Source organism: Lissotriton vulgaris, chromosome 12, assembly GCF_964263255.1.
Source record: "Lissotriton vulgaris chromosome 12, aLisVul1.2, whole genome shotgun sequence".
NCBI lineage: Eukaryota > Metazoa > Chordata > Amphibia > Caudata > Salamandridae > Lissotriton > Lissotriton vulgaris.
Genome location: NC_141700.1, coordinates 271,337,131 through 271,409,219, shown reverse-complemented (window position 1 = coordinate 271,409,219; position 72,089 = coordinate 271,337,131).

Genomic DNA, 72,089 nt, shown 5'->3' with positions numbered 1-72,089 from the left:
GATTTTAAAGATTCAAAAGAGTGCTGACATTCATCCGTCCAGGGAAGGGGTTCATGCACATCCTTAGTAGTCAGATGCAACAGAGGCTTAGCAAGAAGGGAAAAATTAGGTATCCATTGGCGGCAGTAAGAGGTTATGCCAAGAAAAGCGCGAACTTCACGTTGCGTGCAAGGGACAGACATTGTAGCAATGGTAGTAATACGTTCAGGTGTTAGTCGTCTACCTTCCTTCGATAGTAGATGACCGAGGTAGGTCACCTCCTGTCGACAGTATTGGAATTTGGACAGGGAGACCTTATTTCCCTTTGCAGCCAGATGATGTAACAACTTAACGGTCGCATCTTTGCAACCCTCTTCCGTATCCGAAGCGATCAGGAGATCGTCCACGTATTGCAGAAGGACGTTACCCTGTGGCAAGTCCAAGTCATCCAGTACAGCCTTGAGAGCCTGGCTGTATATACTCGGGCTTTCAGTATAGCCTTGTGGTGCGCGGCAGAAGCGGAAGCTGCAGCCAGATAACGAGAATCCGAAGATCTGCCTGCTATCAGGATGAATGGGAATACTGAAGAAGGCATTCTTCAGATCAATGACCGAAAAATATTGTGCGGTTGGTGGAATCATCGTAAGGATGGTGGTAATGTCAGTCACCACCGGATACTGTGGCACCACAATCTTATTGACAGCTCTAAGGTCAATCACAAAACGATAAGCAGCATCTTGTCCTGGTATGCTAGAATCAGAATTCCGTTTCAAAATCGGAAGAATGGGGCTATTGCACACATTCGCGGCTGTTTCTTCCACCACTCCCTTATCAATCAAATCCTGGATAATAGATAGCAACGCCCGCTCACCGGCTGGTGCAATCTTGTACTGCGGAATGCGTGGCAGTTTTGCCCCTTGTTTCAGCGTGATGTGAACCGGGGGGATGTCTAACTTACCAACATCAGCATCCCCCGTTGCCCAAAGTGTGGCTGGGATGCCATCGAACTCCGGGGGCAGGGGCTCATTTTTAGCAAAGCATTGTTTCAAATATTCAGGACAAGGTCTGATCGTCAAATACACCCCATCAGCAGAACAATGTATGGTCGCGTTTAGCTTTTTTAACATATCCAAACCCAGCAAATTTTCTCCACAATGTGAAGTAAGCAAAAGTGGAGTGTCGACGGTAGCAGGGCCAATCGAGAAGGGAAGAGGTTTGGAAATGGGACTGACCACTGGGACTCCCGAGAATCCCACTGAAATATTATTTTGCCCAGACAGAGTCGCCCCTGGAACCAACGATCGAGCAACGGAACTATTCATTGCCCCGTGTCAATTAGGAAATTTTCAGAAGTCCCCAACACCTCCCCTTTTACATAGGGTCCCTTTTGATTGACCGGGATCGACACTTGGCCCCTACTCTGTCCCTGGCTGTCCTACGCTTGGGCATACGAATCCTGATCCTCATATCCATAATCGTTCTGATAGTACTGCCTATTTTGACCTTTATCGAAGTGATTACGCTCAGACTTGCCTGATCCCTCTTCTCTACGCATATCGTTCCGGTCGGGGCCTCCCCGTCCTCGTCCTCGCCCTCGGACTGCTCCGTTCTGAGCAAGTAACAGTGGACACTGTGCTTTCCAATGTCCCTCCTCTTTACAATAGGAACACTGGTTCAAACCCACAGTCGGAGCCCCGCCCGCGCCTCGGCCCACACCCGCCCCTCGGGACGCGGGTCCCCTAGTTCCTCTTCCCCCTCCTTGTCCCCGCACGACCTGCTGCAGTAGCACTCGTGTTTTCAAATCCTTGGCCTTTTTCTCCACTTTCTCTTTACATTCATTCTCTCTATGTTCGTAGTACTGGGCCATGCTCAAAATCACAGAAGGGGTAGAGGTAGTCCAGGTACTTTCCGCTGCTTGTAAACGTGCGGAAACTTCCGGAGCCAAGTTCGTAACAAATCTATTCACGAATAGCCTAATTCCACCCTCGGTCGCTAGATCTTGTCCACTAAAATCGATAAAAACTCCTTCAAACCTCGTAAAAAAATCGGACACACTTTCGTCCTTCTTTTGTTTGCAAGCAGTCAATTTGTCCCAATCGACTTTTCTTGGTGGTATCAGAGTGTGCATAAAGGCAATAATTCTCGCCGGTAGGGATGTTATTTCAACCCTAGGCTTGTCTCCTGGTTTGCGATCCCTGTCCCATACTCGTAGCTCATCCCGCGTACCCCCTAATTCGGCGTGATCAGTGTCATGCACCTGTCGCCATATATCCACCGGCACAAGCAAACCAAAAAATAGTTCCACGTCTGCTAAGGTCATGACAGCCGAGGCAGCAGCCTCGGTCAGTTCTTTGTAATAAGCTGTAGGGTTCTTGCGAGGGTCGGGCAGTTGGGATTTCAATGAAAGGACCTCACTCCTTTTCCATGGAGTGTACACCCATTGCTCCTGAAACCTGGCATCTACTCGTTGCCGAGTAATGACCTGATTATCATCGCGCAGTTCAGGAACCTCGGATGATAAATGGGATGGACCTCCCGCATGGGGTGCTGCGAGGTCCACTGAGTCAAGGGGTGTTCCGAAGTCCATTGGGGACATTTCAAAAATAATCTTCCCCTATACTGGACCATAGTGACTACATTTTTATACACTTCCTGCGGACTCAAATTGAACCTATAGGTCCAATCACGAATCTCATACAATATTTGAGGAGCGCTCCCATTGCTAAAGCTGACTTCCCAAGCCCAAATGAGGGAATTCGACATTTGAAACACCACGTGTTGTTGCATTACGGGCTCCAAATCTTTCACAGTGCTCCATATGTCTTCGACTGTATATGCGTTATTCCTGACCCATTGGACAGCTTGATCAGCTAACGCTTCCTTCTCTCCATAAGCCACGGATGACCTGGTAAATAACTGTTTACCTTCCAACCCCCCTACTGCCCCTTTCGGAGTCTGATCTGCCGCACCGGGCGTGGTGCTGGCTGATTGAGAGACCCCTATGGGGCTTGGTACGCTCAGTTGTACTCAGGGGAATGGATAGGTCGATTTAGAATCAGGGATAAGAGTGGCCATGCCTCCGGGTGAGGGAAACGGGTTGTTCGTATCACGGTTAGGGGTGGTGGAACTCTGATCCACGGGTGCCGATGCCGGTGGTGCAGCGGCTGCCTGGACGGGGACCGCAGGGTATATGCGTTGCGGGGCATATGGCGGGGGAGGTCTTTGATCTAGTAGATCCTCGATCTCATCCTCAGCTTCATTTCTGGTTACATAGCTTTTGTCGACTTGCAATCTAAATCGTCTATCTTCTATCTCTATGTTCTTTTCTGTTTTACTCTTGTCATGTGCAATAGCTTTCTGCGTAATAGTCTGTCCTTGCTGAACCTTAAGTAATTTTTCCGATCTAATACGTCTCCTTTTTGCTTCTTTCTGCCACTTATTCAGAGTGTCAAACATAGCCTGTCGGCTGCGCTTAATAAAAAGACGTTCTTGTAAATACTGAATCTTTTTCTCATCAAAAGATCCAGTCTTTGGCCACTGTAATTCTATGTTATCCTTGGTGTACTTATGCCACAAGGAATTAAAGAGAAGGGGACCAATACCGTGCTTGCAATACATATCGTGGCTGGGTGTACCCTCCGGAGGAGAAGGTTGGCTTTCGTCCAACCTCATGCTCTCCGGGCGGAAACAGCCAAAGCACAGTTTGCTGAGACACGGCATTGTCCTTTTCTATACTACGTCAGCTGGAAAGGAATCAAATGTTATTATTCAAGAAATTGAACCACATTGTATTCAACACAATCTCATCAAACACATGGCCATGTCATCATTCATTCAACGTATATATTCCAACATACATAAAACAAGAACGCGTTATATACAAACAAGAGACGAATGGTATACCAATATCCTGCAACCAGAAAGGGCGGAGCCCGTCGACTCCTGCCCGTGGAGAACTCTATGATGCAATAATCAGAAAACCACAAAATCTATGTTCAATAACAGTCTTGTCCGTAGACTGCCTGGAGATAGTTTCCACAGGTTTCTAAACCACAGATCAACCTACAGGCCATCCAGCAGTATTCATGGTTCACCTCCCGGACTATGCTGGCTAAGCCCGCTTTTGCAAGCGCTGCTCCAGGTTTTTCCGAGCGCTACCCAATCTCAACTGTCGGCGTTCCCGAGGACACTCCGGCCCAAGTGCAAACCGCAGTCTCCCACAAGTAAGGCGTGTAACCGCTATCTCCAGTTTTTCGCAACAACCAAACCAGGGGCATCCACACGTGCAATCTCAATATTGCCCCGTTAGACCCCCTCTTCAGAGTATCTCCGTGACTATCAGTCACCCAAAATGCCAAGTACCAAATCCAGATTCCAACACAAGACAGGACAAAACACTCACCTGGTGCACGCAGGTCTGATTGCACGTTCTCCACTGCCAACTCTCAATAAGGCCAACGCGGCTGGTTCTCGGGTCACACCCGAAGGACTCCGGCGTGAGGTCACTAGCAGCTGAGATCCTCTCCACCGGAGGGGCAAAGCAAAAACCCCAATTTCTCGTTGTTTTTTTTTTCTGCGATTCCCCCCCGATCGACAGTACCCCTTTTTAATGTCCCTCTCTGAGATACAGAGAGACGACCCCAACACGGAGTCCCGGCGGAGTCGCCAACTGAAGTACTGAAAATTATTCACCACCTCCCAATTACAGTTATTACCATAACCAATCCCTATTTGTATTACCAATAATCAGTCAGTTGGCAGTGTAGAAGGTCCAAGCGTTTATTAGACAAAAACAAACTCTGCCAGAGGAGCTCCTTGCGACCTAACCCCACGAGGTCCGCCAAGAAGACTACTGGCACATTATCAGAATATCACATATATACAGTTGCATTTGCAGAACCATTGCCCAAGATGGAAAAATACAAGCTGGTACAGGTTATAGCGGAAAGGAAAGACCATATATGGCAGACAAAGAGCTCTTGGTTTAGCTCATCCTAGATTAGCAAGGTCGGCCGGGTGACTCCCTTCTGCCAGCTCCTGGACGGCCTGCCCCGCACCCCTCCCGGAATGTGCTTATCAAGCCCTCCTCTGCTACCTACAACCTTGACAGGCCTAACGAGCTGAAACAGCAATTCTGCAACAGTTGGCGTATTTCTCAGGAGAATGCTTTCTGAATATAGTAAAGTGAACGAGGGCTGTTAATACAGGACCTCAAGCGAGGCCACAAAATGGCGTCGGTCGGGACAACAAACGTAAAATTCAAAGGACAGTGCAGGTTAAGGTTCTGTAACGTGACAGATGTAATTATGCTAATATGTATGTGTATATGCTAATAGGTTTAGATACATCATGCTAATTCTAACACATCGATTATAGGAACTATGTTGTTGCATCTTGATGCCAGTTCCTCACCATGAAGCTAGCTGCTGTTAGGGTTGCACCCCCCCTAATAAAGGCCTGGAGCTGAGTCCCTGCTGAGCAACAAAAGGTCATCAGCCTTAAGCCTTGCTTCTATTCTTATGAAATATGGCTGGGTACTGTGAACTTTCGCATAGACTAAAATGGGCCATTGACTCAAACATTAACAGAGAGCACTTACAGCCCAAGTGATAAAATAGTGGTTGGGGTCAGATCCCTGGCTGGGAAGGAGCTAGAGAGTTCTGGTTTTCTTAGGCTAACATTATTTCATGTGCATTATTTTGCCTTGTGTGTATTAAAACCTATACTTGTTATAAAGCAAAACACTCACTGGATTTGAAGTTGTTAAGGGGCATTGCCATGTTCTACTATGTCCTGAGTGCCTAGATCAAATCACCTCCTTGAGTAAGCCTTGGACAGCTCTGCTTTCTTACCCAGAGAGCGAAAGGTGCTACAGAGGGGTACTGGGTTGTCCAGTAGCACTGTGGAACAAGTACACGGTCGTTCAGTGGCTCCACTGACAGCTCTGAGTCCACAGCAAGCAGGATCACACTATTTGGGATTTTAAGTCTAATTAGGGAGACAGATGTTTCTAGATGGAAATAGTGAGGGAGAGGAGAGTTTGGGGGGATGTTTCAGTTGTATGATCCAGGGAGATGGGTAAAGGTGAACATAAGGATAGTGAAAAGGGCCCTTCTAGGGGGCCAAGGCGACGAAGGCATCTTACTTAAAAGAATATCATGGAATGTTTTGGGATTATGGGGGAACATTATCACAGGAATACATATGGGTTTCTACAGACAATGCAGAGTTGGCTTTCTTCTGTTTACTTGCCATTTTCTTTAGGAGTCCTCATTGGAATAGAACAGCACGACTAACGGGGATGTTACTACAACCATCTAACACAAGTCCATTTTACTAATCATCCTAGTAAATAACACTCCCAGAAAAGAAAACCTTGCCTTGTCCAGTATAAACAATGTGGAGAGGTCACAATGGCTGACTGATATACAGTATCAAACACATTTTGTAGAATGAGGAAACTAACCATGCAGAACGTGCACTCATACAGATGTCATATAAAATCATTTCTTATAGAGAGGTATTAATAATGCGGCACCTGTATTAATAGATGAAGCTCAAGTAAGGTCCTCATTGGCTGGAAGGCCTGTACAGGCCTACCAAACAGGGACATATATCAATGCATTAAGGTCATTTGGCATCTTGAGAGATGAACCCCAGAGGAAGAGGGAATCATCCTTCTCCTGGTCTCCCTTTGGTGCAGAATCAATATAAACAAGGCTTTTTGCAATTGCCTCTAAAAACGAGTGATCACACACAGCATAAAGTTCTTGATCACGCAAGTACCAACAAGGAGCCCACCACCATGCCAATGAGAAGACAAAACACTTCCACAGTGGCAGCAGCAGTTTTATTTTGATCAAGCTCGATGTATCTCTCCAAGCCAGTTTAAAAAATCAACAACCAAAAGGATATTCCAGGGCAAAGCATGATTTGTTTGTCCAAGAATTATTTCAGTCATTGGTAGTCCTTCAAAGTGAATGGCAAACAAAACAGTGAGTCACTTCTCTCAAAGTAACTTCACAGTAATGCTCTACTGTACTACAGGCTAACAATAAACCTATTTGCATGTTCTATAGATTATCTTCTCATGCATGAGTGGGCAAGTAGGTTCAGTAGTACCGCACAACAGCAAGTTGTACATTTAGTTTATATCTGCTTGTTCTTCATCTACACAACTTGCTAGTTCATCTTAGAAAATCCTACTTTCAAAGACACATAAGCCAGCCTTCATTTAAAATATTAGAGAAAATACAAAAGTGCAATTACTTTTTTTTAAAACAGATGTTATTGATTTTCACAGAAGCACTGATCCAGTGCAATGAATCAGGGTGAAGCATGTCTAGAGGACTCCACCTGGCATCCACATACATAGTTATTCCTACTGTACAGGGATCAAGAGGCGAGCGTGGCACACTCTTGTAATCAACAATCAACTGAAGGTACTGAAGTGCCTGAATAGAAGTAACGAGTCGTGTGCAGTAATCACACTCTTAACATGCATACCCAAATAACATAGCATAATAACAACCATTCCCTCCTCCTCCTGTCCCGCATCCCTACTGTGCCCTAGCTTCACACCTAAATGACAGCACAGGACAGGAATTTGGAGTAGGGCGCAGTCTCTGCTATCGCAGCTATTCTGTTCTCAAAGCTCAAGGGCGCAGTTAACTATCTCCGGTTTTGGACGGATAACCTGGTATTGGGAAATTGACCGATCTTGAGACTACAATCTCTATCCACAGGTCTGGTGGTCAAGAGGGCATTCAACCCAAAGAGGTGGTCTCATAATCAGCATGCTCCTCCTTCATTGAGTCAACTAGCTCCTACGAGGCTCAAGCGAGTCCAACATTTCCTTGCCCATATTGGCCTCTCTGAGAAGGGCACCCCCCTACCATTCTGCCAACCTTAGATGGTCCGCTTTTCCCCAGGTCTGGTGGGAGCTCTCCAATGTATCCGTAATACATTGTTTGGCCAGTACCAATGCCAGGTCAATAAATCAGGTGCCAATTTATTCTTGACTGGGTGAGAATACATCCCAGGTATACATGTCCTAGGGGACAGGCAAAGGGTTTGATCCATGATGTCTGTCAGAAAGTGTAGGATCTCTGTTCGATAGGGAGTCACGAGTGGGCAGCTCCGCATCATGTGTAACATACCTGCCTCTTTTAGTTGGCATCTAGGGCATTCATGTGAGGTATGAGTAAAGAAGTTGTTAAGTTGTCTGAGGGCAAGACCAGTTACTTTTAATAAGAATTTTAACAAAGCACATTTTCAACTGAATGCTCTATTTATTTATCATTATCATTACCTAAAATGGACCAAACAAGAGACATGCCGAATTAATATAGGTACTCCCACAATGAGAAAACAGCACCTTACACGGCTGCATTGTACTCCCACAATGAGAAAACTCTGCCTTATAACGCCTGCATTGTGCAGCTTTCCTGCTGTCTAGACATTTATTTTTCTGTTTATTTTAAAGGTGAAATGTATTATTGCCTCTAAAGCAGCTGTCACCTTTGACTGTCTTTATGCTTTGCTTTTATGTTCCCCTCAAATGCTCAAACCACATCTGCCATAGAGTCTGTCAAATAATTGGCAGCTAATGTCGCAATGCTGAGTGTAAAGTGTGCAATAATAGCAAATCCACTGAAGAATCCTTTTGTATAACAGGAGTAGTTTAATCCAATATATAGCGGAATGCACAGGAGTGCATCCTTTCCCAACGAAGACCAGAATGCATCTGGCTGCAGTTGCATTCTGTACTCCTTGAGAAGGACCTGTACCAGCAGTGACACATTTGATCACAAACATGTTATTGATGGCGGCGCCACCCACGAGAACATGCTTACAGAAAAACCATAGTTTTACATAGAATGTGAACATAAAAGAAACACTACAAGTTGTATGAATGCAAGCAGCACTACATCTTTTTCCTTTTTACAGTAGAAAATGTAGTACACATAACAGTCTCTAAAGTTAGTAGGCAAAGAACAATTGCGTGAAGACCTGGAACTTCCAGAGCATTTATTTCCAACCAAAACCACCTTGCTGCAAAGAAATCTCTTCTTGGTGTTGATTTGCAACTGGGGTATGGTAGGGAAAGTTGCCATTGATATACATTCTCATTGGTTACATTGGAGTCAGTAATACCAGCCCCAATGTTAGGCAATGGCTCAAACATAAAGTGAGCACAGTTGTCTGTATCATCTTCAGTCAAATTATTACTTAAGAGAATCTATGTCGCCTGTTCAGGTGACAGCTTTAACTACCACTCTTCAATTCCACCACTCTCAATTCTCCAAAAAGAGGGACCCTTTAGCAGTTTTCAATACCTGTACAGGTAACGAATATCTTGATGCACCTCTCTTGACCATGTTGGGGTTCTCACCCACTGAAATATCCTGGTTTACCTTTGTGTGTTTTGGGTCAAAATGTTGTTTCTGTATACTTTGTTGAACTAAAACATTGCCTCTAATGTTTTGTTTATCACCACAAGCAAAACACGGACACTTTGATTTTTCAATTCCTTTAACCAATCTAGACACATATTCCCTTTAGGATCTCTCTTCCAAAGTAGTCTAAAAGGAGAAATACCAGTAGTGGAATGAGGAGTAGCTACATATGATCAGATTGTTTTTGTTTTAAATCATTAGCAGGTATGTTGCAAGCTAATGCAGGTGGTATCACTCCCTTCACAAATCTATTCATCCTTTCAAGAAGACCATTTGAGGAAGGGGAATACAATGATACTTTGAGATGTGTTATATGATGATGCAGAAGGAACTCCTTCATTTTGCAAGATGTAAACTGGGTGCCATTGTCTGTGACCAGTTCTTTTGGGCAACCCTCTGAATTGAATATTCTAGACAAAAAAAATAATCACAGACAAGGTGTTTAGAAAGGTAGTGGATTCAAACTCCACCCATTTGGAATAATAGTCTTTCAACACCATGATATACTTCTTGTTACTGGGAAGAAGATCAAAAGGGCATGTAAAGTCAAGTGCAAGTTTTGACCAAGCTTCCTCAAGAATTGGCACATTATCTAAAGGTGTTTTAATGGTTTACGTATGTTTGTCAGAGACAAGGCAAATTTGACAATTATTTTTCCATTGAGTTACATCTTTGTCCAGAGCAGGCCACCAAAAATGTACTTTCAACTTTCTGCAGGTACCACCAATTCCTAAATGACCCTCATGAGCTGCCAGAACATTTTTAAAGTGCAATAAAATGGGGGAACACAAAGATCACCCCGCATGAGTATATCCTTAACTATAATATGCAATTTGAGCAAAATATTTTAGAGGTGCTGGGAGGGACCGTTTTTGGGCCAACCAGTCACAACCATGTTTTTGGCAGCAGAAAGTACTTAATCTCTTTTAGAGGTGTCAAGCCAGTCCTCATAAGAAAACAATCCTTCAGAACCAAACGTGTCCTCAATTTTGGCTGCCACACATTCAATATCATCAAATCTTTCATCTGAAGGGGTGTGATTTAACGGTAACCTAGACAGACAGTCCTCTCTAACGCTACGACCACCCGGAATGAACTTTATTACAAAATTGTATTCATGAAAGCGAGACAAAATGTGAACTAACCTTGCTGAAGCTTTCCCTGTACCATTACCATTAAGGAGGTGTAATAAAGGTTTAGGATCTGTAAAGATGCCAAAAGACGTACCCCAGAGAAAGGTTTTGAATTTTTCTACTGCCCATGAACAAGCAATAGCCTCCCTTTTTATGGTGCTATAGTGACTTTCTGCATCGCTCAGGATTCTTGAAGAAAACCCCACAGTGTGTTTTTTGCCACCAACCCACTGACACAACACAGCACTTAAACCATGTTGACTGGCGTCAACTGATATAAAGCACTTTTGACCAGGAGGAAATGAGGATAGTGCTTGAGCATTAATAATGTATTCCTTGATTTCACAAAATGCATTGCCAGTTTCTTGGTTCCATATGAAGCTAGCATTCTTCTTAAGTAAAGCATGTAAAGGTTGTACAACATCGGCATAACCTGCAATGAATCCTGAGTAATATTCTGTCATACCTAGGAATGACTTTAAAGTGTCCTTATCTTTGGGTTTGGGAACTTGAGAAATAGCTTTTGTTAAAGAAAATGTTGGCTTAATACCTGAAGCAGAGATGGTATGACCTAGGTTATCAAGACTTTGTGAGAAAAATTTGCATTTCTCTATTCCTAAAGTGACATCAATATCTTTAAATTAAGCCTGGTGGAGCTCACAGAGTTAGACTCTGTGAAATTCCACAAAGGTACTGAAAAACTCTTTGGAATTCCGTGGAGTTCTGCATGTGTGCGGAGTATCAGGCTAATAATCTATAACCCAGTGGGAGGCACTTCGGGCCTCAATGCAGACCCTCCCATTCACAATAGAAAGGCCACAAACACTCATCACTGCCTCCCTCACCCTAGAAAAGCAGGCACACTCACCCCAAGAGATGCACCTGTCTCAGGGCTGCCCGGATCGCAGAAGGGTATTATTATTATTACATTTCTTTATTCAATTTTGTTTTAAAATCATTAAAGCACATCAATTTGCAATTCATTGATCAGTACATCCTAATGAAGAAGTGCGGGAGAGTGGAGAAAACAAATTTCACATCTGGTATACCTAGAAGAATAAATAATTCCATACGTTATGTCTAGCGCCTTCCCCTCTTCTATCAGTCCAAGTAACATCCCCACTATCATTTCTTGTATGGGACACTGTAGGCTTAGTAATAGCATTCAGTTTACTATCCGCTTGCATTTTGATTTTGCGGAAGTGCCTAGAGCTTATACTTTAGAAAATTCTATAAAAAATCATGATAAAATTAAGATATATACAATAAAATCACACCTGATATTTTGGTTGCGATTAAAATGTTCATTAAAATCATAATTATGCTTCTATCGCAAATACAATAAAATATCAATTCACCATGAAATAGACAATAGCAGCATATTAAGTTCAAATTCAAATATCAGATACTGATTCATATCACAAGTTTTTGTTTTATAAATTCTTTTTATTAAACAAAAAGCCAGCAAAATTACAATACAGAGGAGACATCATACGCTCGAAAGGCCTTCAGGGGGGTAAAGGGAAATTTGAAAAAACATAATAGGGGACATTATGGTGAAGGTGGCGCACAAATATCCCCTCTGTGGTGGTTCCAGGGTCACCATACCAATGACCATTTTCGAGGGCGTTTTTTCCCTGAACATGCACCAGTCTAGATTATTTTCCCATACTTCCAGGGTGGGAGTCTGAGCGGCGCCCCAACATATCACAAGTTTTGAACAGGAATGCATTGTATCCATTCCATATGGGCAGACGAGGTAGTGGGAACCTGTAATATTTCTCTACTCAATGCCATTCTGTCCCTTGAGCGCTACTCACTGCCCTAAACTTGTTTGTTGGGTATTCTTTACTACTTTGCTTCACGTCATCCATGCATAGAGTAGATATCTAGACAACCCAAACGCTAGATATTCTGTGCTGTCACTTTTCAAGATTCTGACAATTTCTATTAGGGGATTAGCTGCCAGAATTCGACAAATTGGAATCAGCCAAGTTCTTCTCGTTTGGCTATACATGGGACAGAAAAAGAGAAAATGAATTTCTGATTCAAGAACCTCTTTACATCCTGGACAGCTGGATGGAATATCAATGCCATTCTAGCTACTAACAAAACTGTTAACTTGGAGGATGCTATACCTGAATTTTAAATAAAGAGATCTTGCAAGTGGTGGCTCTATTTGGTTCAGAAAATCTTCTTGGCGCATATTATCTTTAAAATTAAGGCATCTAATTGACAATCCTTCTGCATTATTCCTATTTAACCAGCTATCCTCAACTTGGTTCCAATATTTTTTTTTTAGGAGATTTACCATTTTTTTTATTTTATTCCAAGGGATAGCCATAGGTCTGTAATTCCAAGTTTAACCAGCCATTACTTAATGTGATTAAACCATTGGACGCAACCTTTGGTGTCCAATGATAATATTTCTTGTACTGACTCTTTCATTTCGGAGTGGTAACTCGTTTACCCATATACGCATCTAAAAGGTAGGCAGCCATAGGGCAATTGCGTGGGCAACGCTCTTCATGCCCAAATCTAGACACATTGGAATTAATGGGGCATTTCAGGGAATCTTCAATACGGATCTAATGACATTTTTTTCAGTTTTTTCAATGGTTGTTGCATCAGAATAGCCCCAGAGTTCCGCGCCATAGAGGGCGGCTCCTAGCCCCTTAGATTGATATACCGGATAACAGGGGTCAATGGTCTATAAGTAGACTTCCCTTAATTGTTTAATGAGGGCCATCCCCACATGTTGCAGAGAAAATTGACTTTTCAATAATTGTGGTGACCATGAGAGTGTGTTTGAGAGCCTAAGCCCTAAATAATCAAATTGTTTAACTTCTGCTAACACAGTTGAGCCCAACTTTATTGTATGGCTGAAGGACTTGTGCCAGTTAAAAAACATGAATTTAGTTTTTTGAGTGTTTCATTTCTAATCCATGGTCTAAACAAGCCCTCCCAAACTTGTTCACTAGAGTTTGAAGCCCCACTGGTGTGCGTGAAATGAGTAGGGTGTCATCTGCAAAAAGCAAGGCAGGCACCTCTTGGCCTGCCAGCTTCGGTGGGTCACCCCTACAGCCTGTTAGCGTTGTAATCAAGTTGTTTATATAAAGCGTAAAAAGGTCCAGCGCCAGAACACCCCCTTGCATCACTCCACGACTCACACCTATCCGATTTGTGAGCCCACCTTCCTCCCCCCATCTAATTTGGGCATATATATTGGTGTGCAATCTCATAATGATTTGTAGGAGGTTTATTGGGATCCCCAATTGACTCAGGACTACCCATAGTTTCCCCCACGGCACTGGATCGAAAGCGGCATGGATATCCACAAATACCATATATATAGTGCCCTTCCAATTGTCACATATTTCCACAGGATCAGAAGGAAGTGAAGCACCTGGTCTAGGGTGCTTGTCTTCCCTCTGAATCCTGCCTGCAGGGGTGATAGTAAGTCCCCTTCCCATACCCAATCGATAATTCTTCCTAGCAGTTGGCGGCAGAATATTTTTGGGGCGATGTCAATAAGGCTTATGGCCTATAGTTTGCCGGGTTGCTTTATGTCACCCATTTGGTAGATGGGAGCGACCTCGGCACCCAGCCAGGAATCTGGAATTTCTGCCCCTTTTAGTATGGCATTATATCTGTACTTGAGAATGACACTCTTGGGGTTCAGATAGATGGACATCCCCTGGAATTCGATCTAAACTTGGGGTTTTCTCCCTCCGTGTAGTTGTGATTGCTTCCAGGATTTCATCTATAGTGAAGGATAAGCAAACATAGTCTGCTCCTACATTAAGGGGCTCAGTCGACATAACACCATTATCCGCAGGCCCTAGATATAATTTAGAAAAATTATCTTCCCAAGTCTGTGGGAGAATATGGAAGTTCTCTTCCACAACCAAGCTTCTCGTCCCTTTCGCTATTAAGTGCCAAAATTCTTAGCTATTTTTCATCTGCGCTGCAACTAATAGATCTTGCCATAGATCTATATGCCAGTTCCTATGTGCCTCATTTTGTACACTTTTATAGGCTTTCCTTCTCATGTCTTTGAGGTCTCTTTGGCCAGTCTTAACTGCTCCCATCAGTGCTTGTCGCGCTAATTTCCAGTTCTCATCGAACCACAAATTAGTTTTATTCCTAATCTATCCCCTTCCACTATATGCTTTATAAAAGAATGTGTTGGTCCGGCACTCCCCCAATGTCCGGCCGGACCAGCGGCAGCAGCCATGTCTGCCCGCAGGAGTGGGCAGATCAGGACAGAAGTGCCTGTTCCCGCAGCAACATGCGAGGGTGCTGGCCAGGTGAGGAGCCGGTTAGGGCAGCCGGAGGTGGGCTCCCCCCCACACTGTCCTCCAACGATCCTGCCATGCGATGTGCCCGGGTGAGACTGGGCCCGCTAAGAGGAGAGAGGTGATAGGAGCAGCAGGGGTGGGCTCCCCGAGCTACAATAACTCACCTCGATGTCCGGGAGGGACCGGACCCCCCCACGAGGATCCAAAGTGGCCCGAGGCCACCACCGAGGGCAGTGCGGCTCTGCCTGAGCAGCTGGGGAGCTGCTGCTATGCTATGCACGAGCTGATGAGAGCGCCACAAAGTGACTTGCTGATTCGGACCGGCCTGCAAGAGAAATTAGGCTTGTTCTCGGCTTGTGGTGGCCCCAGGAGGATGGGGCACTGCCAAATGCCTGCAAAAATGCAGGGGGAGCTGCAGGAGTAACACAGTCTCCCTCTGCACGAAGATGAAGAGTCCCACCCTCAGCCTCTAGCGGACTTACAAGGAAGAACCCCTCAAGGGTTAGCCATGGTTTTTAATAGCAAAATCAATGCTGGAACTTTTGTTCTACAGCTGGAAGTTGACACTTGAGACTTCACTAGAGAGTGTGAGGTTAAACCTGGAAGGTCACTGAGGTGGCCCCCCCAGAGATGAAAAGGTGAAATTGCACAATGGTGCATTTACGTACAATTGTTTCTTTTTTGGGACTGGAAGTCACAGGTGTAAGGTGAAGTCATAAGCAAAGTGGGGTTATGTTGCTGAACATTACTGCTATGGTGTCTTGCTGTATATGCTTAATCCTGTGATGCTTAAACATGTATTTTTGCGGCTGCATTAGGTGAAGAACAACTCCGACTGTTTGCCCCTAAGATGTAGAGGTGTATACTGTATGGTCAGTAGGAGATGCTCGGTCAGGGTTATGTGTCACCATGGCAGATGTGCCCATTTTAAATGCTCTTTGAGGTAAAGGGGGTGGGTCCCCACTGGGATGGTGTCAGTGGGCAAGGCCCTCACTCCAGGTCATGTTCAACCTACTGCATTTGGGGGCAAGATGATGTGCATACATGGGAGTGCCGGTACTAGACCCCACCCCCCCCTGCGGGAGGGGTGGGAATGTTATGCAATGTCATAAAGCAATTCCAAAAGCTTATGTATATTTGTAAATTGTTGCATAGTATTGAGTAGTGTGCGTGTTTAATAAATGTACTCTACCTTTTATAAAGCAAAGTACAGACTGGACAATAAATTATTGAGTGTTATTTCTGCGTACCGGTAAATGGCAATTACTAGCCCACACCACCTCCCTTGAGTAAGCCTTAGACTGCTCTGCAACGCTACCCTCTGAGAGTCAAGCTCTATAATGGGTTGTTTAGTTCCCAGTGAAGGACAAATGTAGTCATGTTGTTTGTGCAGGCCTCACAGATACTGCCTCGTTTTCCAACATTGGTGTCTAGTGGCGGGAAACTTAGTATACCATTCTGGAACGCATTTATAGCATTTGATAAATCCAGTTTTGCCACACATTACTTATTCAGTAATGACCAAATGGAAGAGCACAAGTCTCTGAGAAGGGTTCAAAGTTTTGGTTATGTGAACTAAAAGTATGGGAAGGGAAAGCCCGGCATACATATATGTCATGTGAAGATATTGTGGTTTAAATGTATACTGTATTGATGTGACTTAGTTAGGCTGATTATCATGTGATAGAGGGATAGTGCTTTCCAGGAAATTATTGCATACAAGTGTTCTAAGCCATATTGTACACCTTTGAACCCTAACACTACATGCACTACACCTGCATGAGGTGGGTGTCTTCTCAAGAGATAGGGACAGCAACTGATACCTACATCACTGATGGGGGTGTAGGAGTGGATCCGACTTTGAGGGGACAGTAGGGGTAGAGGGTCCGGGTAAATTCCAGCACTTTTTAAGGGCAGGGAGGGTTTCCACAGAAGGGGCCTGAGATAATCTTCACCCTCTTAAAGTTTTCTTGCCATTGGCGCAGACCAAAACCACTGGAAGGGTGGTGCAGGATGTGTACTAACCCCGGGTAGTAATATCCCAGGGGTTCCCATGGTGGGGGACCCCAATAAACGGTTCCCCCTGTGGGAGGAGGGTGCAGTCGAGTTGTTTGTCTGGCAGGCCCCCCCCCCAGGTTAACTTGTGGGGAGGGTGAGCAACCCAGGGTGGCCCATATAGTGGGTGGCCCCAAAGGAGGGTAGTTCTTGAGCTAGGGTGTGTAGTGGTAACCCCTAAGTACACTAGGTGGACTAGGTAACTGGCCCAGTGGAGATCTGAGAGGGGTGATGTGCCCCCTAGATTCCAGGTGAAGGGTTAGTGGTGGACCCTGAGGTGTCAGAGCCGGGTAGGTGGTTACCCAAAGAAGCAACAGGATGTCGTCCTGAAGCTTGTGTTGTGAACCTGAGGTGGTGGCTGGGGCAATGCCTGGCCGGTGACCAGTCAAGTAGATCCTGGGGGAGTGGACCCCAGGACCGGGTGCATGGGGGTGTTCCCCTAGCTCACTGCAGGAGGTGGACTTCTGCAAGGTAGTACCACCCTGAAGACAGGTGGGGCCCATCTTAAGTGAAGGGACCCTGTGCTTCAGAGGATGGTGGTGCAGGCCTAGTCGGAATCTTTAGGGTCCCTTCCTGAGTGTGGTAGCACCACCCTGAAAATACAATTTAGAAATGGATAGATGCACAGCTGGTTGTATGTAACGAAAGTTCGTTTTGGATTTTAGAGTTGTTAGTTGATTTTTGTAGGTGCTCCAAAAGGTGGCGCCAAGGGTCCAATGGCGTCGGGTAAATAAATGCAAAGATGTGAACCTAGAGGGTCTCTAGAGTCATCCCTTGTTGGGCACACTTGCCATTATCTTTCTAAAGAGAAAAGATTTCCATTCCGTTGTGTTTGATGTTAAGCAGCAAAATTTATTCGTTTTTTAACATGTTTAGTTAATTTTCCATGATATTTGTACTTCTTGAAACATTTGTAATACAGGCAATGTCATTCTGTCTTATCCTATCCAATGCATTTCGGGCATTATGAGGTCATGCCCTTCATCAGGGAAATAGACATTTCGTGAGCGGGTTTCGGAACAAGGTTGTAGATAATGGCAAGTGTGCCCAACAAGGGATGACTCTAGAGACCCTCTAGGTTCACATCTTTGCATTTATTTACCCGAGCACCACCCTGAAGGCAGGTGGGGCCTATCTTAAGTAAAGGGACCCTGCACTTCAGAAGGGGGTGGTGCAGGCCATCCAGGGATCATGAGGGTCCCTGGACGGTCTCCCAAGGCGCTGCAGGGAGACCAAGGAGGGCTTTGAGAGGTGAGCCTGGGTGTAGCTGACTCTGTGCCCACTGGCTCTCTAAGGCTACTTCGAGAGGAGTTCACGCCTCTCGGAGAGAAGGGTGCATAGGCCCTGTTCTCACAGTGGAGAACAAGGAAAGGGTCTAGGTTCCTGGGGTAGTTGTTGTGGCTTAAGACAGATAGCCAGAAAGAGTTTTGTAGTTTTCTTTATTAGTTCAATGTTGCAGGTAAGTAGATAAGTATGTCAGTCTTAGGCAAGATGAATCCATAGCATCAGCCCTTACTCCAGCCGCACCAGGAGCAGCCTGCCTGCTGTTCATCCCATCTCCAACTGTCACCACTCATCCACACAGGCACCCAGGCATTCCATTCATCACAGTCACACCAACATTCCAATACCATCTCTCACTCTGGCTGACCAGCTTGGAGAAAGCTAGGCTGGGTAACATGCACAAAGATTATGAGGATATAACACTATCCCCTTCCTTTTAAATGGAAAATGAAAGTATGGGAAAACATGGGAAGAACTATAAACAAGCCAAGAAAATATACAGACAGAGAAAAGGTTCAAACTCAGGGAAGGTAAACTAAATACAACTTCACAAGGGTAGGAACACTGTGTAACCTGAAGGAAAAGGAAAAATATTGACAAGCAATATCCCCATCCTTCCCAATAAACAATAAAAAAAAATGTAGTGAAGGGTGGACCACACCCCAAGACAAACACCCAAAGTTAAAACAGGCAAAAGGGTAAGGCGCAACACGCATGTAGCAAATAGTGAACTACACAGATTGTACACACGGTGATGCACAGGGCAACTTACAAACAACAACAACACCTGAAGGGCAGGGCGACTTACACAGCGCAACATGTGAGGCGCAGGGCGACTTACACACACGACACTAACCAGTGATGCGCGGGGCGACTTACACACAAGACAAAAAACATGAGGCACTGGGAGACTTACACACAAACCCAAAACATGTGAAGCACAGGGCGACTTACACACAAGTCAACAGGAGGTGAAGTGCAAGGCGACTTATACACAGACAACAGGAGGTGAAGCGCAAGACAACTTATACACATCACAAAAAGACATAGAAGACCAACAAACAGAGAGGTGGGGAACTACTCACCAAGACATATGACCACCCTTGCGTAAAGGAACCTAATCTGGGGTGTAACCACCCAAGGAGAATAACCAAAACCTCCCTAGAGAAAGGGTAGCAAAACATTTTTCCTATGAAATTTCATTTTACCCATACTGTGACCAATAAGTTGGAAAGCAAATCCTCTTGAGAACGTAGTCTTGCACCTTTTCAATGGCAGAATGTATACTACCACAACCAAATCATAGACATCACAAAATCAAGAAGATGTGAGAGATGTGACGTCTCACACATTTGCAAATACAGATAGTTAATATTTTCACTAAAACAACTTTACGAAACTGTTCAACAGACCCGTGGTTAAAATATAGTCCGGAGACAGCATAAGTGCATAGAATTTGGCATCGAAAAACTGTGATGTTATTCACATAGAACACTGTGAGCCAGTGAAGTACAGCACATGTCACAGTTACCCAAAACCTTTTCTTACTTTAAGGCAACAAAAAGAACAGAAAAAAGACACCAGCTCTATGTGTCTTAAGGAACATCTTAGTAGTTGGCCGTTGATTGTGCACTGTGACCTGTCATCAACATTCACATGGTGTACAAAACAATGAGTACCTGGAGTGTCCTGTGCTTTACCAGAGCAAAGTTGGCAGAAAACAAAGGTTTGGTTCGTGTGATGCATAGCACACATGGGGTCCTTGTTGGCACTTCACCATAGCGCCTGCATATTAACGAGTCTCCGGTGTCCACAGTGGGTCCTTACTGGCACTGACCACAGTGCCTGCATCTCCAGCGAGTCTCTGTTGTTGTGGACACCACTGAAAACCTAGATCTCCTGCAAGATGGATCCAGTGCTGGCAAAGCGAAACTTGTGGCAGACTCTTGACCATCATGACCAGTTAACGATGCTCCACCACAGGCGTTTGGCCGCAAATGATAGGAACCAATACTACTGAACGAAGTAGCAGCTGCCAATTACAAGATGGCGGCACGCTGTTGACGACGCACCAGATGGCTCACAGCACGTCTGAACTCCAAAACATCCCTCCGCATCCACAGATCTGCAAAGAGCCAGAGACGTCACAGAAGACCCATGAGGAGCCACCCACAACTCCAACAATGGTGAGCAGTTTGTGGATTTAAACTTTCAAACCACTGGGTAGCGGTTAAACTAGCCAAATTTCAGACACTCGTTTTGATGCAGTTTTTGTCCAGGTGAGACCGCCCCCCTACGAGCATCCAAAGCAGCCAGAGGTAACCACAGAGGGCAGCGCAGCTCTCCCTGAGCAGCTAGGGAACCGCTGCTATGCGCAAACTGATGAGAGCGCCCCATACTGCCTTGCAGAGAAAGCACCCAAAACATGTGAAGAGTACCGGCTTGCAAGAGAAAGCAGCTTGTTCTCGGCTTGTGGTGGCGCCAGGAGTCACTGCAATGGTGCAGGGGGAGCTGCAAAAGCAACGCAGTCTCCCCCTGCACGAAGATGAAGAGTCCCACCCTCAGTCTCTGGGGGACTGACAGGAAAGAGACCCTCATGGGTTAGCCATGGTTTTTAATAGCAAAATCAACACTGGAACTTTTGTTCTGCAGCTGGAAGTTTATGCTTGAGACTTCACTAGAGAGTGTGAGATTAAACCTGGATGGTCACTGAGGTGGCCCCCAACCTAGAGATGGAAAGGTGAAATTGCACAATGGTGCATTCACATAAAATTGTTTCTTTTTTGGGACTGGAAGTCACAGGTGTAAGGTGAAGTCATAAGCAAAGTGGGGTTATGTTTCTGAACATTCCTGCTATGGTGTCTGGCGGTATATGCTCAATCCTGTGATTATAACTGTGATGCCTTTTATGGGCTCTGCTTGCAATGCCTGTATCAGCCATGCTAGGTACTGTCATTTTAAGTGATGTTTAAACATGCATTCTTGCTGCTGCATTAGGTGAAGTACAACTCAGACTGTTAGCCCCTAAGAATTAGAGGTGTATCCTGTATTGCCAGTCAGGGTTATGTGTGACCATGGCAGATGTGCCCATTTTAAATGCTCTTTGAGATAAAGGGGGTGCGTCGCCACTGGGATGGTGCCAGTGGGCAAGGCCCTCACTCCAGGTTATGTTCAACCCACTGCATTAGGGGGCAAGATGATGAGCATACATGGGAGTGCTGGTACTTGACACCCCCCTGCGGGAGGGGTGGGAATGTTATGCAGTGTCACAAAGTAATTCCAAAGCTTATGTATAATTGTAAGTTGTTGCATAGTATTGAGTAGTGTGTGTGTTCAATAAATGCACTCTTCCTTTTATAAAGCAAAGTACAGACTGGCCAATCAATTATTGAGTGTTATTTCTGCGTACTGGTAAATGGCGATTACTAGCTCACACCACCTCCCTTGAGTAAACCTTAGACTGCTTTGCAACGCTACCCTCTGAGAGTCAAGCGCTACAATTTGGTGTTTGGTTCCCAGTGAAGGACAAATGTAATGTTATTTGTGCAGGTCTCACAGATACTGACTCGTTTTCCAACAAGGTGTAAATGGAATTTGATGGTAGGCTGACCGCAAATCTAGGAGGATGTGCATAAGTCAGCACACAAACGAACGTCTCTACACCTTGTGTGAATGACCACTATGGGCCTGACCCGTTCTGACAAGTCTTTAGACTGAATAATACCTATATGAAACAACAAGAGAGTAAGGGTATAATTAAGATCACTCTTTTACCCCTTCCGAAATGTATAATAATCAACAGAAGAGTGTCAAAGTAAATTAAATAACAAAGAGCAAGACACAGAACCAATTGGTGTCAATAGACAGAGAGGAAATTGCCACCGTCTAGAAATTAAGTAAAGAAATAAGGTGCATGTGCTCAGTGAAGAAAAAGAACCCTCAGGCCCCGACTGTGGAGGTCGGTAGCCAATTGTCTTCATTGGGTCCAAAAAAGGTTGGAAGAACGAAGTGGTGATAAAGAAGTGCTTTAAAAAGAGCGTGGGCTACTCATCGCACAAATAATTTTATTAAGAGGGTAGCTCTAACTCTAGTAAAAACAGTGCAAATTAAAGGACTAGTGATTGGTTGAGTTAGTTTGAACCAACAAGTCCTTACTGGAGTGACAAGAAAACAAAGATGGTCAACATGTTTCTGCTTAAGAGCCAAGAATCGGCTCAGCATTCGTCAGGACCAAAGAACTCTATCATATACCTTGATGGGCACTCGCTAGGGTGTCCAAAACTAAGATGTAGAGAAGAAAAAACAAATGTGAAAAACTAATACAACCTGATTAGTGTAGACTTCCTATATTGGGTAAGTCTTCCAACAGTCTCAACCCGAAGGGGGAGACAAAAAGTATTTATAAGTCCTCAATGGGACCTCATGGGCTGGCGGTGGGGGGAAACCTTCACGCTCGGTCCATTTGCTCCGATGCGACTCCCCGCCTTCGGACCTATTCAAACCGCGACCGCCGCCCGTAACAACCCATGAGGTCCCATTGAGGACTTATAAATACTTTTTGTCTCCCCCTTCGGGTTGAGACTGTTGGAAGACTTACCAGAAACATGTTGACCATCTTTGTTTTCTTGTCACTCCAGTAAGGACTTGTTGGTTCAAACTAACTCAACCAATCACTAGTCCTTTAATTTGCACTGTTTTTACTAGAGTTAGAGCTACCCTCTTAATAAAATTATTTGTGCGATGAGTAGCCCACGCTCTTTTTAAAGCACTTCTTTATCACCACTTCGTTCTTCCAACCTTTTTTGGACCCAATGAAGACAATTGGCTACCGACCTCCACAGTCGGTGCCCGAGGGTTCTTTTTCTTCACTGAGCACATGCACCTTATTTCTTTACTTAATTTCTAGACGGTGGCAATTTCCTCTCTGTCTATTGACACCAATTGGTTCTGTGTCTTGCTCTTTGTTATTTAATTTACTTTGACACTCTTCTGTTGATTATTAGACTGAATAATACCTTCACTAACCAGTTTATCAAGTAACTTTTTGAGGTCTTCTCTCACACTTGATGGTATTGATGTGGGTTTATGAGAAATGACAATTGCATTGGTTTTCAATTTAATTAAATGTTCAAATTTAGTTATTTTCCCTATGTTGCTACCAAAAACTTCTGGAAACTTTGCTATAATAGTTTGTACATCCACATCCTCAGAATCCGATACTAAAGACACATTTACATCATTCAGATGAACAGGATTATCAGAACCAGGTGCCAGTTTAAGACCCATTTTGTCTAAATCCTGCCAACCCACTATGTTCTTACCTTTGATGGCTACATAAACCTTGGTGTACCCATGTCTACCTAAACCAGTTAAGTTTTCAAAGAAATAATCCAACATGTCAATTTCTTTATCATCATATGCTTTGGGATTAATATCGGTGTGTTCAAGAGTGACACCAGTGTCCCAGTGTTTTGCAAAATGTTGATAGATATTATTGTCACTGGGGGTCCAAAATCTGCCATCATGTCAAACTCAATCTTACCCAAGGTAACTTGACGAAAGGGACCCTTGACTTTCTGAATATGAAGGTCAGAAACGTCAGCATCAATAGTTAAGATCACATTTTGGAAGTCCTTTTGTAAAGACACACCATGTTCAGCACATTTTGTCTCCTAACAGTCACTTGTTTGTAGACTGCTAACCTGAACCACACTTTTACCTCTACACACAGACTGGAAGTGACCAGTCTTATTACATTTCATGCATCTTTTGCCTAAAGCCGGACAAATAGGGCTGTTACCTACTCTTCTCAATCTGAAACATATGGCAACAGATTTTTTTTAATGATCTAAAACCTTTGTTTTTAAATGTTACTGCATTAATTGAGGAATCTTCAGGAATTGAATTAATCGAGGATGTGATGGCAGCGTCAACCGAAATACATTTTGAAGAAATTATCGCTCTCTCAATACTCTTTGCCATATCAATGACTTCTGCCAGTGAGGGGTCTCTGCAGCTTAGGATGCGTTCTTCTATCAGCATTATTCAAAAGAGAGCTCCTCTTCAAAAGGGGATTTCAGGAAGAATGAGGTGCACCACAGGAAGCTGTTCCATGTTCACGGTGCTCTTCTGCGCAGGCACAGGAGCTCCAAGTAGAGAGACGTCATGCAGAAATTCAGGAAACGTTGCCAACAGGTACTGTCAGTTACTTGATCCACATCAGTGAACAATTTCTGAGACTGCACAAAAAATGGTGCAAAGCTGACGGAAATATTGCTCATCACCAGATGTAAAGTGTGCAATAATAATAAATCCACTAAAGAATCCTTTTGCGTAACAGGAGTAGTTTATTCCAATGTGTAGCGTAACGCACAGGAGTGTGTCCTTTCCCAACGAAGAACTGATTGCATCTGGCTGCAGTTACATTCTGGACTTGTTGAAAAGGAACTGTCCCACGAGTCACACATTTGATCAAAGAACGTTGACGGAGGCCACCACCCATGAGAACATGCATACAGAACGACCATGGATTTACATAGAATGTCAACATAAATAAAGCACTGCAAGTTGTTTGAATGTAAGCACACTACACTGAGCCTCTAATATCGAATAGAAAAGCTGATAGAAAAACTCTTACACAAGGAAGATGTTGTGGTATGAAAGTGATGTAGCGGCAATTTCATTTTATTTGTAGGGGTGCATTATAATCACACATGTAGAGCGCCCTTGCATATAATCCTTTTGTTGTGTTAACATGAAGTGTTGGGATCTTGAAATGTAATAACGGGAAACGTGATGTATTCAGGCCATTGAATAGAAACGTGAAAAGATCAGGTAGAAAGTAAATGTAACTAGCAGAAAACACTAACGTGAAGAATTTGTGTTGTGTAAACGACAATCCTTCATTTATTGAATGTGTTTATTAATGTGTCATTTTTCATGTAGGTAGGAATATTAACTGAACGTATCTTAATTTCCTATGGATTTCGTAAAGCTCATAAGCCATTCTCTTATGTTAGCTGAACTTGTAGGCCTGAAATGCATTTCCCTGGAAACTCTTGCTTTATAAGTAACACTCGGAATTTCAGGTGTTCAGTGGATTTCGATTGTTCTCACCTTTGTGCTGCAGGTGGGAAAGCACCCTTCTTAGCTAGAATAATTATTTTTTTTTATTATTCAGGCACGGAGAGAAGGAGATACATCATGAGCTAAATCTGATAAGGGAACTTATTTTCACATCGGAGAAGAACTAGGAATCAAGGTCAACATGTTGCAGTGTGGGAACATCGCTGTCCCATGGAAAAGTACCTATAAGATGAGATGGTCGGAGCAGGGATTCTTGGGAAGATACCTTGAACATTACAAGTAGGGAAAGGTGCCCACTTCTTCTCTGCCTTCGGTGAGAGAGCATCTTAGAACGAGCTCTGTCTCAATAGCTTTATGCTGTTGGACCCATCGATGGTGGATAGACTTCTTAGGAAATCTCCAAATGCTGACACAGTTTTATTTCTTTCCCTGAAGATGTTTAAGTAGGGATACCATTTTAGCGCTAGTGTAGGGATAGATTAATGCTTTATTTACATCAACTCTCAATGCAGGAAAATTTGGACTCATGTTTTTTGATCTTCTGCATCCTATTTCTTGAGTTAATTGTGTTGTGCATGTTGCATTGACTCAACTTTATTTGCTGATTTGGCGTTATGCCAGTTCCAATGTATTTTTACACTCTAGTTTTGAGGTGTCTCTATGTCCAGCTATTTTTTTGCTTTGCTATAAACTAACTAACCTTACATAGTTGCCTGTGGTTACTATGTGCCCGGAGAAATTCCAGTTGAATTGCATGACGTTATTAATGATTTTCTCCCCTCTACACTTACATGCAGCTAAAAAGAACCATCAGATTTTGATTCTAGAACAGGTCCAGAAATTATGGGCCCAGCCCTTTCAACTCTCCTTTCATTTCCTTCAAACTACTGTTATTCAGTGACACATTCAGGTTCAGAGCTCAGCAACACTCTTTCTAAAGGCATGTTTGTAGATGGCTGCGGTTACAAGGGAAATTTCTTTGGAGGTGATGTAATCACCCACAGGTTACATCAAACTGCACCGCTTGCTCAATCCAATGCATTGAGTTTCAGAGGTAAGGTTTGTATGAAACTGCAGGTAAATATTCAGCATTGACAAATGAAAAGGGAGTAGTAGGAAATAAACTGCAAATAATATGTAGGCATAACACAGCACATGTATATGTCTAGACCAGAGCTAGAGACAAAGGAATTCATTGAACTATTAAAGACTCAGCCCAAATGACTCACAATATCCAAATGAGTTTGCTTATGACATTTAGAAAGTATCTGTCCAAAACGGAGGGTGAAATAACGCTGAATATATTTTGAAATAAAAGAAAAAATACTTTAGCATAACAAAAATCGAACTTAATCTTCAGTGAGCCAATGGCATTTCTTTGCAACTTTACTTGCGGCAACTTTATTGGAGAAGATACAAGGTTATTTCTAATAATGTTGAGGTTGCGTGCCTGGGCTTAAATATTTTTCAAATACATTGATGTAACCTTTTCGGTTCTACAGAGGCTGGCAAGTGAGTTTGGTGTCGGTCAAGCATCACAGGACATGAAAAACAATAATCTTGGAATTACAGGGCTAATATCTCAGGGCCATGGATTTGTGACATCTGATTAAAACAGAGCTAGCATTTGGAAAAGGTTTACTTTCCTAACGAGGATATGTAATCCAGCCCAGGAATATGATGCAAGTAAATTAATCATTTTGTTATCCAGTAAGTGCTCTCATGCTGGTGATGGACAACACTCATAGCACCTATGTGATATGTGAATTTAATAGATATAAGTTAGTTTATTGATGACGGCTGCATATTATGGTTTTAGTATTATTGTTGGTCCTAACTGTTATATATGGGAATTCATAGCTACATAATTCCATGGTGATTAATAGATCAGCTCTATTTTGCTTTCCTGCATGATGAAAGCAGTTTCGTTCATAATTTATGAGTTGCAAGCTGAGGATTGCTCTTGAGGGTGTGACTGTTTTCTGGGCAATGTTGCAAAAATGTAGGTTGTGCAGTTATTAAGCAAATAGCCACATTTTCAACTGTCTTTGGATGTGTATATGCTTCTGGGTGCTTCTAACGTTGGCTGGTAGAGAGTTTCAGAGCTTGTCACCTTGTACTGAAAGCTGTGCCTCCTACAGATTTCTTATGGTAAGGTGGTATGATGATATACAGGTTTACATTTAACTTGTTGCTATAGTGGCCCTTTTTTTGAGAGGCTATGTAGACAATGCAACTTTTGCTTTTACCGTTTGCACCTTTGATAAGTATGCATGAAATTTGGAAGACACTAAGGGTTTCATTTGGATGTCGGTCGGAAAGCCTCTGACCAGAGGTTGGAGGCTTTCCAACCGACATCCTTGGTTCAAAGCCTGACTGTCTGATTACAATGTAGGCGGTCAGAGTTTAAACTGGCCAGTTGGACCCACTGGCTTCCGATGGGCTCAAAGAGCCAATTGACCCCTATGGATTCAGTCTGCGTCATTGGGATTATGATGTTGGCTTTCAACAGGCTTTTCATGTTGGGCTTTCTGACATGAAAAGCCTGTCAAAAAGCGACTTTGGGCGCCCCTAGCAGGGACCCATTCCTCTGTGGTCTCCGGTTGGGGGACTGGAGGTACCCCCCGTAAATCCCTGCACCGTTTGGCAGGCAAAGTGAGGTGCCTGCCACGCGGTACAGGGATTCACAGGAACTCCTATTTCTCTATGGGAGCTTGTGCTGCGGACTTTTTTGACTGCTGCACAAGCTCCCATAGGGAAATGGGAGTTTGCAAACGCACCATTTGCGGTCACATTGTAATAGGGTGTTCGGAACCGCTGACCTACGGTTGTTTGCTTCGCACACCGAAACAGTGTCCGGCGGACTCAAGTTCGTCCGACATCATAATTAGGGCCTTAGTATGTTGAGATTACTCTTGGTATTTTCAAACGTATGTGGAGACATGGAAAAGGTGTGGGTGTGCAAAAAAGTGTTTATTTGCTAGTACTTGTGACACTTTGTGATAAATCTGAACAAAATCCAGCAGTAACCCCGGAGGATTAGTTTCTATTGTTATGTCAAGTTTGTGGCAATACATCAATAGAAGATCAATGCTGAATGGTGCAACATAATTTGAATTTACCTACAATTTAGCAGTTAGTAAGTTACATCCAATATAGGTTTTTCAATTTTCTTGCAGATCCAAGTGGAAAAATTAAAATAGGGTGAGGGGACAAAACATTTTTCATTTGCTAAGAACTTTGGAGCCATTAGAAATTTGGGAGAGAGTTAGCATGCTTAATACTGGTACTTTCTCTTGGTACTTTCAAATGTATGAAGATCCAGCAAAGAGAGCATGGGTCATTAAAAGGTAGTGGGGCAAAACAGTGTTTCTTTGCTAACTCTGGCGTAGGCACTGTGTGGCAAATCTACAAAAAATCTGCTAGAGGTTTGGAAGGGTTGGTTTTCTAGCTGTATTTACAATTCATGCCAATCCATCTCGATGCCTATGCAGATTGCATGCATAATCATCCATACATGTGTATGTGTCATTTTGCTACAGTAGCCCAGTATGATGACGTATTCACTTATATAGAATAACATGGCAGGCATTTTAGTTATTTAATTCGTTTTTAATGTTTTTATTATGTTTTAACGTACAATTACACATTGCATAGTGCAGACCATTCACAGGTCACATCAGAGTGTGACTAGTAAAATCAACCAGTACCAAAAACAGCAGAAAAAGAAAACATATAGGCTGCAAGGGCAGGTGTACAGTAGGGGCACTGTGTGTCACCCTCAAAATGGCATCAGTGTCCTTACAGGCATAGTCCAATCAATATTTCTCATGAATCCCCTCTGGCTGTCAAGTCGAGCGTGGTCTCCCCAGTATCTGGAAATGCAACCCCTCTTCTAAGTTGTCCAGAGCAGTATGGGCTAGATAATTGCTCAAGGAGCCCTATATGTCCTTTTGGCAGTACGTAGGGGAGTGTAACTCTGCATAGACTTCTCTTTCCGTGTTACAGAGGGTCAGGTCAAATAAGCCAATCTTTTACATGGGGTGAATGAGTGCTTTCCCAATGCATGGCAATTCTCCTGTGAACTAGCTGGAGTGCAAGAGTGGTCAGCCTGCGTATACCCCATGGTACTTTTTTGACATAGCTCAGAAGAGCCATTAGAGAGTAGAGTGCAAGGGAAGTATATCTGACAGTGTGTCTGCCACCGCCTTCCAGATGGTCTATATTGTCGGGTTTGTCCAGCCTACTTGTATAAAATACGCTTAGTCATGATCGCACCTAGGGCAATTGTGCGGTTGTGTGTTTCAATCTTGGCCTGTTGGATCGGGGTGGAATAGGTGCGGTGTATATATTTCAAGTGTAAGAGTTTGTGCCAATGGTTTAGTGAAACAAGCTTGGTCTCCATACAGAAGAAGTGACACTGAGCATGTTGTGTAGCACCAATGTTCCTCTCCCAAGCATTCCTAGCGCAGTGTGTTTGGGATGGTTTTAGTGATACAAAGGCCAGGTAAAGTCTGGAAACCCATTGGGTTGCATCCGTGGACCGTATCAGATGTGTCAGCATGGTAAGGCCCACTTGTTCCTCAGGAAACCTGGGGATGCTCTTTCGGACAATGTGTCTCAGCCTGGCGTAGAGAAATTGTTCTAGTGGAGTCAGTCTGTGGGCTGATGTTCTAAAGTCTGTCAATACAAATGTCCCCTGAATATACATGGTGCCCAAGTCATGCACCCCCCAGTGCTGCAGAGTATTGCACCCCAGTGTTTTTGCAGCAAGTAGCAGCAGTGGCTACCATGGTAATGGCAAGGCACGAGAGTAGAGAAATGGACAACTGAGCTTCTGGGCTAATCTCCTCCACGCCCAGTAGGTCATGATGACAGACTTTATTTCTGTGTGGTCGACGGGTATACCCTTGGAAAGGAGGGCCTCAAGTGGGACCCCATCTGCCTGAGTGTGCTCTGGTTTACGGAAAGGGAGGCGAGCATCAATATGGAACCAGTGCCGCACGTATTGAGCCTGTGTGACCAAATAGTATAATTCAAAGTTAGGCACTTCCAATCCCACCATCCCATATGAGAGCATGAGAATGTACCACCTAATTCTAGGCTGTTTACCAGCCCACACTAATTTGAGCAACGCGCTCCTAAGTGTCTGTAAGAAATGGTGCGTAAGTGGGATCTATATATTCAAAAAGAGGAACAGAAGGTGAGGAATCACCACCTTTTTCAGGACCATAATCCTCCCTTACTCATTTTTTATTAGCCAATCCGAGATGGCAGAAGTCAACAACTGAGGGGGTGTAAATAATAATATTAAGTTAAACATGTGTGAAAGAGCATTTTGTAAAAAAAAAAACTAAGCTGGCAGCAAATCAGCAAATTGTAAATGGGATGAACTCCAAAAAATGCTTTTAAAAAACTTTGTTGAGGGGGAGCAACCGGAAAGGAACATGTGAAGGGGATGGACAGCAATGGAGGAAACTGTGGAGAGATTTGATAAAACCCCAGAGTGGAAGGGGTGGGGGAAGAAACAGATGAGACCGGGCAGGAAAGATGGAGTTAGTATTTGAGAAGTAAGCAGCACATGAGAGAAAAAGAGTAAGAAGATACATGCACTGCTCTGGAGCACTGAAACAAAAAAAAGCAATTCCCTAATTGTAAGCAGTGGATGGATACAAGAAACCTACGTTGCAAGAGAGGTACAAAGTACAAAAAGAAGAAGAAAGCCCATCGGAAAGGAAACAAGCAAACAAGACTGACAGGAAAGCGAACCAATGGTGTGCAGGGGGCTGGCCCAAAGCCCGCTGTAAGTATTGGTATTGTTCAGAATAGGTCTTCAACAACAGACGGCTGAAAGGTTTCTGTAGGGGAGACCTAAAGTGTACACGCATGCATGGGTTCACATACATGATAAGATAAGGCGCGGACAGAGGTGATACTGTGTCAATAGTAATTTGGGAACATTTTACTCGAAATTGAGTTTCATTTTCTTAACTAGCAGCCACATTTAGGATTCTGTAACAAGTTGATAAATGTTACTCAAGAAATGTCTACCCATATTATCTCGAGTCCTCTTTACAGCCTTTTACAGACACTGTTTCATGTTTATATCTGAAAAAACAACCAAAGCTAAATTAAAACCTGCTTCTGGTAAAACACGCCATGCTAATCCTCGTTTCAACACTTCCCTTTCCTGATCTGTTGACTAAAGGAATGAAAGATTGGTGTAAACCGCACTCTTACACATAAGGGCGTCCTGACGCTGAGTGAGATTACGCAGGAACGTGAAGTTAAGCAGTTGATGAGGCAGAGAAGGGCCAAGTCCTTAGCTTAATCCTGAAGGCTAAGGGAGCGGTTTCACAACAAATCACACGTGGAGGGCTACTTACATATTTGGCTGCTAAAGAGGAAAAAGATTTGCCTGTCAGCCTTACCTTCCAAAAGCCACACCGAAGTTAGAAGAGGCAGAGCCAATCAGGCGGCTAGGAATGTAAGCAATCAGTCATTTCTGGATGAACTGAGGACCAGACCTGTCACTGGTGGTGAGCAATGCACACAACTTTAAACAAAAAGCATTGGCCACAGGAAGACAGTGCAGGAAAGAGAACTGGAAACTACCGATGGGCCTGGTAACATTCCACAGCATCATTCAGAACTATATGGTAGTGTGTGAATGCAGTATTGATTACAGGTTATTCTAGGGTTTTCCAAAGTCGGTCTTGCACGGCCGGGTCCGTGCCAAATTTTTAAGATAACTACATCTAGCTAAATGGGGATTTGCTAAAAATCTGGCATGGATTTAGCCCTCCAGGACCAACTTTGGAGGATGTATGACGTTACAACGCATACTTTTACCACGTATGCCTTTACAACGCGGTTTTTACAACGTCTGCCTTTACAACGCATAGTGAATAGTTTAATTTACTATTCCAACTCCAGTCCCTGTGGATAGTAGGGAAGGTGTTGGATAGTAAATGAAACCTATTCCCTATCCTAGAGCGCCCCCCAGCGCAATGCGTTGTAATGGTTTGCGTTGTAAAAGTTGCGTCGTAAAGGCACTTCGTTGTAAAAGTTGCGTTGTAAAGGTTGTTCACCAAGTTTGGAGAACCCTGGGTTAATAAAGGGTAACAACCCACCTTTTATGTCAAGCTTGAGTTAGGTAAACCTTGTAACATGATCCAGTTAAAAAAATAAACTATCTAGTTATCTGGTTATCCAGTGAGCCGGGCCTACTGACATTGTTTTGAACCTGCTAGGCTACTACTCTACCCCTGATGAACGTGAAGGAGTACCAGTACTCATCCTGCAGCAGTCTGGACTTTTACAAATTACCTGCTGAAATCAGCTGGTATAGAGTATCATAACCTGGCATTTACAAGTGTTCTCACAACACTGAGTGTGAGGGGTCATGCAGGAGCTGCTCATAGTTTCCAACAGCAATATGACACCTTCCTGGAATTAGTTCCAAGAAACAATTATATATGTTGTCAGTCTCTATGTAAAACTTTACTGAGACCAAATTGAAAAACAACAGACTTGACAGTTTCATGAACCCTTCTTCAGCAGAGTTGGGTGTGGTACGGAAAAAAGTAGAACACCTCTTAAGTGGGCAATCCTCCCAGATAGAGGTCACCCAAGGGCCATTGCACAACAATATGAACAACGCATGATTAAGGAGATACATTGCAACAGGGATACCCATTCTTGCCAAACTTTAATCATAAGTATGAAATTAAAGTGCAGGAGCAAAGTTGCCAGTGTGAGATAGACTCTGAGGAGTATCATGGATTGATTATTTTTAAAGCTCGCTTTACGAGAGAAGCTTTTTTTGGGGATTCGAGTGCCGTGTTTTATTTGAATCATGTAGGGGGCATGTGATGTCATCCTCCCAACTCTGACAAAGAGGTGTCAGGGAAATCGCCACATGTTCTCTGGTGGACTTATAAAGCCATGTTATCAGATGGCGTCCGGCACCCATGGTGGATAGGGTGTGTATGACAACGTCGCTTGGAGGCTGTTCATCTCCTGCACACCACACTCCCCTCCACTGTTCCTTCTTCATGTTAGTGCATTACTTTCCAGCTGTCAAAATGATATGAGAGCTGATGGCGGTTAATCATTGTCAGTGATTGATGAAGTTGCTGATTATTTCTCGCTGAATAGACTCTTCTTATACTGTGCCTAGATCTTGTACAATGCTACACTGGTACCAAGTTGTAGAAACCTGAAGGAACCAACTGCATTTGCTTCATTAACTGCATTTGATCATTCCCCACAGTGAGCTACTTGTGTCTTCTTGATGCCTCTGCTTTATAACATGGCCATTTAAGGTACCGTGACTCCACTTTTATTGTCTTTTATCAGTGCTGCGCTGATTAGTAAGGCTCCCTGTTTTCCGTTTTTATTGATTTTTACAGATAAATACAGACAGAAACGCATTTATTTTCTTGTCTGTATTAATTTTTAAATGTGGATAAAAACGGAAATTGGGTTGCTTTTTGAGTAATTATAAATACTGTCTGTCATGACCGGCAGGCAAGAACCGGACACGTTACAACGCAAACTTTTACAACGCATGCCTTTACAATACGGTTTTTAATTCACAACATCCATTAAAACGCATGATTTTATAACGCATGCATCACAACACATGTTTAGAAACTGCACTTACACCGCATTCCATTATAACGCGTACCATTACAACCCATAATACATTTAGGGCAACAGCAGTGTAAATGTTGGATAGTGTAGGGGTAAAACTTACTATTCCAACTCGAGTGACTACAACAGTAGGGTAAGTGTTGGATAGTTGGGGGGGGAGGTAAACATTACTATTCCCACTCCAGTGAGTGCAACAGTAGGGTAAGTGTTGTTTAGTGTAGGGGTAAAAATCACTATTTCCCATTACTTACCTTATAATGCATTGTAATGGCCTGCGTTGTAGTGGCATGCGTTGTAATGGCATGCGTTGTAGTGGCATGCGTTGTAGTGACATGCGTTGTAATGGCTGCGTTGTGATGGCATGTGATGTAAAGGATGGTGCGTTGTAATGACTGCTTTATAAAGGTAGTGCGTTGTAATAGTTGTTTCCCCCAGGCAATATCTGTGTGGATTCATAGGTAAGGGGGCTAAAAAAGAAAGAACTTTTAGTAAAGAGGCTTTAACAGCTGTAGATATGCTCATGGTTGATACTGAAATTTGCATATTTTCTTATAGGTGCATTGATTTATCTTCTGTGTGTGTTCACAGCTTTCAAATCTAGTAGGTATTCAATCATGAGTGCATATTTACTGGTTAAATAAATACGGAAATATACTAAATTCAGCTTCATTTCTCCACAAAAACCCAAAATAAATATGGATAAATAAAGATAAAATGAGCAAAAAATAAATATGCATAAATACAGACGGAAATGTCCCAAAAATAAATACCATAAAACCGGGAGCCCTAATTATAACGCCAGTTACCTAATTATGCATTTATTCAATGGCATTATTGGACCTTGCGTGTGCTTGGATTTTACCGCACACTGAACTAGCTTGTACACATCCTGGCAGCAGTGTGTTACACAATCCATCAGAACCTCGATGTTGCCACAATGCGTCAATGAACTATACCACACAGAGGCATGATATTTACCTTTGTCTTTGCGCGCATCTTCTCATCTTCTGTCCTGGGTCAAGCTCTCCTAGAGGAGAAGTAGCAATGACATTTCTAAATGCATATGTTCTTCAGTGAACTTCCATTATCAATTATTTGGCAACACCTCTGAACCTACACAGTGAGATGGAATCTTTCAATGTCTCTAGAAATCCTATGAAAAGCAACGGCCATCTCATTCTGGCATTTCATTGGTTGGTATCTAGTGCAGCACAGTTTTATATTAAAGTCAGTTGGTTCCGTCACACACATATACTCTTTAAAATGTTACTTCCATTATTATTTTTCTGCAGTAAAAACACATTTTGAATATGATTGTTACTACCATACACCTGCCCTTTGGTGAGATTTCAGTGGGACATAAATGCATTATGGATAAGTTTATTAATATTGTGCATTGAGAAGTGTAAACGTCATTCTCATGTTCTTGCCTTAGTGCTAGCTTCACAGCTTCCTTCAAAGGTTGAAGGAAGCTTATAAATAAGAGGTACTTTTGAATACTTTTTTACCCATCCAAAGTTCCAAAACTGTTAGACTTATTGATATGATTATCTGAGTGCTGCATTATTGTATAACCTAATTGCAAAGTATCCTTTAATGTCTTTGTATCTCATTCAAATGCAATTTGAACCACTGAAGTAATTTCATCAATATAAAGGTGATCCACCAACACTGGGTGAGCGATGGAAACACTGCTTTCTAAATTATTTGACTGCTAAAAATGCTGATAGAATTCCAGTTTGGGGTCGATGGGACAGGAGATTTTTGAAACCATATTTAGAGTTGTAACTTTACAAAGTGAAGGAGATATAATTGAATTTGAGGAAGCCATGAAAAGATTTGAACAAAGGTTCAAACCCTCTATCACTGTGATACTTGAAATATATAATTCTGCGCAAATGTACAAGACCAAATGACATGTTTGATAAGTTCCATTCAGTAATTAGAAATTTAGCTAATTCTTGCAACTTTGGGCATCCACCGATGCAATGATCATGAACAGCTCACTGTAAATACAAACTTCTATAAGATTCCAGAAATATTATGGGTAGTGGGGGACTCCAAATTGAAAGAGGTTATAACCATGTTTAAGGCTATTGACCAATCACTTACATTGCTTATGGGAGTTAATAAAGACACATTGGAAAAAAGTTTACATTTCATTAAAATGTGCCTGTGTATTTGGTTGAGGGATCAACACTGAATAGAAATTCTTCTTAATCCATATTCACTGGAAGAAATATTTGCCATTCAACAAGATAGTGACAAAGATCGAAGGGGCTCATTGTGATGGCGGAAGGCCCGCCGCCGCCAGCTGTGGGGTGGCGGGCCCTCCGCCATCTGACTGGCAATTTCCCGCCGCCACATTACGATGGCGGGGGTAACCATTCCGCCAGCATGGCTGGCGCAAAGACCGCCTGTCAAGCTTCTTGTACAGTCAATCATTACGATTGCCTTGCGGAGCAGGCATATGGAGGTGAATGGTGGCGGTGCCTAGCAGGCACCGTCCGCCAGATCTCAAGGCTGGCCTCAGCCAGCCTTTCAATGGCGGGAAAACTGCCATGGAAAGGCTGGCGGAGAATGGATTTGGGGGCCTGTTGTGGACCCCCTCTGTGTGGGGCAGGGTGGTGGGGCACTGGGGTGGTACCCATGGTACCCCCCTACATTTTCCTGCACAAAGCGGCAGGCACCGCATTGTGCCTGCCATGTAGGTCAGGGAAATGCACTACGTGTCATTTTTGGCTTGCGAATGGTGCTGCAGCCAGCAGCACCGTTTGTAATGTTAAGAGCACTGGATGCACCTGCCGCAGTGTTGGGGGCAACGTAATAAGCTTAGCTGAAATGCTGCCTTACCGGCAGCCGGTCCCAAACACCACAACGATGGCGGGCGGACTCAGGTCCACCCACCATCATAATCAGCCCCCAAGTTTAGTAATCAGAGAGACTTTCAGGATGTATTTGCTGGAATTCGAGAAAACTCATGGTACTGCAAGATAGGATTGTGATTAGGAAGGATGTCAATCCCGTAAAATACAAATTGAGAAGTCTTTCCATGGGCATTATGGGGGAACTACCAGAGTTTCTTGAAAGAATGTTTAAAGAAATAGTCATTGAGGAAGTGGAATCCTCAGAATGGGTATCACCAATAGTTAAGTCAAAAAAGGGGGCTGGTAAGTTGAGGTTTTGCACAGACTTGAAAGCACTTAATGACTGCATTGTCATGGATAATCAACGCATACCAAATTGGGGAAGTAAATTAATTTTCAGATAATTTCACAAGGCCCCTAGTTGGTAATCTGTCTCCTAGGGAAATTTAGAACCCAGGTGTGCTAGTCTCACTAAACAATTTTCTACCAGCCCCAGGAGACAGAATACCAACTAGGGGCCTTGTCCTTGAGGAAGTTGCAAGAATATTGTTTTGAGGTACAGTTTGTCCTTAGTAAAAATAATTCATGAGATAATTGTTTATCTCATCTGCCACTACAACTGCACTCTACAGCTAGAGATGAGTGAAAGATGGATGTAATAATTTTCATTTCTGAGATGGTTGATCATTTGCTTCTGAGTAAGATTGTCAAGAAGTTGACTCCAAAAATAAGTTAAAGAGTACCTCGATGAGTGGTGGCAAGCATCTAAGTCATTATATGGTCAATTGACAACTTTCCTTCACGTGGAAATAGAAATGGCCAAGGAGTGCACTTTGGTGCCGAGGGAAAAAGAATTTCTCCTAAAGGGGTTAGAGAACAATTGCTTGAAAACGGCCATAAGGGAATGTAAGTTCCTAAAAACTTACTCAGGTCTAATTTTTGTGTCTGTGATGGACTAAGAGGCTGAGAAGTGGCTGAGAGAAAGCGCATTTGTGTCTACTTTTCTTTTAAAATGGCTTGTTATAGTGAGGCAGAAACTTGATTTTGACATAACAGGTCGCTTTAGAGTATTATAGTGTCAGATGAGGTATGCTTTAGTGTTATTATTCCAAATTGATAATTAATTATATTATATAGCTTGCGAATGCCGAAGACATATTGGCGCTATTTTCTGCTACGTTAAATAACGAGAGACTGTGAAAAGCAGCGAGTCTCCTAAGACCCCCAATGCTGCCCGGCGCAGGGACACCTTTAATTCACTTTGGATTCGCTATCAAAATAACGAGGTAGGTGCTGGAAACTGGAAGGCAAGAAAAAGGTTTATTACTCCAGAGGAGAACACGTTGACTCAGACACGGAGGTGCTCTAACTGCATCTCCGTGGCTCTTTCTTTTATACAGGTTTGACACAATGCATGGGTTTTATTAGCATGATAACACAAGCTCGGAATCTCTGCCCAAGGCAGGTTCTCACACAAACCCAACAGTAATTATCCCCCACCCAGATCTAACAGACAATCGTTATCTCGCAGCCGGACCTTTCTTCAAGATCTAAAACACGTGAGACCGGCCAGATCTAAGAGTCCGTTCTGTTGATTAAAACAGGTCCAATTGTTAGCAAAACAAGTTTCGCTGTTTGTATGTAATAAATTATGTCTGCAAGGGTCAGTTTAGTGCCTGGGACCGGATTGAGTAGCCAGGTGCGGCGAGGGGAAGATTGTCGAAAGGCTTGTCTGTACACAGAGATGAAAGGACAAACGAGTTTAGGGCGGCAAGTGGCACTAATGTTTTGTTGTGACAATAAGGTTTTATAACCCCCAGCACATGTTTCAGGTTTGGTCAGAGAGTCGGAAGGATGCTAGCAAGGACAGGGTGAAACGAAGGTGAACAGCAGAGTACAAAATGGCCGTGGTGGCTAAAATGGCTGCAGCTAACGCGCACATAGGAGCTCCTACTAAACTAGATGGTGCAGGCAATGTTCACGATCGTCATTTTACTTTTAACAGTGGCCCCTTTGAACATAGCTTAGCCAGCTTGTCAGCCTATTTTGATGTCCATAATGTCCTGTATCTCTTGATCATACATTACTCTCATTTTTGTGAGCTGAGTGTCCATAGTTTTAGGGCGCAAGGTGGTTAGGCAAAGAGTACACAAAGGTGGTATACAGTGTATACCGAAACAACAACCACATATTGCCAACACTGGAAACAAGATAATCATTGATATTTTCCAACCCCATTCCTTCAAGATGCCCCAAAGCCAACTTCCAATTGTCCATGTCTCTGATCCTTGATGAATCTCTAAAGCCTGTCTGTGGAAATGTTCGATCGCTTCGTAGACAGAAGGTGAATTATCAGGGATGTATATGCAGTAACTAGCACCGATGATGCGACATGCTCCTCCACGGTCCGCTAGTACCACGTCCAGGACCATGCGATTTTGTAGGGCCACCAGGAGGACCGCTTGGAGCTCAGCAGTGTTGTTGGTGAGGATGCCGCTGTGACGTTCAGGGCCGTTTCTACTGCTTGAGACAGATGTCTGATGGCCCGGCTGTTTGCCATCGGACCCCATAGCGGGACGTGCCCTTTTGCTGCGTCGAGGAACTGTGATGCAGTAGAGTCTGCTTGGTCAGTGTCTTTAGAACGCATGTCTTGATGATGTTCTGCAGAGGCCGTGTAGGTTGGTGGCAAAACAAAGGCAATGTAGCACGTGCCCTCCCAGCCTCTTGGGAGCCAGGTGCAGACTTTGGTCCCACAGACAAAGTACATATTGGGTAATGCAACAAATGCTGGAGGTGGGAGGCCTGCACAACTACTCCCAGCATGCTCACTGGCCCACATCCCAGCAGAATAGTGCACTCCCCCCACCCACAAGCACGCGACAGCCATTGCAGTGTTCACCTTCACCTAGCAGGTAGGTAGTCATCTTGCCTGTTAGGTCTGTTTGGTGGTAGGAGGCCTTTACCAGTACTCCCAGCATGCTCCCTGGCCCACACCCCAGCAGGTTAGAGCAACCCCCACACACCCACAAGCATGTGGCAGCCATTGCAGTGCTTACCTTCACTTAACAGGTAGGTAGCCATCTTGCTGGGAGACCTGTTTGGGGGTGGGAGGCCTGCACAACTACTCCCAGCATGCTCCCTGGCCCATACCCTAGCAGGATAGAGCATTCCCTCCCACCCACAAGCATGTGTCAGCCATTGCAGTGTTCACCTTCACCAAACAGGTAGGTAGCCATCTTGCCTGGGAGGCCTGTTTTTTAGTGGGAGGCTGTTACTACTACTCCGAGCATGCTCCCTGGCCCACATCCCAGCAGGATAGAGTACTCCCCCACCCACAAGCAGTTGGAAGCCATTGCAGTGTTCATCCTCACCTAACAGGTAGGTAGCCATCTTGACTGGGAGGGTGTTTGGGGGTGGGAGGCCTGCATAACGACTCCCAGCATGCTCCCTGACCCACACCCCAGCAGGATAGAGCCCCCCCCACCCACAAGCAGTTGGAAGCCATTGCAGTGTTCACTAAACGAACTAACAGGCAGGTAGTCATCTTGGCTGGGAGGGTGTTTGGGGTGGGAGGCCTGCCCAACTACTCCCAGCATGCTCCCTGACCCACACCCCAGCAGGATTGAGCCCTCCCTCACCCACAAGCAGTTGGAAGCCATTGCAGTGTTCACCAAACAAACTAACAGGTAGGTAGCCATCTTGCCTGGGAGGCCTGTTTGCTGATGGGAGGCCTTTACCACTACTCACAGCATGCTCCCTGACCCATACCCCAGCAGGATAGAGCTCTCCCCCACCCGCTAGCAGTTGGAAGCCATTGCAGTCTTTACCCTCACCTAACGGGTAGGTAGCCATCTTGGCTGGGAGGGTGTTTGGGGGTGGGAGGCCTGTACAACTACTCCCAGCATGCTCCCTGGCCAACACCCCAGCAGGATAGAGCACTCCCCCACCCACAGGCAGTTGGAAGCCATTGCAGTGTTCACCAAACAAACTAACAGGTAGGTAGCCATCTTGGCTGGGAGGGTATTTAGGAATGGGTGGCCTGCACAACTACTCCCAGCATGCTCCCTGGCTCACACCCCAGCAGGATAGAGCACTCCCCCACCAGCAGTTGGAAGCCATTGCATTGTCCACCAAACGAACCAACAGGTAGGTCCCCATCTTTCCAGGGAGCGGTGTGGGTGTGTGTGAGGCCTGTACTACAACTCCCTACAGTCCCCCTTTCCCCACCCACCCAGAAGCATGTGTCAGCAATTGCATTGTTCACCCTCATCAAACAGGTAGTTAGCCATCTTCCCAGGTTGTGCTCTTTAGGGGTGGGAGGCCTGCAATACTACTCCCACCATGTACCCGTGTATCCTAGATGAGCAAGATGGAGCACTACCTCCCACCCACAAGCAGTTTGAAGCCATTGTAGTGTTCACCTTCACCTAACAGGTTGGTAGGCCGTACGTGCACCCACACATTTGTCACTAATCAAAGCTTGCATTATACCAACACCGGCCCTATCATTGCACAAATATGCACACCGACCCTGCATGACGCGCACAGTGTGCACACAGGTAGGCAAAGGGATCTGTCACAGATAACAAAGAGTGACACACCAATGTACATGCACAAGGAAGACTAGGCACAACCATGCACAGCACACACTGATCAGTGCATTGCCATGTGGCCCAATCAGCAAGGACAATTACAATATTTAGGAAGCATGTGTGGGCTCATAAATCTAAATCTGTACATGATAGGAAAAAGTCATGCAGTACAATATCCTGGCCAGTCCATGGCAAGATGTGACGTCTGCCACGTCAGACAAATCAAACAAGGTGACACCAATGACAAAGATGATTTGCTGGTCCCTACATGGCAACAGGTTCCTGTGAACATGACTCCAGTACCATTTGCATGGTATGCATTGATACATCACAACACGTTGAAGATCTGTCAATTGTGTAGTGTACAGACAGTGGATGACACACAGCTAAATGAATGCTTGCAGAGTGCACAACAATTACCATTCCCCATCTAATCCACAGGTGACCAAGAACTTACTGCTGAGGACAACACCAATGACCAGCAGAGTCAGTCTCCCCCCCGGTACCTGGACTCTCCGATGTAGACTCCCAGGATTTTCTGGACGATGAGCTCAAGGCCGGCCCATCTGGTGTGCCAGGGAGCAACAGGTCCCAGGACCCCATCCGCCCCATCACCACGTCTGCTGCAACACCAACTGCACAGCAGACCCCTGCTGTTATGGCCTGTGCGTCCACCGCCACCACCACCAGTGCCACCTGCAACACCCTCCTTGTCCCAGGGGATGTCGAACCCACACCAACAACTGAGGACGACAGGGAGAGTGTGCGGGGACCCACAGTGGTGAGGCAACAGGTCCGTGGCAGCAGGTGGGAGGGCCAGGGTCACACTCAGACACCAGGAGGCTGGGACTCCAACCTTGGAACACATCACCAGAGTCCTTGATGCATACGTTATAAAATAGAAGGGGGTTCCCCAGGGCTAATGAGTGATATAGGCAGGAACGAAGGGGAAACTTCAATCGCAAATAGAAAAAAGGGTATCCTGACAGCGTCAGCTAGCACCCAGAATTGACTGCCCCGCGTCGTGGATTTGAGCCCTCCGGATATCTTATGAGATCCTGTCTCTATCCGGAGCTAAAATGCCTAACAGTCTAGCATGCCGATGACAAGTCCTATGCTGCCCCCCCATCTCCTTCTGACAGCGTAAACTTTGTTACCATCAGCTCCTATCTTATTGACCTATCAATAATTTGAGACTGCTCCATTTTCGGCCCCACTGCATTTCCAGCATCCCGACGCGGTAGCTCTCATGACATCTTCTTTAGTGCTCCCCCATTAACGGAAGCCTCCTCCTTTAAAAACCCTGCCTGAACTGATCGACCATAATCTCGCTTCTGATCTGTTTCCCACCAGATTATCAGTGTGATCCTTCCTTTTTTCCATTCCTGGAGTTCTCGCTACCTATCTCCACGACCCCTCAGAAAGGACCCTGTCTCTTAGACTTTCGACCTTCCATCATATCAGCCAGTGTGTTCCCCTCCCCTCTCACCTCTGCCAGCCCTGACGAAGGTGCCCCACACCGAAACGCGCGTTGGCGTTATTACGGCGTTTACCATCAGGAACGGCAACAACACTCCATCGTTTTGCCTTCCCCAAACTGTACCCGAGTCCATGCAACCTTAACTCCATCTTTTCTCTGTTGCAGGCTATACGTAATTCACCTGTATGAAGTGATTGAATTTGTTAGAGTATGAATGATTTTTTAGATGTGAGTGCCTGTTGAGCCCCCCGTCTTACCCCCCGGAGTGAGTGGAACACTGTATTTTCCTATGTACATTTTTCTATGAATTTATTTCTGTCCATGAAAGGATGAACAGCACTGATGATTTTATGAATTTTTGTACTTATCATTTTTTGATTACCTTGCAAATATGACTAACTGCACTAAATCAAACAACATAATAAAAAATATATATATTTTCTACAAAGAATGATTTGACTGTGGTCCATTCGCTTCCTTGGTCCTGGGTATTCACTGGATATTGCTCGCCTCTAATCAAAATTGGATCCCCCTTGGGAACACTATTCATGGTCCTTGGCTCCTTGATGCATACGAACAGGCCAAGGGACAGAGTGGCAGGTCGGATCATCTTTTACGCAAGCTCATACTGCTGATGAGGTTCATCGACACACGCATTGGACAAGTGGTGTACCTCATGGGCCAGCAAGTGGTGTTACTGAGGGACAGTTCACCATCCTTCCCTGCGGCAATAGAGAGGGGTGAGTCCTCAGACGCCGCTAGCACCACAGCAGGGCCCCCCTAGCCAAGCGACCATGGGGCCATCCGAAGAAGAGCCTGGGAGCCTCTGGAGGCAAAGCACCAGCCAAACGCCAGTCACGGAGCCAGCCCTGATGGCAACACTCTTCCCCACTGCATTGACTGTTTGGACTGTCCTTCCCCGCACTGCCTTGTGAATGGCACCTATATGTTGGACTGGGTCACCACATCAAAGTGGTATCTATTCTTACATCTCATTTACCATGACTGTCAACTCACTGCCCCATCATCACCTCCATGTAAATCTGCCCACACCCCTCACATGTCAACTTTGTAAATAAAATACCTTACACACTGTCTTTGTGTCAGAATTGTCTTTAGTGCAGGATGTAGTCTTCAAAATGTCCATAATGTATCAGAAGTATGTACTGTATTCAGGCAAGGAGAAGTTTGAGGCGCCTAGTGAAACACAACAGAACAACATACACTGTTGTGAGTGTGGCAACACAGACAGTGTACTACACCAACCATCTACATAAACCAACATGGAGACAACACAATGTGCAATAAGTGTCAACATACATGTCCCGTATACGTTCACAGATGACATGTCACAGTCAGATATCCACACATAGGTGACTTTACATCTGGCTGTTTAAACCATTCGTACATAGCCGTTCATGACAACAGCAATATCACCAGAAAATGTATATGTTGGACTTTGTCACCCACCTTCAAGTGAAGTAGCGGGTGATGAGCTGCTGACGCATGTCACCACCTTTCTCCCCTCCACTGTCCTCATCACTGGGCTCAGGTTGTTGTGCAGGTGGGGGCCTTGGGTCCTCATCATCATCCAGGAGCAGGGCAATCTGCTTGCGAATGGCCAGGTTGAGGAGCATGCAGAATGACACTACGATCTGACACACCTTCCTGGACGAGTATGCCAGTGCACCTCCGGTTTTGTCCAGGCAGCGGAAACGTTACTTGAGCACACCAAAAGTACGCTCCACCACACAACGTGTCCTCCCATGGGCCTCATTGTATCAGATATCAGCCGGGGTCCTGGGATTCCGCAGTGGGCTCAGTAGCCATGGACGGCTGGGATATGCAGAGTCACCTAGATATGAAAAATAGACATTGCAATGTTGCACAGGCAGAGGTCAGCAGGTCACACACCAAGCATGCCGTACGACCAGCCATACTCACCCACATTCCATGCACCCTCGGGAAGCAGATTGGCCATCAGCCAGGGCACAATGCTACTCCTCAGGACGTAGGAGTCATGGGCTGATCCGGGGAATCTGTCACACACATGCGAGATGATCATATCTGCCAGGCACACCACCTGCACATTGATGGAGTGGCAATGTTTTCGATTACAAAAAATGTGCTCACTTGCCTGTGGTGGCACAAGACTGACATGTGTGCAATCTATGGCACCAACAACATGTGGGAGGTGCCCAAGGGGATAGAAGTCTCCCTTCACACCTGCCAATTCAGCACCTCTGAGGAAATGGATATATCTGTCCTTGTATCTCATCATGGTGGACAGAACATCACGCAGCACCATGCTGAACATTGGTTGAGGCATCCCACCATCGCTGGCCACGGTCTCCTGGAACGATCCAGTGGCAAAAAAATGGAGGCCTGCCATCACTTTATAAGCTGGAATGAAAGCTGTTGGATATGTCCGGCGAGGCTGCAGGTGGGGCTCCAACATACCACAAAGGGTCTTCAGGGTGGATCTATCTAGACGAAATTTGCAAATGATCGCCACATCCTCCATGTCTTCCAGCAGTGTCAAGTGACAAATCGGATTTGGCCTTCTCCTAGTTGAGATCAAAGTGGATACATGTCAATTACATCTATCATGAGATGGCCACAGCATATCCCTTACAGGATGACACAGGATAAACACAGACTGATTTGACAAATGAGTGACACACCAGGTCACATGGGTGGATGTTTGAGCCACACAGGGGGCACACCTCTCTATTTACAATACACAAGTGCCTCAAACACCATATAGGTCAATGTGAATGCACATAGTTTCATGGCTACATTTCACATAAGCACGCCTGGTAGCGTGGCATCCAGCCAATGTGTGACAAATCAACACCACTGTCTCATACTCATCTGCTGTACAAGTCACACCTCAATGCATCATTCCAACATGGCACACCTCCACAACACAATGACCACAGTTGGTGGTGAACTGACAATTGCGTGTATGAGCAGACAGATTAGCATAAGTAAGTAACTACATCATACAGTGAGACAAGCCTTGAAGAGGTCATCACTGCCCCACAACACATTGATATGTGTACACATTGTAGAGTCCACAACAACACTGTTCTGCCTCATCAACCATCTAATGCATTTGTTACATGTTAGGGACTACAGACCAATGTACGTCACACATACACAACCATGGCACATGTAGGCACCTGTGGAGTCAATGGAACATTGGCATTGTATACATCATGATGTGCCCTTCAACATGTGGCCACTGTGCATTGTTGAAGTGTTCCAGATGAACATTGCCATTATATGTGGGCCACTGCGGTACCTACCGCCTGGCCCCGCGGTGTGTCGCCAGCACCCCCCATATACACAAGTGCCGTAGTGATAGCCATAGGGACATAGGAAGATGGCGGTTGGCATGCTCCACCACCCAAATCGCGGTAGTTACCGCCTGGCCCCAGCGGTGTGTCACGAGCACCCCCCTGACACAGGTGCAGTAGTTATTGGCATGGAGACATGCCCAAATGGCGGTTGGCATGCTCCGCCACCCAAATCGCGGTAGCTCCCACCTGGCCCCAGCGGTGGGTCACCAGCACCGCCATACACACAAGTGCAGTAGTGATAGCCATAGGGACATGGGAAGATGGCCGTTGGCATGCTCTGCCACCCAAATCGCGGTAGCTACCGCCTGGCCCCAGCGGTGTGTCACCAGCACCCCTCCGACACAGGTGCGGTAGTCATTGGCATGGAGAAATGCCCAAATGGTGGTTGGCAAGCTCCGCCAACCAAATTGCAGTAGCTACCGCCAGGCCCCAGCGGTGTGTCACCGGCACCCCTCTGACACAGGTGCAGTAGTCATTGGCAAGGAGACCTGCCCAAATGCCGGTTCGCATGCTCCACCACCCAAATTGCGGTAGCTACCGCCAGGCCCCAGGGGTGTGGCACCAGCACCCCCCATACACACAAGTGCAGTAGTGATAGCCATAGGGACATGGGAAGATGGCGGTTGGCATGCTCTGCCACCCAAATCGCGGTAGCTATCGCCTGACCCCAGCGGTGTGTCACCAGCACCCCTCCGACACAGGTGCGGTAGTCATTGGCATGGAGAAATGCCAAAATGGTGGTTGGCAAGTCTCGCCAACCAAATTGCAGTAGCTACCACCAGGCCCCAGCGGTGTGTCACCGGCACCCCTCTGACACAGGTGCGGTAGTCATTGGCAAGGAGACCTGCCCAAATGCCGGTTCGCATGCTCCGCCACCCAAATGGCGGTAGCTACCGCCAGGCCCCAGGGGTGTGGCACCCGCACCCCCCATACACACAAGTGCAGTAGTGATAGCCATAGGGACATGGGCAGATGGCGGTTGGCATGCTCTGCCACCCAAATCGCGGTAGCTACTGCCTGGCCCCAGCAGTGTGTCACCAACACCCCCCAGTACACACAAGTGTTGTAGTGATAGCCATAGGGACATGGGAAGAGGGCGGTTGGCATGCTCCGCCACCCAAATCACGGTAGCTACCACCTGGCACCAGCGGTGTGTCACCAGCACCCCCCTGACACAGGTGCAGTAGTCATTGGCATGGAGACATGCCCAAATGACAGTTGGCATGCTTCACCACCCAAATCACGGTAGCTACCGCCTGGCCCCAGCCGTGTGTCACCAGCACCCCCATACACACAAGTGCAGTTTGTGATAGTCATAGTGTCATGGGAAGATGGCGGTTGGCATGCTCCGCCACCCAAATCGCGGAAGCTACCTCCTGGTCACAGCGGTGTGTCACCAGCACCCCCATACACACAAATGCGATAGTGATAGCTATAGGGACATGGGAAGATGGCGGTTGGCATGCTCCTCCACCCAAATCGCGGTAGCTACCGCCTGGCCCCAGCGGTGTGTCACCAGCGCCCCCCCTGACACTGGTGCATTAGTCATTGGCATGGAGACATGCCAAATGCGGGTTGGCATGCTCTGCCACCCAAATCGCGGTAGATACCGCCTGGCCACAGCGGTGTGTCATCAGCACCCCCCTGACACAGGCGCGGTAGTCATTGGCATGGAGACATGCTCAAATAGTGGTTGGCATGCTCCGCCACCCAAATCGCGGAAGCTACCTCCTGGCCACAGCGGTGTGTCACCAGCACCCCCATACACACAAATGCGATAGTGATAGCTATAGGGACATGGGAAGATGGCGGTTGGCATGCTCCTCCACCCAAATTGCGGTAGCTACCGCCTGGCCCCAGCGGTGTGTCACCAGCGCCCCCCCTGACACTGGTGCATTAGTCATTGGCATGGAGACATGCCAAATGCCGGTTGGCATGCTCTGCCACCCAAATCGCGGTAGATACCGCCTGGCCGCAGCGGTGTGTCATCAGCACCCCCCTGACACAGGCGCGGTAGTCATTGGCATGGAGACATGCTCAAATAGTGGTTGGCATGCCCCGCCACCCAAATCGTGGTAGATACCGCCAGGCTCCAGCGGTGTGTCACCAGCACCTCCCCTGACACAGGTGCGGTAGTCATTGGCATGGAGACATACACAAATGGCGGCCTCCAGGGAATGTTGCTTGAGACTCTCATTTGCTGCTGCCTCCAGGGACTGCTGCCTGAGACGCCTCATCTGCTGCTGCCTCCAGGGACTGCTGCCTGAGACCCCTCATCTGCTGCTGCCTCCTGGGACTGCTGCCTGAGACCCCTCATCTGCTGCTGCCTCTAGGGACTGCTGCCTGAGACACCTCATCTGCTGCTGCCTCCAGGGACTGCTGCTTGAGACCCTCATCTGTTGCTGCCTCCAGGGACAGCTGCCTGAGACCCCTCATCTGCTGCTGCCTCCAGGGAGTGCTGCCTGACACGTCTCACTACCCGATTCCACCACAGGTGTTCCATGTCCACAAGGATGGCAAGGACAGAGAAGATCTGTGCCAGCCATTCACAAGCAAGGAGCTGGAGGTCCTGGGTGACGAGGTACTCGCACAGTACCCAAGGTTGTATGGTTCCGCAAATGTCGTGGTAAGTAATCAAAAACTGAGGTGTAGGGCGGGGGCACACATGTCGTTGGACTGCTGCAGTATATGCCTGAGGGTGTGGGATTGTGTCATGCACTGACAAACATGCTGTCTCCAAGGGGAAGGAGTGTGTGTCCCAATGTCACAGGTTTCCCTGCCTGCAGTTGTAGGTCTGAGTGAAGTGTGTTGCATTGTCAGCCATACAGTAACACAGTATGTTGGCCATGCAGGACCCAGGACAGTAATTGCTTGGCTGAATGGCTATGTGTGCCCCTGTTGTTCAACTCCGAGTGAGCCCAGATGCTCTGCACAGTTCCAGCCCACCAAGACGAGATCAGATCACTGCACTCACTGTGTACTTACTCTTGTATTCTCACAGTAAAGTCCAACTATGCGACATCTCTGCCCTGTATAATTGCACACGCCCACACTTGTGTAGATCTATATTTTGTTGGAGAGTCCATGTCCCCCAATGCCACACACATGACATATTGATATAGTCACAGGGCATGCACATTGAGTGCTGAAGTCTTGCACACAGTGAGTCAACCCACAGACACAGGTCGATATGTGATGTATGTTGAGGCCAGACATGCATAGGACTGTAAATGTGTGCAAGCCAAATAGGGGGTTCAGTGCTGTCATCCTGCATGTGTGTGAAATTAGCAGGGACTCTGTACGCCCTCATAAATGCATGCAATCACATCAGCTTAGCCCATGCAGAATGCCCATGTGAGATATACCCCAAGGTGGGATGGACAGAGATTAGATTTGGTAATGAGTCTGTGTCTTGCTACTGTACTGATAGATGTTGGTACCTGACACTCTGTCACTGATCATTTCCCCCTCTTATCTCCCATGCCTGCAGCTCAGGGTACACCAGCATAAGGCCGTGTGGGGGGCCATTGCAGCAAAGGTGCGAGCTCTGGGGGTATCTAACCGACGACTCACCCACTGCCACAAGAGGTGGGACGACATCAGCCGGCTGGCAAAGAACGTGGCAGAGATTACCTTGGGGCTGCTTCCTCGCACTGGGCGGTTGGCATGGCGCAGAATTACATTACTGATGGGCCACATATTGGCAGTGACTCATCCAGAGCTGGATGCATGTCTGAAGGAGCATTAGCTGCACGGCAGGGGAGAGTATTTGGGTAGGGTGACTTTGGCTGGGAGTGTATGCATGTGTACAGGGCCTGTGCCAGCAGTAGCCTATGTGATGTTTGTGGAGTGGTGCAGTGCAGTGTCATGTAAGTGGCTGCTGGGCTGGGTGCCAGTGTCATGCATTTGCACAAACTGTACTTACAAAGGTGATCCTCCATGCTGTGCAGTCCCATTGCCGTATGTTTTGTGCTCTTCATGGTCATTCAGCATTGAGGTTGACTTGGGAATCGATTTGGGAGTGTACAGCAGTGTTCCCAATCTGAGTTTGACTACATCTAAGTGTACATTGCATGCACCATGAATGTTGAGTCTGAGACATCTGACAACAATGTGCACTAGTCTTTGGGCCCCAGAGTACAACATTGTGTTTTGCATGGGCTATTTGCCATTGTGAACTGTTATGTCATTATAGGAGTCTGTGTTGTCCCATCCTGTTCCCTCAAGGTCTGTCAGTGGCAACAAGTGGTATGCCCACATCATGTCTGTAGGTGTGGGCAGAGCAAGTTGTGTGTCTGGTAGACTTCAGCCAAGGGCAGGGTGTTGTGCTGTGTGGCCTTAACATGGCTCAGTCATGACAGGTGATCAGGGTTACATGCACTGTTGTGGTCTATGTAGTGAGTTGCTGCAATGTGATTGCAGAGTGTGGTGTGCAACAGGTAGGTTTGGGCATCTTTTGTACTGCATTGATTGCATTGCTTTGTCCTGTTGATGCCACTAACCTGACCCTGCTTGTCTCACTCATGCAGATTCGCCAGTGGTCACGGAGGGACAGGAGCCGTACACTAGTGGGGGTGAGACTAGCACCACAGCTGCACAGGAGCCCAGCGACACAGAGGTCACCAGCGCCTTAGAGGGGGAATGGAGTATGCAGGAGGAATCCCTGCCTGAGACCTAAAGTACAACATCATCTGATGCCAGCGCGGATGCATTATGTAACAAAACAAGGACCCCCTGATGAAGGTAAATGTCCTGGGTCAGGGCAAACAATTTGTGAAAAAGTAACGTACCCAGGCAAAAGCAAGTGTACTGGCAAAGTTCAAATAGTGGCATATTGATAAAGAATAATGGTAATCGGGCACAAAATTAGCATTTAGAGATTTAATTTGATAAAATTGATAAAAGTAGTCATAAGGATAATCAATGACATGGACAAAAATATTAGATAACAATAAAAAAATTCTTCCATTAGAGAATCAGTAAATATGCATTGCTATGTGTACAGATGTTCCCAATGATCTGAAGGGGAGATGGTTTTCGTCTACGCATTTCAACACATAGGAAGTGTCTTCCTCAGGACGTTACCATCTTGTGGCATATATAAACACTTTTGAATGTTGGTAGAATAGCTGTGTAGAAATCAATCCGGTCAGAGTCTTTGCGTCATCTGTTTTAATCTGGGAGTTAAATAATATCACTTTGTAGATCAGATAGTCATGGTAGCATATGTAGATATCAGATAGGGTTAAAAACTGGCGAAGGCTCAGGAACTTAGTGTGAGAGACATCCCTTGTTGACAGACGCTGCACTGTGCTGATAAATGAGGCCAGATAGTCACTCGTAGTAGGCTAAACAATGGCTTCAGGAATCTTTAATTTCTGACCAAGTACATATGGTGGCTCATATATTGATGGATAGTAAAGCTGTTAGAACCGTAAAGCTTCGGATTAAGTGCCTGATGAATGCTAAGCATGATATTTATTCCAAATACAGCAGCGGCTGTTGCTTCGTGGAGGTCGACGAGTCTAGAGTGGCATACGGAGACTGTGGTCTGGTTGAAATCGTTAAAATATGGGCCGAATATCTGATGAACTGCTCGGCGTTTTGAAGCACGCAGCTGCGTGGCGTCTAAGACGGCGGGCCAATGTAAACGTTAAAATATGGACAGGATATCTGATAAGCAACTCGGCGTTCTAAAACCCGCAACTGCGTGGCGTCTGCTGCCTCGTGATAAAAATCCAGCGGGGATGCATCCATGTTGGCAGGCACAGGGAATGGAGACTCTGCATCATTTTCTACCACACAGCGGCCAGTGCCCACCCTCCCATCCACTTCCTCTGGTGCTGCCCGTGTCCGTGTCAGTAAGAGGGGACAAATTACATTCACACCTGGCACCACTGCTCCTGCACCTGTCCCCCCTGCTGCCCTCAGTGCTGAGTCTGTTGAGCTTCTGCACCAGCTTTGTGTGGGTCAGACAGCCCTCCTCAATGCCTTCAGTGGCCATGACAACAAATTAGCCCAGGTGGTTGCCTGCATGGAGGGCATACACTCCGACGTGGGTGGGCTGCACCGTACTGTCCAGGCTTTGTCGTTCACAGTGACGTCTGCCCTTCAACATGCACATACTTCAATTCCTGCTCCAGGGCCTTTGTCCACCCCCCAGTTAGTGGCCACATCTGATGATAGTGACCACGGTTCACATGCGTCCCAGTCACGATACAGCACAAGTAGCACCCATCAGAAACAACCCAAGCGATCCCGCCCGCAGACACAATCCCCACTGAAGAGCAAAGCCACTCCAGAATGCAAAGACAAGAGCCCGTCAGGGAAAAGCAAGGCCCAAAAAGCAAAGAAGCAGACCTCAGGCTCACATGCCTCAGAGGCATCTCCAGCTAAGGACTCTCCTGTCCCTAAAACGTCACGCAAAGCAAGGCATGCAGTTTCTGTGCCCACCGAGGAGGAGTTCTATGGCAGGGGTACACCTAGGAATGGCTCAGGGCCACATTCCCCCACCACATCGACTCCCATTCCGAGCCCAGTGAAGCAGGTGAAGAAGGGCACTGTAGGGGCTACCCCTGGCAAACAGGGGAAGGAGGGAACTGTAGGGGTTACACCTGGCAAACAGGAGAAGGAGGGCCAGAGGTGTAGCCAGACGAAGCGTTCCACAGGATCCAGCATGTCACCAGAGGGAGTGCCAGTGTCTGCACCTGATGCAGCTCTGTTGGTGCGTGTGCCTGTTGTGTCAAGACCAGTTCCCATTAACCCCAGTACAGGGAAGCCATTTTGGATTCCCAAGAAGTGGAAAGGCACTCCTCAAACCTCTCCCACCCACACTGTGTCTCAGGTCTGCATGACTCCACCTCCACGTGCCACTACACCACCTGGTCCAAGCAGCCCTCCGGCTTGCAAAGCCATTGATAGTCCTACCTTACCTGGGCTGCTCTCTGCCCAAGCAGGTGCTCCTGATGTCCCCGACACACAGCCAGCTCCCAGTCCGCCTGACAGTCAAGTGTGAGTGCTAGTCCCCCTCACACACCTGTCTCTCTCACAGGTTGGCCTGTTCTGCCCATTGTTACCCACTGACTGTGTTGCTGCCCATGGAAGGGTACAGTCGTACACACTCCCTGTTCAGATTCACATGTCCTCGCTCTGCACTTTGCCATACCCACTGGCCTTTGTGTTCTGCCCTTGCCTGTGCAGATTCTCATGTACTCGCTCTGCACTTTGCCATGGCCACTGGCCTTTGTGTTCTGTCCTTGCCTGTGCAGATTTTCATGTCCTCACTTTGCATTTTGTCATGCCCACTGGCCTTTGTGTTCTGCCCTTGCCTGTGCAGATTATCATGTCCTCGCTCTGCACTTTGCCATGCCCACTGGCCTTTGTGTTCCGCTGTGTTGGACTCTACCCTGTGCAGCCTCTCGTGTACTTGCTGTGTACCCTGAACTGCCCACTGGCCCTGTAGCTCTGCTGTGTTGGACTCCTCCCTGTGCAGCCTCTCATGCACTTGCTGTGCACCCTGAACTGCCCACTGGCCCTGTTGCTCTGCTTTGTTGGACTCGTCCCCGTGCAGCCTCTCATGTACTTGCTGTGAACTTTGCCCTGGACACTGCCCCTGTTGCTCTGCTGTGCTGGACTCTTCCATGTGCAGCCTCTCATGTACTTGCTGTACACACTGAACTACCCACAGGCCCTGCTGCTCTGCTGTGTTGGACTCCTCCCTGAGCAGCCTCTCATGTACTTGCTGTGCACCCTGAACTGCCCACTGGCCCTGTTGCTCTGCTGTGTTGAACTCTTCCCTGTGCAGCCTCTCATTAACTTGCTGTGCACCCTGTATTGCCCACTGCCCTGTTGCTCTGCTGTGTTAGACTCCTCCCTGTGCAGCCTCTCATGTACTTGCTGTGCACCCTGAACTGCCCACTGGCCCTGTTGCTCTGCTGTCTTGGACTCCTCCCTGTGCAGCCTCTCATGTACTTGCTGTGCACCCTGAAGCGGCCACTGGGCTTTCAGTTTTTCCCTTGCCTGAGCAGATTATAATGGATATGCTGTGCCTTGCTCTTCTCTGCTGTTGGTGCCTATCTATACAACATGTGAATAAAGACAGTTACTCCTGTTGTCTGTTTTTGTAAGTGTCCTTACTGAATACATTTAATTGTGTGTGTACATCTGTTTGGCTGTGCCCCATGCTCTATATGGCACTTCAACATTTCCAAGGTCTTTGCTCACCTACTTTTTTCACAGGGGTGACATGGACTTCAGTTCTTTCTGACACTGATACTTGTGGCATATGTGGTGTCAATTTAACCTGTGTTGCAGTTCTCATTTTTCAGGTTTTCAATTGTTGGCTACATTGTTCACATGTCAGGTTGGGGGAAACTGCAAGTACAGAGTGTGACTCTGTGCACAGGTTTGCCTGTGTGTTGTATTTGTGTAGTTGCGTACCTTCGGCGGCGTCCGCGACGGGCCATGAGTTGATAGTGATGTAGCAGGTACCTCACTGGGAACACAAGTACAGCTGGGTCCATGGCGGTCGTGACCGGATGGAGGGTACCGGGACTCTGGTTTCGCGCTCCGCTGTCGAGTATCCGCCATCTCTGATTGTGCGGCATCTCCGCTGCGGTGCGTCTGCTTGTTTGGGGCATCCTAATTTATGGAGCGGTGCGGATGTCATTCCCCACGGTGGTGAGTTTCCATTGGCTCCCACCGCCGCAGTGGTGGGCGCACTTTGATGGCGGTGCGTGTCGCTCCGCGGTGGACTGGAATTGACCTATGTTTAGCAATACTAATATGGCGGACGTGTTTGCCGCTGCTCGCGGGCGGAAAAATTCATTTTTCCGCACCGCCAGCACCGCGGTGGTGCCACCACCCGACATCCTAATGGACCCCTAAGTCTTTTGTAATAATAGCTGGGGCTACAAAAAAAGAAAAAGTGTCACACTTTCACGCAGATGCAGAAAAAATTGAGGTAGTGGAATCTTTTCCCAACTTGGGCATCCTTTTTGATAAAGATCTGTCATGGACAAAAGTGATGGACAGAAGAAAGATGGTGATGGAGAGGGGTATTATTGCCGTAAAATCCTTTGCTATAAAATTGGGTGATAAACCCTTATTACCAAATCAAAAATTTACCAGGCCAGAGTAAAAGCAGCAGCGACCTATGGAGCTGGGGTCTGGGGTATGGTTGCACCGACACCACTACAAACTATTGAGAATACATTTTTTAGATCTGTAGTGGGCTTACCTCCCTCTTTTACAAACGGTATCCTACACACGGAATTGGGCCTGCCTTACATTTCAGATTATACACATTTACCCCCACTTCCCCTCTGGCATTCAATCTGGAGGAGAGACACAGTTCCACTGACTCAATCAATAATAAAGAGCTGTTTAGCAATGGACTAGTGGAAGATGTCTAGGTGGCTCAGTTACGTAGAGTCAGTGCTAAGGGAGATTGATCTCCATGAACTCTTTAAAGACCCCCTTGCCTGAAGGAAGGTCTCTAAACAGAGGGTTAGTGACATGTTCATGTTGATGGCCGAGTATATGCGTAAGGAACACTATAAAAAGAAACACGCAGCCCGGGCATATGGCCTCAACCCGCCATTAATTGAAGGAGGTTTCTCTTACCTAGTAAATGTAAATAGGATGCAACATAGATTCATATTACTGAGGTTTCGCACTAACCTGATCCCCCTTATGTTAGGTTATCCTGAAAAAACATATATTCACGCTGATTTAAGTGCGCGCCCATGTGATAAGCTATCACTTCAAACAGAATTGCCCATATTTTTATTTTGCAGCCTATTCGAGAATTAAAGGAATGTCCACCTCAAACCAATTTTAAAGAAAATGAATTTTAAGCAGTGCCGGGTAGCAATATACTTTCTAAAAACACTCCCTCACCCTTTGGTTTGTTATTCAATTGCGACATTCCTATGGGCCTGCATGAGGAAGAGGAAAGGGACAGCATGTAGATTACTGAGTTTGCAAAACAACAACACAAGTATCTAGATTTAGCATATGAAATGGTTCTCTGTTTTAACATTTTTATGTATGTTTATGCTAGAAATGTGATGAAAAATTTGTAATTTTAAAGATAGAATATTGAAATAATTTTAATGTGATTTATTTATGTGTACTTTTATGATCTTTTTTAACATGATCGAATAAAGATGAATTGATTGATTGATTGACTATGATGTAAATAAAGAAAAGGGAGGTGACTAAAAATTGGACTAAAAATTGGGGCTGTAGCTTCACCTTGCCTAAACCTAAACTGTACCAACCCATCCTAAATACAGAACATTAATATGAACTATAGTTCCTAACCAAACACCATTAACAGTTGTACAATTATCTTCATAGTGAAGTTGCATAGTTGTTTGCCAGCAGAGTGGGACTACCACTTCATGGAAAAAGCCTCTGATGGCACACCCACAGGTCTATCACTGGAAGGACAAGGACCCCAGGAGATGCAGCCAACTGGGATCACCAGGCCTCTGGTTCCAACCAAAAAAGGAAGAATGAAATTAAGAAAAATGGCTAGTTATTATACCCCAAGCTTATAACCATCTGTTTTTACCCTAGATTTTACAGCACAGAATTAAGCTGGGCATTGATGAGACTGCAGCTCTGATCCTACCTCAACCTCCAGGCGTAGATCACGAGCAATGTATCCAGCTCATGAGATAATACAGCCATGCCCAGTCGTGTTCCAATGTTGAGTGTTTCCAGTTTCAGATTCTAGTATTACTGTAACTCCTTTCTCATCATGGACAACGTTATGCTAAATACCTTTGGCACCTCTTCTTCATCCATAAAATGCATTGTGTTAGCATGCCCAATGATAATCTCAAAGTGGATGTCCATCTGTATCTAATGTTGTTGTTTCTCAGCTTATCGCTGAGAGCGTTGGTTGAGCAGTAGCTCTGGGACATGGGAGACACAATGTCCCATCAGAGAGTGCATTCATAATTTTAACCGGATATTGTAATTGCTGAAATTTTGACCTTCAGGTCCTCTTGTTACACCTTAAATATGAGGAGTTTGTTGAGAATGTTTTGGTGCCACGGGAGAGAGCCTTCTCACCTCTCAACAACCTGCTGGACTTGCTCCAGGCTGATCTTTTGATGGTCGTTACGAAGGTAAACAAAAAGGCCTGCCATAAATGCCTCTAAGTCTGCCCCTCCACCCTCTCTTCCAGAGCTTTGATGTGGGAATAAACCTCCATGGCTCAATTCTCAAGATCTTCCAACTTCATTCCCTCATTGTGAGCATACAGAACCCCGGGCATTGCCTCCGTCAATGCTTTAGTTTTCCAGATGCTCTACTTTTGCCTTCAATGTAGGGAAACAAAGCACCTATTTGAGAACTGAGTTCAAAATTTAGGAGGTGAGGCCTGTATTGATTACATCCCATAATTCAGATTTAGGTTGGGGAACGTAAGAGATCTTCCTTGGAGACTACTGGAGACAAGGGTAGCAGAGAAGAAGCAAAACAGGATCTGCTTACATTTAGCACAGAACATTTCATTCACCGGGACAAAATGATTGATTACCTAAGCAGCATCGTTCAATGTATTGGTTCCTGGGCCTTGACCTTAATACTCCGCATTTCTTGTCTCTAGCTGGTGTGGACAGGGCTGCCGGATCTAAACAAGCGCCTTTGGTTCCAACTCAGTGGTTTCATACTTGTGGGTTCCAGTGGCCAGACTGGTTGCCAAGCATCACCTCCCCCAATCAGGCTTATCCCATGCCTTGCTGGTCCTACCCCCATGTTTGGGCAAAGTTACATTTACCTTTTTAGCACACTCCCCACCCTAGGATGGATAGAGGGTAAAGACTGAGGCACATGTTATCTGCTTTCTTCCTCAGGTGTAGGGAATGAAAAAAGGGGTGCAGTTTACCTCTTCTTGGTGCCATCTTGACTTTTGATCCATGGCAGTAAGGGGAGACGTTGGTGGCATCAAGGTTGGTACACTCGAGTACAACAGTGTTTCCGGCCCCACTAGCATTCTACAACTCATGCAAAGCGTTAAGAGGGTATATGTACTTGAAAACCCCAGTAGGGGTTGTTTGGAACTAGCGGTCAACATCAGAGCTCCAGAGATTAGAAAACTCTCACTCCAGCACCTTAGGCATGTCACCAACATTAATATTTTTATAAGCTCTCTCCACTTTTACCTCTTTGCATAATGCCCCGCTCTTTGATGCAGGATATGTATTGCAATACTTTAAGGCAATGGGAACGCACCTCCTTTTTTTGTTTTTTTATTTGAAATCAGACATATTACAGTAGAATATTTGTTAAAGGAAAAAGGAGAAACAAAACACAAAGGCATCAAACACAAAGACAAAAAAACCCAAAAAACAAAGAAAGAAAAAGAATACCACAACTATGAAGCTCATCCTAGTCAATTATATATTTTAATATTAAATCTGCACTTGAGCAATCTTTGCTCTTTTTTTCTCCAAGACTTTCATCACATTTCAGCAATTTATTTCAACATCATTAATTAGCAGCACTTTGTAATCTATTCCATTTAGACACCTTGTCTATTTTGTTCCTCCATCCAGACATTAAGCGGCTTCCAAACATTCCTACCTTTTTTCATAGTTTTTAACCCTTTACACTTATAAAGGTCAATTTACTGCCGCCCAATGAATATTACCCTATACAGCCACTGATAAAATGTAGGCGGTTCCTGACTCTTCCATACTGTGGCAATCAAAAGACGTGCTATTGATATTATTAAAAACACAAAATCCCTCTGTACCGCGTCAAGCTGCAGCCTACGATCATAGCCCAATAACATCAGTGGGGAGGAGATCTTTATATTTCTCCCCAATGTCTGTAGCATAAAAGATTCAATCCCTTCTTTTAGCCTATCTAGCTTTACACATGAATAAAACATATGTACCATATCAGCTGGTCCAGTTTGGCATCTAGGGCAATCATCGGATTCCCTTTATCCTCACTTTACTCGTCCAGTTTAATTCAATTTTTTCAACATCGTCAGGTATGGATTTTAACAACTCTTGATAGAAATCTTTGAACCTATTCCTAGAATTACCCATAAGCTGCAGGATTGGTATCGGCCCCGAATTAATGCTCTCTTTAGAAATTCCTCTTATGCATTTACAAAATTTGCAAATATTTAAAGCACGAGTCCCGCTGTAGGATGAACCTTTGTGCTAATTCAATAAGCGCCACCAATTCCTGATTCGAATAAACATCTGCCAAAGTAACAATCCCCATTTGTTCCCATTTTCTGGACATACCGTCATATATAATCGGGCATAAAAGGTCAGAGTGCCAAAGTGATGAATATTTGGTAAAGCTACTTATTTTACAGATTTTCTCTACCCTTTTCCAAATTTTCACAGCACATTCTATACATTTATAGCCTTTCTTTTGATACTTTTTCATATCGTCTTGACGTTGAAATATTCCTCCTGCAGATTCCCCTATCGCCAATTGATAGATACTTGGCATGTTGGGCATATTAGTTTGCACATTTTCATAGTAAGGGGAACACACCTCCAGAGACAAACCTCTTCATACATAGTCTGTCATTCTTTTTATTTAATGTGTTCGGCTCATGCTTTTGTTATGTACAATGCCTGGCCTAGGGTATTAATTGCTTACATTTATAGGGAATTGCTTGTCATGTAGCATAAATCAGAAAGCGCACTTTGAGAGGGTACCCAACTAAGCAAGCTATAATGGAGGGCATGCAGGCACGCTTATTCTGTATGTGTGATGGGGCAATGGCTGGAGGAGAGTATGATTGTGATGGGACTATAGGAATCCATAGATAAAGATGCTTTGGAGAGATTTTCATGACAGTAAGAGTGGAGCACATGAATGGGTGCATAAGGAGAGAGTTGATGTCCATTTGAACTCTTATGCATGATGGGGTCAGAGTTGAATTTGCTGAGGGGAAGAGTGGGAGTTTGGCAACTCACTTCAGCTGGTGGCAACCTCCTCTTAGCCAAATAAAAACAGAAACACATTCTTAAATGATAAACAGTATTTGAGTTTATAAGAATTAATTAAACCCAAAGATAACATTGGATTAGCCATTCAATTCAAATTATGACTTGAGTCAGAAAAGTATGTGGAACACACCCATAGGCCTGCCGCCAAACTATCATGCACAGGTTTGCTATGTTTTTTGGCACAGAGACCATTTTCTGTCACCTAGTTATCAGCAGGTATTCGCTTCAAACAAAAATTATTTTGGTAATTTCCCATTTGCTGTGAAGTGACACAAGGGAGATAGGAAAGTATACGTGATGTGCACTTGGCTGAAGGTTTACCCAAACAAGTTAATTGCCTTCTCGAATTGCTCTGGTACTCAGCTTTTAGAATGTGTACCTCCCTGGTCTTCCCAAAACAGGATATACAATAACAGGCGTGCCAGGGTCAGCGAAAATGCATCAAGTTGTTGCAATTGAGCCATGAGACAAATAAATATCCACCTTCTCACACAGAAACATTCAATGACATAATGCCAGCTCAGGAGCTACTAACCTTTTTGAGTCTTGCCTACAGACATCTTTAGCTGCCTGTTGGCAAACAGACCTTATGCTTACAGACAGCTTCAGCTGTCAGCTGACAAACAGACATATTTATCCACTTGGATGGGCTCGGTGTCTGCCTCTTTCTCATTATTTGATGGTGTTCTTCTCCACCTCAGTTCCCTGCTCCTGATTCAGTAGCGTTCCTCCTTGTTCTTGGATTTGACCTGATCAAGGAGCGTTTTGGTCTCACCTTATTTCGACTGGATGACTTTTATCCTTCCACTGCTGATCGGAGAACCTTGCATTGCACTGTATGATGTACTTTTTAAACCTCTCTGTGTCTCTCATTCAGTGGCGGCCGCTGTAGGTAATCATGGTTGGGCCGGGTGGGAGGGGCAGTGAGGAAGTCAACAAACAACGGAATAGGTAAAATTAAACAAATAAATAAAACCTATTCTGATGTAGGTCGACGTTTCCCCCACCCTGCACCCTTGCGCTAACCTGCACTGGCCGCGACTGGCTAGTAAGCGCGAGGCGGGGGAGGTCAACAGACGACGGAATCGGTTTTTTTAATTTATTCAATTTGACCTATTCTGTCGACTCCCCCTCACCCTGCCCCAAACCATTGCACTTACCTGCACTGGCCGCCGCTGTCTCACTGCTTTCCCTCCTTTGTTTTCCCACTGTTTTTTTTATAATTTATTATTCCCCTGAAACTGCTTAGCCCTCACAACCCCTCACACTTTCACTGCCACTGTATCGGCAGGTAGCTGTCTTTGAATGGATGTAAAACTCTCGCAACATGGTCGCCCATGTCTGTGAATGTAATAGGTCTCTGCTCCCATGGCAGATGCTTTCACTTTGGTGATGCTCATCTTGCAGATCACTCTAAATATACCAGATTTCCTACCGCTCTCTCAGTGGTGCAAAATAATTACTAAGGCTCAACAACCAAACTCTTAAACAGCTCCTTAATTTTGACCATATCATGTTTGTGAATTTTATTTACTTTGGTCGACTCTAAATGGCTCTATTCTTGATTTGCCTTTTCCTGATAAATTTTGTTTTGCATGCTTTTTACTTTTTCTATCTAAAGCCATATTGGCTCTTTTATGGCTGCTGTTCCACTTCTACTTTTTGGTTGTTATCTTAATTATGTGTGATTGATTTTTCGTGTTCATGTAATGTTCACATGTGCCACTGGTACAATGTATTCCAAATTATAGGCTGAACTTTATCAGGTACATCAATAGTTTTGCATAAAATATACCAAATATTACACTTGTCATCTCATATAATTGAAATAACATTACGATAAACACTGAGGCCCACATTTACTATAATTGTGAGTTGGACTTGTGTCACTTTTGTGGCCCAACCCCTAATACAAAATCCCTTTTTACATTTTCTAAGCCACGCAAAGTCGATTTGCATGGCTTTGCATGGTTTAGTGAATCCAAAGTAATGCATCAAGAGCATAGTGGAGCCTTGAGTTAGAGTGCATTGGGAAGGCGTTCCATGGGTAGAGCATGGGTGTTCTTGGGCATCTGCCCAAGTATCTTGATGTAAACCTAGATTCACAAAGACTTGTAAACCGGGGTGTGCACCTATATGGGGCGCCTTTCTCCACAAAAGTAATCCTGCCTGTAACGCAGGCACGCATTGAACATGACGCAAGGTTGCCTGCATTGACACTATGCAGCACACAGTGCTTCAGTGGTATGAGAGAGCAGAGGGCACCATACCTTAGTAGATATGGTACCCTTCTTTCAAACCTTTCATGCAATGCAGTGCAGCAAGTTGTTTGCTGTGTTGCTTTGTGTGAAATATTAGTAAACCTGCCACCTATTGTACACAAATAAGGACGTACCAAGGGCTATCCCTTTGGAAGCCTAGATGGTTTATTTGTTAGATTATACAATCCAGTCAAATTTATTTATTTATTTATTTATTTATTTTTCACATTTTTAGAGCGCACTGTTACCCGGAGGTGTCCTGGCGCTAAATGATTGATCCAGTGTGTGCGGGCAAAGAGCTTAGTGTATAAAGAGCCAGGTTTTTAGCGCTTTTCTGAAAGATAGAAGGTCAGACGACTGTCTGAGATTAAGTGGCAATCTATTCCATGCTACTGCCGCGCCCAGGGAAAAGCTCCTGCCCCCCAGTGAGCTTTCCTGAGTCTTGGGACTGTTACCAGCGCCTGCTCACCAGATCTTAAGGATCTTGCAGGCTTGTGCCAGTGGAAAAGCAGCTTCATACATCGGGGGCCGGGGCCATGCAGTGCCATGAAGACCACGCAGAGTGCTTTGAAGACTATTCTTTTACGAATTGGCAACCAATGTAGCTTCACCAGATCCTGTGCTACCGAGGCAAACTTAGGGGTGTCCGTAATCAGGCGAGCGGCTGCATTCTGCAGGATCTGGAGCTTGTTTAATAAGCCCTGTTGGGCATTCAGCATAAGGCTGTTACAATAATCTAGGCGTGAGAGAACCAGTCCTGTTATCACAGTTTTCCTATGTTCTACCGCCAAAAATGGCAGAACTTTCCGAATGGTTTTAAGGATGTAATGCGTCGTAGAGGATAGTGCATTAATTTGTGGTTTAAAGGACAATGATCCGTCCATAAGTATACCCAAGTTTTCAACCTTCGCCACTGGGGAAGGGAGGGTTCCCATTTCTTCTGGCCACCACCTTGGGGACCAGAAGTTGTCCTTGGAACCGAAGAGTAGCACTTCTGTCTTTGCTGAGTTGAGCTTAAGACAGTTTTGTGCCATCCAGTTGCCTACCTCTCGCATACAGCCTCTAAACCTGTCTGCTGTATTGTCTATTTCCCCCGGAAGCAGCGACACCACTATCTGCGTGTCATCTGCATATGCTGTGAGATTAAAGCCATAGGATCGAATAACCGGCGCTAGGGTGGAGACGTACACGTTAAAAAGGGTCGGACTCAGGGAGGACCCTTGGGGAACTCCACAGGGGAGCACAAATGGACGTGATTCAAAGTCCCCCAGGGCCACCGTCTGAGTCCTGTTGGAGAGGAAGGCCTGTAAGATCTTCACTGCCTTTCCTTGAAATCCGCAGGCCCCCAACCGGTCCATCAACAACTTGTGATGGACCGTGTCGAAGGCCGCGGAGAGATCCAACAGGATCAGGGGGGCTCTGCCTCCTGCATCCATCACTCTTCTGATGTCTTCCACAGACTTAATCAGGGCCGATTCCGTACTGTGATCTGCCCGAAATCCATGTTGGGATGGATCTAGATGTTCTCCTATCCTCAGGAAGGTACTCAGCTGAGTATTTAGAGTGCCCTCCATGATTTTGGCTGGGAGGGGTAATCTAGCAATAGGCCGATAGTTATGTCCAGGTTGGATTTTTTCAGGAGGGGTAGGATGGATGCTTGTTACCATTTTCAGGGGAATTCCCCATTATCCAACATAAGATTGAAGAGGGGGTGAGTCCTGCTGCAATGGTGGCTGGGGCTAGTTTGAGGACTGCGACGGGGCAGGGGTCATGAGGGGAGCCCGATTTTATCTTCTGTAGTCGGCTCACTACATCCTCCTCGCTGATTTGGGTGAATTGATGGAGTTTTTCCGAATTGCTGTCCGTCTCTGGACCAGCGATAGGGCAGGGAATCCTTACTTGATTGTCTAGAGAAGAGAAAATCTTTTCCACTTTTTCCAGGAAGAAACTGGCAAGATTATCACAGAGTTGGAGACTAGGGGGTATCTCTGTGGTCTTGGGGACTGCCAGGGATGACACCGTCCGAAATAGTTCCTTCGGGGCATTGCTGGCTTCTTTAATCCGTTTCGTGAAAAAAGCACGTTTTGCCTGTTGTATCATCTCTTTGTAGGCTCTTTGCTCCATATTGAGAAGTTTTTTGTCTGCCTCTCTATAATTTGTCCGCCAAGCTCTTTCCATTTTTTTACAACGAGTTTTATGGTCCCTGATCTGATCAGAGAACCAGGGGGCGGAAGGGTTTGAGCGCGTGGAATAAAGAATTTTGAGGGGAGCCAGTGGCAAACATGCTGACTCAAGCCAATTAGTGTAGGCTGAGGCAGCTTCCTCTACATTTCCTGAGAGGGGCACCAGGGATGTGTTTAGTACTTCCTCCAGCGTCTCACCATTTATGTTATTCCATTTCCTAATCTGTCTTGGAACATTTTTAGCTTTACACGATCTCACGGGGGGCTAGAGTGAATTTAAAAAGGACTGCTGAATGATCAGACCAGGAGGCTGGCTGCACTGTTAATACTTCTAAGTTGGGATGATTGGAAACAATACCATCTAGGGTATTTCCTGCCTTGTGAGTCGGACCACAGACCCATTGCTTCAAATCCACCCCCTGCGGTAGGTCAATCAGATCGCGCGTATCTGGATCTGAGCCGCATTCAAGGTGGAAATTAAAATCCCCCAGTAGAGTAAAGGATTGGGCACATACTGCAACTTCGAGTAGGTTACTCAGAGATGTAACAAATGGGGCTTTGGTCCCTGGGGGCCTGTAGACTAGGCAACCTCTGAGGGTTTGATGATCAGATAAAGTAAGATTAAACAGAAGAGTCTCCTCTAGACCTATAGGTCCAGGTTGAAAGGACCCTCTAATTGAGTTGTGGTAAATAATAGCCAGGCCTCCGCCTTTCCTTTTTTCTCGATTTTGAGTATAACAGACATACTCCGGTGGAGTGGCGTTAACAATGTTTGGACCCGAGGCGGCATCGGTCCAGGATTCAGTAATAAATGCTATTGTCACTCCAACGTCCTGAATTAAATCCGCTACTTCTGTACTGTGTTTGACCAGTGATCAAGCATTAAGGAGGGGGGTGATCTTTCCTCATTGGCATTTTCTTATAGGCCCTGGGGGTGCAATAGGTTGCCAGCACAGTCTGGGCAAAGCCTGTGAGCAGTTAATGCACTGATGAGGGTTCTTCCATGCGTCATCCCCCATTTTCAAAACAGTGCAGACAGTTAAGTTGGTACTGTCCCTTAATGCCCACAGGGTATCACTGTTGTAAGTACACATCGAGGTAGGGTCGGCTTGCATCCGATCAGGGGTCCTGGCACAAGGCACGGGTCTGGCGCAGACGGGCTCACCTTTGGCGCTCCGCCGGCGTGCCCGCTGCACTCGTCCGCTGCGCTTCCTAGGCAAGGGTGCCATTTTATGGGAGAAGGGGCGGGAGGGGCAGAGCACTAGTCTGCTCGGCCGGCTCCTCACCCAAGATGGCGGGACCCATGGGGGGAGATGTCTCCGGTTCGGTAAGATAAAAATAATGTGCAAATGTACAATCGGATTTTAAAATAGTGAGCAGATATGTAGCACTTTTAAAAACAAGTTACAGCAACAGTAGCAGCAATCACAATGTCACCAGCATCGGTCCCGGCTTCCGCCTCAGGACGTGCAGACACACCACTCACACTAGCAATCAGTGGGGTGCGTCAGATATCAGGGTTTTTATGTGAGAAGGGGCGGGAGGGGCGGAGCACTAGTCTGCTCGGCCAGCTCCTCACCCAAGATGGCGGGACCCACGGGGGGAGATGTCTCCGGTTCGGTAAGATAAAAATAATGTGCAAATGTACAATCGGCTTTTAAAATAGTGAGCAGATATGTAGCGCTTTTAAAAACAATTTACAGCAACAGTAGCAGCAATCGCAATGTCACCAGCATCGGTCCTGGCTTCCGTCTCAGGACGTGCAGACACACCACTCACACTAGCAATCAGTGGGGTGCGTCAGATATCAGGGTTTTTATGTGAGAAGGGGCGGGAGGGGCGGAGCACTAGTCTGCTCGGCCGGCTCCTCACCCAAGATGTCAGGACCCACGGGGGGAGATGTCTCCGGTTCGGTAAGATAAAAATAATGTGCAAATGTACAATCGGCTTTTAAAATAGTGAGCAGATATGTAGCGCTTTTAAAAACAAGTTACAGCAAAAGTAGCAGCAATCGCAATGTCGCCAGCATCGGTCCCGGCTTCCGCCTCAGGACGTGCAGACACACCATTCACACTAGCAATCAGTGGGGTGCGTCAGATATCAGGGTTTTTTATGTGAAAAGGGGCGGGAGGGGCGGAGCACTAGTCTGCTCGGCCGGCTCCTCACCCAAGATGGCGGGACCCACAGGGGGAGATGTCTCCGGTTCGGTAAGATAAAAATAATGTGCAAATGTACAATCGGCTTTTAAAATAGTGAGCAGATATGTAGCGCTTTTAAAAACAAGTTACAGCAACAGTAGCAGCAATCACAATGTCACCAGCATCGGTCCCGGCTTCCGCCTCAGGACGTGCAGACACACCACTCACACTAGCAATCAGTGTGGTGCGTCAGATATCAGGGTTTTTATGTGAGAAGGGGCGGGAGGGGCGGAGCACTAGTCTGCTCGGCCGGCTCCTCACCCAAAATGGCGGGACCCACGGGGGGGAGATGTCTCCAGTTCCGTAAGATAAAAATAATGTGCAAATGTACAATCGGCTTTTAAAATAGTGAGCAGATATGTAGCGCTTTTAAAAACAAGTTACAGCAACAGTTGCAGCAATCGCAAAGTCACCAGCATCGGTCCCAGCTTCCGCCTCAGGACGTACAGACACACCACTCACACTAGCAATCAGTGCTATGGAAGTCATACCAACTGTTACAGTGAAAAAGTAAAAAATGTACCAGACAATTATTGAAAAGGCCAATAAAAATGATATTTAAAAAAAAATTGATTTCAGACGAAAAAACGACAAAAGCTACATAAGACCAATACAATCCTCTCTAATCTATGCAATTGAGCTTGTCCGTTTTCCACACTGCTGCTTTCAGGAATTTACTAACTGCAACGCAAATCAATGGTTTATCTCACATTAGCAAATTCAAGAAAGCTGCTCTGCGCTTCCAATTCCTCATGCTCGTGTTTCCACAACATATTCACCTTCTGCAGAGCTTTCTGTTTGGTTATTTCACTACATCTGAAAATCGTTTTACTTGTTTGTAATCTTATTTTATAAGGAAGACTCCATTATACTCCAGTCAAGCATCACTTGAAGAAATGCCCACATCAGTCTTTTTTGGATTGTTATGTCAGCTGACCCTCTTGCAATCTCTACTTTTTGGACCACATGCAATGAAAATTCCAAGTAGAGTATATGAGTCAGTAAAGGGAGTGGGGACCCTAAATGTGGAACCGGTGGGAAGTGGGACTTATAGTTTATAAGAGTTCTTTGTTTATCAAGAAGTAAAGAAATAGAAATCCTTAGTAATAAGGATCCAGAGAGAGGTTTCGAGTCTTTGTAGATTCAGTATGGATGGATTATAAGAGGAGTCGGTGCATGGTAGTGTTCATGTTCCAGGTGTCGTCCTTAGACCAAGCGACTGAGGTTGCATGTCAGAATATGGTACACAAAACTATTGCCTGACAAAAATATTGCGTTTCGAGTATTGTTCGCATAAAGGATTGGTTAATTGGGTGTGGATTTTCTATTATTTACTGGAGTGGGGTCATATTGTATAGACAATATTTAGAACACAATATTTATATTAGATGATATACTGCTATGAATATTCTTTTATCACTCCAAGGATAGACCTGTTAGAAAGTTTATTTCCATTGAGATTAATAAGGAATGCAGAGAGTAAATCAATTCTTAGGACAGTATTTGTGATGTCTATCAAGATGCAAAGTCAGAAGTAACACAGAGGGTTTGTTCACATCAGTGAAGTTCTGGTCTCTTTTTAGGTCTCGCCTAAAGACATAAGAAAGACCTATTCTGAACTTATAGTGGGCTTCCGCGCCTCCCATTGCTTACCATTGATTTGACCTATTGGCACTCTCAATGGCTTGCTTCTAGAATGGGTATGCCCAGACATAGGTCCTGTGCAGACTGTCACTGGAACCAAGCTGGGGAGATAATGTGGCCTAACGGCTAGGGTGGTCAACCTCGAAACTGGGGAACCCGGTTCGAGTCTCGGCAGGGACGCTCAATATTCTGTGATTCTGGGCAAATCACTTCATCTCCCGGTGCCTAACGAAAGTGAATGTGTCTGCCTGTAAAGTAAATGGTGCTCATGTAATGCGCTCTGATACCTTTGGGTCTAGTTCACGCTATAAATATTCCCCCTCCCCCCAAAAAAGCTGTACCTGGCTGATGAGCCCATGACTAGGGTGAAACCGGTCCTGGGTTACTTGTGTTCTGGTTTAGGACGGATCTGGCTTGGCAGTTCGAGCTGGACTCTTCCGATTGAAGCAGGCTCAAGACTGATTCGCAAATAGCTGTGTCCAAACTGAGTTGACATGGTGTGAAAAGTAACGTTGGATTGGGATGCTGGCCGAGTATTTACTAGTGGGTGAGATTAATTCAAGTATTCCATCCATCAACTATTTGTTTGCTTCTTATTTATGGCACACCTTCCTCTTCTTGTATGTTTGTCTATCCCCTGGAGCATAGTCTCATCACAATCATTTTGATGGGTTGTCTTGTATCCTTCCACTGCTCACTTGTAGGGAACTGTTTTTCTTTCATTTTTCTTCAGCACTCCAATAAAGTGCATGTGTTTTCTAGCTCTCTCACTTGTGCGCTGTTTCCCCCTTAAAACTCGACTCTCTGCGCAGTGTTGCTTCTCAGCCCTCCAAGCCGGTCTGTAAAATCACACCAACAGAGGTATTTGTGCTTGGGTATTGCTGAAAAGTTGATTTTAAGAGTTATTTATGTTTTATCTCCGGGAATTCACATTGCACATGAAAGCACAACTTTGCACACATAGATATTATGGTACTCGAGAAAAGACATCAGCTGCACTCACTCAGCTGGGGTATTAAGCAGAATATGCACTAAGTATGACACGTCTGCTGGAAGTCCATAAATCTGCCTCCTGAGCACCACCTTTAGAAGCCAGTATTTTAACTTGTTATTACTTTAACACTTTTAACATCTATTACTTACATTAACCAATAAAGAAAGACAAAAACATTGAAGCCAGACCTACTGACTTTGCAAATGCCTGTTTGACTGAAGTCTGACAATCTGGAGGGGAATCATGCTTTTCCCACAAGAGACGCCTGTGATAGGAGTATGAAGTTAGACCAGTTGCTCTAAGTAAGTGCCCCATGGCATCAAGCGTGCATGGACACTGAGCAAGTGATGACCATGTTTGGGTCTCCTTATTTAACCTCATCAGTGCGGTGCAGATTTACCGCCGGTGCTGGGCCCTAATGAAAATGGGTGTGGTCATCATCACAGCTCGACAGATGCTCATGACTGAACCGTTCCGTCATGAGCATCGAAGGGGTTAAAGATTCAGTTCAGTACGATTTTATTTCGTGTACAATCCTAAAAAAGTGATACAAAATTACAGCAAGCATTTTATCAAGTTTTAAAAAAGCCTGACCAGTTAAGGAATAAGAAATACCCTTAGATATTGGACAAAAGCCCTAAGATTGACACAATTAAAGTGTGGGAATATGAAACAGTTTCAGCAAATCTTTTGAAAATGTATCACTTGTGACCTGTTTCAAATTCCCAGATCCAGTTGGAGTGATTAGACAAGCATAAGGAATATAGTAAGTAATGATTTTTATCTTGTTTCTGTGTGCAATTTGAAATATTCTTCTCATGTAGGCAAGTATGAAAAGTGCAGGATCCGTATGTGATGCATATGTCATCTACTAGAGATGACAGCGTGGCTCACACTGAAATCAAGATTTTCATCCATGTGGACAGTAGTTAGTCATGTGTTCGTAATCAGACTGTATATAAAACGCTGTTGTGCCATTCGTCCACATTTTTTACACTCTTCGTTTTGTGATAGGATTTGTTATATAAAATAAGAGAAGATGCATTTTTAGTGTAGTTAGAATCTGCGTTTAATGGTGTAGTATAGACTTGTGTTTGGGTAGTAAAGCTGTAATATAAGGAGAAACAGGTTCATGAATGTTTGTAGTCGAAGCATTTTTGAGAAAGACCTCATTTACACCTGACAGTCAGAGTCATCCAATGATTACAATTATGCAATAAGGATGTTATATTTTCTCAGAAGCTACAAGATGTTTTTATTGAAATCAACAAGTAGCGCTCTACAGGTTGCGAATGCACATTATTCTGTTATTTATTACATCTATTGTTGCATGATCAGAGTTATTTAATTTTTTCAGCTCTGGTTGGCATTGTCATTGAGAACAAGTTTCTTGTAGTCTCTTCCATCTTGTCCGTTTGATGCTGGAGGGATGTGCTGACGGCTAAGGGCCTGATTATGATGGCGGTGAATCCGCCACCGGCAGGCTGCCAGTGGCGGGCCCACTAAAATTAAAAACTCACCTCTTCCTCTCCCTCAGCTAGTACTTTGCCACTCACGCTTCCTCCTCACCTCCCATTCTGTCTACCAGCGCCAGGAAGCTTCGGCGTCAGCGCGTTCTACAAATTGCACCTAAGATAAGATAAGATAAGATATCATCATAAGGCCATACACCGATTGCCAGATTGTGCTGGCGGGCGGGTGGGCGGAAAGCCCGCCAAGGGTCGACAGAGGTAATCGATATGATTGCCTGTCAGACCCACCCGGATCCGCAGAATGGTGGCAATACCTAGCAGGCACAGTCCACCAGATTAGGATGATGAATCCCCGCCACCCTTTCCATGGTGGTTCTGCCCCCATGGAAAGTCTGGTGGGGATGTCGTTTGGGGGCCCATTGCGGGCCCCCACTTGTGCAGGGGCTGGTTGTTTGTGCACCCCTACATTTCCCTGCACCATGTGGCAACGTAGGTCATGGAAATGCAAACAGTGCATTCTTAACATTGCGGCAGGTGCTACAGCTAGCAGCACCCTCCACAATGTTAAACGTGCCATTTGTGGCCGCCGTGGTGTCGGCTGCATTGTAATGTCACTTGCGGGACCAATCCCATGGACAATGGCGGACGGACTGAAGTCAGTCCGCCAACGTAATGACCCCCTAAGTTGTAGTTCTTTTCTTGGGGTGAGGCAGCTGAGTACCACTATCTTATTGTCATCATCAGATTCAGCTGAGGAAAAGCCACAGATCTGAATATCACTGATTTCTATCCTTGATGGAAGAGCATTACATAATTTAGCAACTTGGATGGAACACCATGTGCCACCCTTTATTTTTCCTCTAGGTTGGAATGATTAAATGGAGGTCCTAGTCTCAACACAGCAAGCATTTCTGAGAGTATATCTATGAGTTTCTCTGCAAGTGAAAACAAGGTGCTAATATCCTTAATAAAGTTCACTTTCAAGTGTGGCAGCTTGGTACTTAGCTTGAATTTGTATGACTTGCATGAAATGTCTTGGGCACGCCCAATACAAGTTCTTCCAGTGGGTGTTGATGCATTAA